Genomic DNA, 72,089 nt, shown 5'->3' on the forward strand with positions numbered 1-72,089 from the left:
CTCAATACAGTAATGACTGGAGATGTCAACAGCCCACTTTTAGCATTCAACAGATTTTTCTGAACAAAGAAACCAACAAAGAAACATTGAACTTAAACTGTACTGTAGACCAAAGGGACCTAAAAGGTATTTACAGGGCATTTCATCTAACAGCTGCAGAATACACATTATTTTTAGCAGATGGATCATTCTCAAGAAGAGACCACATGTTAGGTCACAAAACAAGTCTTAGAACATTCAAAATAATTGAAATAATATTATGCATCTTTTCTGACCACAATAGCATATAACCAGAAATTAATAACAAGATGTTTGGAAACTATACAAACACATGGAAAGTAAATGATATGCTCCTGAATGATCAAAGAAAGTCAAAGAAAAAAGAAGGAAACTGAAAAATTTTTGAAATAAATAATAATGAAAACACAGTATGCCAAAACCTATGAGATTCAGCAAAAGCAATACTAAGAGGGAAATATTTAGCTATTAGTACCTATATCACACACACACACACACACACACACACACGCACACACACACACGTCTCAAATAAATAACCTAACTCTGTATCTCAGAGAACTAGAAAAGCAAGAGCAAACAAAACCCAAAATTAGTAGAAGAAAATACATAATCGAGATCAGAGCAGAAATAGGTGAAATTAAAATGAATAATACAAAAGATAAATAAAACAGTGTTGGTTTTTTGAAAATAATAAAATTGACAAATTTGTAGCCAGACTAAGAAAAAATGAGAGAAGACCCAAATAAATAAAATCATAAATGAAAAGATAGATATTACAAGTGATTCTACAGAAATTCAAAGGATTACTAGTGGCTACTATGAGCAACTGTATGCCAATAAATTGGAAAATCTAAAGCAAATGGATAAATTCCCAGACACTTATAACCTGCAAGTTGAGCCATGAAGAAATCCAAAACCTGAATAGACCAATAACAAGTAATGAGATCGAAGCCATAATAAATTTACCAGTAAAGAAAAAGCTGGGACCTGATGACTTCACTGCTGAATTCTATCAAACTTTTAAAGAACTAATACTAATCCTAGTCAAACTAGTCCAAAAAATAGAGAAGGAGGGAATACGTTCTAGGAGGCCAGTATTACCCTGAAGCCAAAACCAGAAAATGACATATCAAAAAAAGGAAAACTACATGCCAACATCCCTAATGAATACTGATGAAAAAATCCTCAACAAAATACCAGTACACCAAATCCAACAACACATTTAAAAGATCATTTATCACGACCAAGTGGGATTTACACCAAGGATGCAGGAATGGTTCAACATATTCTAATCAATCAATATGATACAGTATATTAACAGAATGAAGTACAAAAACTATATCATTATTTCTATTGATGCTGCAATAAGCATTTGATATAATTCAATATCTCTTTATGATAAAGACCATAAAAAAAAAACTGGGTATGGAAGGAACATACCTCACCAGAATAAAAACCATATAGTACAGACCTACAGCTAATATCATAATGAATGGGGAAAAACTGAAAGCCTTTCCTTTAATATCTGGAAGAAGACAAGGATGTCTACTGTCACCAGTATCATTCAACATATTACTGGAAGTCCTAGATAGAGCAATCTGACAAGAAAAAGAAATTAAGGGCATTCAAATTGGAATAGAAAAAGTCAAATTAGACTTATTTGCAGATGGTATGATCTTATATTTGGAAAAACCTAAAGACTCCACTAAAAATCTGTTAGAATTGATAAACAAATTTAGCAAAGTTGCAGGATTTAAAATCAACATAAAAAATCAGTAGCATTTCTATATGCCAAGACAGAACAATTTGAAAAGAAATAAAAAATGTAATCCCATTTACAACAGCCATAAATACAACAAAAAACTTCACCAAGTTAAACACCAAAAAACTTCACCAAGAAGTGAAAGATCTCTCAATGAAAACTTTAAGACACTGACAGAAGAAATTGAAGAGGACACACAGAAATGGAAAAAGACTGCATTTTGAGAATGGAAGATTGGAAAAATCAATATGGTTAAAATATTCATGCTATCCAAAGCAATCTACAGATTCAATACAATCTCTCTCAAAATACCAATGATATTCTTTACATTTAAAAAAAAATCCTAAAATTGATATGAAACCACTAAAGATCCAGAATAATAAATGTTATAGTAGACTTCTACATGCTAAGATAATTCAGTAAACGTGGTACTCTGGATATTCTTAGCCCAAAACGTAAAGGGACTGTGTTATTAGTGAAGGTTCTCTAGAGGGACAGAATAATAGGATAGATGTATGTATGAAGGGGAATTTATTAGAATTGACTCACATGATGACAAGGTGAAGTCTCACAATAAGCTGTCAATAAGCTGAGGACCCAGGAAGCCAGTTCAAGTCCCAAAACCTCAAATGTAGGGAAGCTGAGCCTTCAGTCTATGGCCACATAGACTAGGGATTCCTCCCAGTCTAAACCACATAGTCTTCCAGGCTCCAGCAGAGGAAAATGGCAGACTGGAGCTGCAATGATGGCTGCTGCCCCTCCCCCCGGGAGCTCAGTCATCTTAGGCGGCTGGCAGCTGCAGTGTTGACAGCCACACCTCTCCCGGGGAGCTCAGTGGTCTTAGGCAGTCTCCACCAACCCTTGCCAGTATATGATTTGCAAATATTTTCTCCCATTCCATGTTGCTTTCTTACTCTGGTTGTGTCTTAATGCACAGATTATTTTTAAGTTTGATTTGTTCTAGTTTATCTATTTTTTCTTTGGTTGCCTATGTTTTTGCTGTTATATCCAGAATTTGTTGCCAAATCCAATGTTATGAAGGTTTATCCGTTTCCTTCTAAGACTTTTAGTTTTAGCTTTTGCCCAGACCAATGTTTTGGAGAGTTTCTCCAGTGCTTTCTTGAAGGAGTCTTATAGTTTGAAGGCACAGATTTGTTTTTAATCCATTTTGATTTGATTTTGTACATGGGGTCAAGTTCCATTCTTTTGCATAAGAATAGACTGTTTTGCCAGCACCATTTATTGAAAAGATTGTCTTTTCCTCATACATGTTCTTGGCATCTCTATTGAAAGTTTGTACTGAATCTGTAGTCTTTGATTAATTTTGAGACAATTTTATAAATGGTATAAGGTAGAAGTTTAAATTCATTCTTTTGCATTTAGTTTTTCCATTATCATTTGTTGAAAAGATTGCCTTTTACTCTTCAAATGGTCTTGGCACTCATTTCAGAAATAATTTGCCATATACATGAGGGTATATTTCTGGGCTTTTTCTTTTCCATTATTCTGTATGTCACTCTTTATGCCACTACAAAACTGTTTTGATTACCATATATTTAAGTTGAATTTTGAAACCAGGAAGTGTGAGACCTCTAACTTTGCTTTGCTTTTTCAAAATTGTTTGGGCTATTCAAGGTCCCTTGAATTCCATATGGATTTTTAAGATAGGTTTTTTCATTCCTGAAAAAAAAAAAAGACTGAGATTTGGATAAGAATTACATCAAATCTAGAGAGCACTTTAGGTATTATTGATATCATAATATTACTAAGTTTTCCAATCTACAGACATATTCTTAAATATTTTATTATTTTTGATGATATTGTAAATGGAATTGTTTTCTTGCTTTCCTTTTTGAATTGGTCATTGTTAGTATACAGAAACATATGTGATTTTATGTGTTTAATTTGTATCCTGAAACTGCTAACTTCTCTCATTAGTTCTTACACTTTTATTAATTAATTGAAGAATATGTAGATTTTTCTAAATATAAGGTTGTATCTTCTACAAATAGAGATAATTTTACTTCTTGTTAGAATTTAGATGACTTTTATTTCTTTTTCTCTCTTAATTGCTCTGGCTATGGTTTCCAGTACTATGTTAAACACTTGTAATTTTTTATTTTTGTGGCTACATAGTAGGTGTATATATATGAGACACGAGATGATTTTATACAGGCATGCAATGTATAAAAATCACATCATGGGATATGGGGTTTTCACCCCTTCAAACATTTATCCTTTGAATTAGAAACAATCCAATTATAGACTTTTAGTTATTTCAAAATGTACAACTAAATAGACTATACCCAACCTGTTGTGCTATCAAATACTACCTCTTATTTATTCTTCCTAAGTCTTTTTTTTTTTTTTTTGGCACCCATTAATCCCCACTTCTCCCCAGATCCCCTACTACCCTTCCTAGCCTGTGGTAACTAACCTTCTACTCTTGATCTCCATGGGTTCAACTGTTTTAATTTTTAGCTTCCACAAGTAAGTGAGAGCATGAGAAAGTTTGTCTTTCTTTGCCTGGTTCATTCCACTTAACATAATGATCTCCAGTTACACCTATATTTTTGCCAATGACAGGGTTTCATTCTTTTTTATGGATGAATAGTATTCCATTGTATATATGTATCACATTTCCCTTTTTCATTCTTTTGTTGATTAATACTTAGGTTGTTTTCAAATCCTGGCTATTGTGAGTAGTGCTGCAATAAATATGAGAGTACACATCACTCTTTGATACTTCGATTTCCTTTCCTTGGGGTGTATACCTAGTAGCAGGGTTACTAGATTATATGATAACTCTATTTTTAGTTTTTTGAGGAACTTCCAAACTGTTCTCCAAAGTGGTTTTACTAATTTACATTCCCACTAAAAATGTACAATGGTTTCATTTTCTCCACAACCTCACCAACATTTGTTATTGCCTGTCATTTGGATAAAAGTCATTCTAACTAGGGTGAGATGATAAATCATTGTAGTTTTGATTTGAATTTCACTGATGCTCAATGATGTTGAGCATGTTTTCATATGACTTTGCCATTCTTATGTCTCCTTTTGAGGAATGTCTATTCAGAATTTTTACTCAGTTTTAAATCAGACTATTAGGTTTCTTTCTATAAAGTTATGTAAGTACCTCATATATCCTAGTCATCAATCCCATGTCAGATGGGTAGTTTGCAAATAATTTCTCTCATTCTGCGGGTTGTATCTTTGCTTTGTTGATTGTTTCTGTTGCTGAGCAGAAGCTTCTTAACTTGATGTGATTCCATTTGTCCATTTGCGCTTTGGTTGCCCATATTTGTGGACTATTATTTGAGAAACTTTTGCCCAGACCAATGTCCTGGAGAGTTTCCTCAGTACTTTCTTGAAGGAGCTTCATAGTTTGAAGCCTTAGATTTAAGTTTTTAAACCATTTTGATTTGATTTTGTATATGGTGAGAGATGGGGTCAAGTTTTATTCTTCTGCATATGAATACCCTGTTTTGCCAGCACCATTTATTGAAAAGATTGTCTTTTCCTCAAAACATGTTTTGGGCATCTTTATTGAAAATTATGGATTTGTTTCTCATTTCTCTGTTCTATTCCAGTGGTTTATGTGTCGATTTTTATGAAAGTATCATGCTCTTTCGATTATTATAGCAACGTAGTTTAATTTGAAGTCAGGTAATTTGATTTCTCCAGTTATGTTCTTTTGCTCAAGGTCTATGGTAAATACTGTATGCTTTCACGTATATGAGGTTCCTAAAGTAGACAAACTCATAGAGCCAGAATGGTGGCTTCCAGGGGCTGGGGTGGGGTGAATGGGGAATTATTGTTTAATGGTCATGGAAGTTTTAGTTGGGGAAAATGAAAAGTTTCTGAAGATGAATGGTGGTGGTGGTTACAGAATAATAAGAATGGACTTAATGTTACTGAACTGTACCCTTAAAAATAATTTAAATGGTAAATTTTATGTTTTTATTTACTAGATAAAAACAGTTATAGAGATTGGATGCACAACAACATGAATGTGCTTAACACTACTGAACTGTAAGTTAACTGAAAAATAAGATGCTAAATTTTATGTTATGCGTAACTTACCACAATTAAAAATTTTTAAAAAATTCAAACAAAAACCTTAAAAAGGAATTACCCTTTAGTCTTACCAATTATATGTGAAATTTGATGTCTAATTGTCCTATGCCCAGCCATTGAGTTGGAGGATTTGTGAACTAATGCCAACTGTAGTTGGCAGCAGAATATAAGAGCAATTGAAATTTGTCAGGTCTGGCTCAAATAAATGGCTTTTTGTAGGCTGTGAGCAGAGCAGTTAAAAGAACAGGAAGTTTAAAGTTTATCAAGAGTGATGTGGAAAGAGTGACATAAGTAGCTACAAGAGACCATCCTTACAGAAACAATGAAAACCAACCCAAACTCTAAGAATCAACTTTGCCAGAATGCTGGAAAACAGTAAAAGGTTTAGAGTAAATAAGCGAATGCGAAATGAAGAAAGAAGCAATTTAAAAATGACAGAAAAACTCTGTGGTGTTTTTACATGCTATTTTCCCACCCCTTCCCCAGTGTAGTAGCAGTCTTGAAGAGAGCAGCCTACATTCCCAGTGTGGAACCCTGGTCCCCGATTCTAGAGGAAACAGCATAGACCTTATTCAGAAAGAATTATGTTTGGCCTAACTTATCTGGGACTACCAGGAAGACTAATTCAAGAAATTTGGCTGTGTTTGGCCTAACCTAGAACCCACACAGGATTGAAGAGTAGAGGGTATTTTTCAAAAGCATGGTAAGACTAACAAGCAACCCATAGACACCTGGAGCAAAAGATTACAGTTAAATATACAATAGAGTGTTTAACGCCTGGGATTAAAAATTGAGGAGAGAGTTTCTTTGGAAATTAGAACATTCAGAAGTGACTGTATAACCTAGGGAATTTAGAAAGCTACACGTATACCCAAACCAGATGCATACTCAGAAAACAACAAAAGTAACAACTACAAGCTTTTATCTCTGGCTGATCTCTAGGCTTAAAGCAAGCAGACCGTGGAGAGGAAGGTGGAATTCTGAATGATGGGACTAAGAATTAAAGAAGTACTCCAGTACAGAGCCAATCTGCAAAGAGTAGGAGGGAGTTTTATCTTTATTTTTTCCCTTTTTTTCTCCCTCAGTTGCAATCTCTATTCCTGGCATTCAAGGAAATCTGTCAAAACACCAGCTGAACAAAAACTAAAGGAACATAAATTTCAGAGGCCACACATGACTAGGAATACAAACTTTACAATACTAATTCAGAAAATTGCTTCAAAAACAAACACTATAAAGCAAAAAGCAAAAAAAAAAAATCTTGAAGAGTGGAAAGATTCTGATTTCCAGTTAGCACATTTTAATATTGAAAATGTTCAATTTTCCATGGAAAATTATGAAGCATTGAAAGAAATAAGAAAGTGTAGTCCATTCACAGAAGAAATTCATAAAAACTGTCCTTGAGGAAGTATAAACATTGGATTTACTACACAAAGATTTAACTCAACCATCTTAAATATGCTCAAAGAGCTAAAGGAACCCAGGAGAACAATGTATGAATAAATAGAAAATATCAACAAATATATAGAAATTATAAAATAGAAACCAGAGTCATTTTTTAAAAATATTTTTCTGCTTTTATTATTTTCAACTGACATATAACAATTGTACATATTTAAAGGGTAAAGTGTGATATCTTTATACATGTATATAATGTGTAATGATCAAATCGGGGTAATTAGCATATATATCCCCTCAAACATTTATAGTTTGTGTTGGGAACATTCAAAATTAACTGTTCTGTTTGAAATTAAATAATAAATTATTATTAACTATACTCATCCTACAGTGCTATAGAACACTAGAACTTATTTCTCCTATCTAGCTGTAATTTTGTATCTGTTAACAAACATCTAACACCTCCATCCCTACTCATTACCTTTCCCAGCCCCTAGAAACCACTATTTGATTCTATAATTCTATGAAATTAATTTTTTTAGCTTCTACATATGAACATTCAGTATTCATCTTCCTGTGCCTGGCTTATTTCACTTACCCAAATGTCCTACAAGTTCATATACGTTGCTGTGAATGACAGGATTTCATTCTTCTTTCTGGCTGAATATTATTCCACTGTGTATGTATACTACATTTTCTTTATCTGTTCATCTGTTAATGGACACGTATGCTTAGTCCATATCTTGGATATTGTGAATAGTGCTTCAATAAACATAGGAGTATGTGTTTTTGACATTTTGATTTCCTATCCTTTGAGTATATACTCAGTAGTGGAATTGCTAGATCACATGCCAAGTCTATTTTTACTTTTGTAAGGAAGCACTATAGTGTTTTCCATAATGGCTGTACTAATTTACATTTCTACCAACAGTGTATAAGAGTTCCTTTTTCTCTGAATCCTTGCCAGCGTGTCATTTTTTGTCTTTTTGATAATAGCCATTTTAACTAGGGGGAGGTGATATTTCACTGCCATTGTGATGTGCACGTCCCTAATTACTGACGTTGAGCATTTTTCACGTACCTGTTTGCCATTTGTAGGTCTTTTTTGGTAGATTATATATTTAGCTTGTTTGCCCATTTTTAAATTGAATTATTGTGGTTTTTTTTTTTTTTTTGGAGTTTCTTGTGTATTCTAGATGTTAAACCGGTATCAGATGAATAGCTTGCAAATATTTTTCTCCTGTTCTCTAGGTTGTCTTTTTATTGATTGTTTCCTTTGCTGTACAGAGCTTCTTACTTTGACCTAATCTCATTTGTCTATTTTTGCTTTTGTTGACTGTGCTTTTGTAGTCTTCTCAATAAATCTTTGCCCAGACCAATGTTCTGAAGCATTTGCTTTCTGTTTTCTTCTAGTAGTTTAACAGTTTGGATTCTTACATATAATTTTAAAAGGTTAAAAGGTTGTGAGTTGACTTTTATATATGGTGAGAGACAGAGGTCTACTTTCATTGTTCTCCATATCAATATTTAGTTTTTCCAGCATAATTTATTATGTATACATATTGTATATTTTTGTATATTAAATCCTTGTGCATCTCTGGGACAAATTTTACTTGATCATGATGAATGACCTTTTTAATGTACTGCTGAATATGGTTTGCTAGAATTTTATTGGGGATTTCTGCATCTATTTTCATCAGGAAGATTGGTGTATAGTTTTCTTGTGTACGTGTTTATGTCTTTGTTCGGTTTTGGTATTAATGTTGGCCTCATAGAATACATCTGGAAGAAGTTCCTCAGCTTTTATTTTCTGGAGGACTTTGAGAAGACTTGGCATGAGTTGTTCTTTAAGTGTTTGGAAAAATTGAGCCATGATGCCATCAGATGTTGGGCTTTCTTTGATTGGAGACTTATTATTGAATAAATCTCATTACTCAGAATTCATCCCTTGAAAGTTTCTATTTCTTTTTGGTTCAATCTTGGTAGTTTGTATGTGTCCAGGTATCCATTTCTTTCCTCTAAGATTTCCAATTTTTTGGCATATAGTTGTTCATACTAGAATCTAATGATCCTTTGTATTTCTATGGCATTGGTTGTAATGCCTTCTTTTTTATTTCGAATTTTATTTGTTTGGGTCTTTTTTATCTTGTTTAATCTAGCTGTTGGTTTCTCAATTTATCTTTTCAAAAAGCCAATTTTTATTTTAATATTTTGTATATTTCCTAGTCCTAATTTCATTTATTTCTGCTCTTTTTGATATGGAGTCTTGCTCTGTCACCCAGGCTGGAATGCAGTGGCATATCCTCAGCTCACTGCTACCTCTGCCTCCATGATTCAAGTGATTCCCCTACATCAGCCTCGCAAGTAGCTGGGACTAGAGGTGTGCACCACCATGCCTGGCTAATTTTTGCATTTTTAGTAGAGACAGGGTTTCACCATATTGGTCAGGCTTGCACCATATTGGTCAAGCTTGTCTTGAACTCCTGACCTCATGATCCGCTTGCCGTGGCCTCCCAAAGTGCTGAGATTACAGTTGTGAGCCACTGTCCCTGGCCAAAATATGCCTACTTTTTTGACATAGGTGTTTCTTGTTATAAATTTTCCTTTTAATACTATTTTTGCTGTACTCTATAGGTTTTTGTATGTTGTGTGTCTGTTTTCATTTGTGTCAATTTTTTATTAATGTTTTTCTTAATTTCTTTATTGACCCATTGGTTATTCAGGAGCATGTTATTTAATTTACATGTATTTGTATACTTTTGAAAGTCACTCTTGTTACTGATTTCCAGTTTTACTCCATTGTGGTCAGAAAATATACTTAATAGTTTAATTATTTTGAAGATTGTTGAGTCTTATTTTATGGCTTAACATATAGTCTCTGTCCTGGAGAATGTTTCAAGGGCTGATAAAAAGAATATGCATCCTGCAGTTGTTGGATTAAATGTTTTATAAACATATGTTAGATTCATTTGATCTAAAGTTTAGTTGAAGTCCAATGTTTCTTTTTTAATTCTCTGTCTAGAAAATTTGTTCAATGTTGAGGTTTGGGTTTCAAAGTCCACAAGTATTATTGTATTGGAGTCTATAATTCCCTTTAGATCTAAACATTTGCTTTATATCTCTGGGTGCTCCAGTGTTGGGTACATACATGTTTACAATTGTTATATTTCAGAATAGATCCCTTTATCATCATGTAATGATCTTCTTTACCTCCCTTTGAGGTTTTTGACTTAAAGTCTGTTTTATCTGCTGTAGATATAACTGTGCCATCTTGCTTTTGATTTCTGCTTTTGTGGAATGTCTTTTTCAGTGTCTTCACTTGTAGTCTATGTATGCCTTTAGAGGTGAAGTGATTTCTTATACGCAACATATGGTTGGTTGGGTTTCTTTTAATATATATTTTTAATCCATTTAGTCAGTATATATTTTAATTAAGTAATTTAATTCACTTAAATTTAGGTTACTACTGAAAGGTAAGAACTTAATCCTCTCATTTTATTCATTGTTGTCTTGTTTTGTATAACTTTTCTTCCTTTCCCCTTCTCTTATTGTTTATCATTGTGGTCTGGTGTTAGGTCTGGTGTTGGCATGTTTTTTTTTTTTTTTGTAGTTATAAGGTTTGATTCCTTTCACTTTCTGCTTTACATATATGACTTACCAGTGAGGTTTGTTGTTGTTGTTTTACTTTTATGTGTTTTTATGATGGTGGTTATCTTCCTTTCACTTCTAGGTGTAGGGCTCCCATGAACATTTCCCGTAATGCCAGTTTGGTGATGATGAATTTCTTCAGCTTTTACTTATCTGGGAAGGACTTTATTTCTCATTCACTACTGAAATTAATATTTGCTAGATATGGTATTTTTTGGTTGACAGTATTTTTCCTTTCAGTACTTTGAATATATTATCCCATTCTCTCCTGTCCCATGAGGTTTCTACTGAGAAATCTGCTGTTATTCTAATGGGGAATTCCCTTATATGTGACTTCATGTTTTACTCTTGCTGTTTTTGGAATTTTCTGTATTTAACTTTTGGCAATTTGACTATAATGTGCTTCATGGAGGACAATTTTGGGCTGAATCTACTCAGGAATCTTTGAATTTCCTGGATCCAGATAGCCATCTTTCTCTCCAGATGTGGAAGTTTTTAGCTGTCATTTTGTTAAATAGCATTTCTGTGCCATTTTTGTCTCTTCTCCTTCTGGACCTCACATAATGTAAAATTTTGTTTGCTCAATAGTGTTCCATAAGTTATGTTAGTTTTCTTCATTCTCATTTTTATTTTTATTTTTTTCTCTGATGGGGCAATTTCAAATGACCTATCTTCAAGTTCACAGATTTTTCCCTCTGCTGATATAGTCTGCTGTTTAAATTCTCTATTGTACTTTTTATCTTATTCATTGATTTCTTCACCTGTAGAATTACTGTTTGGTTGTTTTTTATAATATCTATTTCTTCGTTACATTTTTCATTCATACTGCAAATCATTTTCCTGATCTCATGGAATGGACTATCATGGAATTGTCTAACTGTATTCTGTTGTACATTAATGAACTTTCTTAAGATTAAAATTTCAAATTCATTTCCTGGAAGTTCACTTATTTTCTTTTCTATAGGATCTGTTACTAGAGAGCTATTGTATTCCTCTGCTGATGCCATACTTCTACTTCTTTTCCTTTTAATGTTTCTTGTGTCCCTCTGTTTGTTACTGGGAAGGAGGAAAATCCTTGGTCCATAGTCATCTTGGGAGAAAGATTTCAGCCAAACAACAATTCAGATAGCAGAGAGATTTATTGAAAGAAATGGGGAGCAGAAAGCTTATGTAAAAGGACAGTATACTCTGAAAGATGAGGCAGAGCAGGCTGCTGAATGGGCCAGTGGCCCCCTGAGAGTTCTGTGTTGAGTTTTTATAATGTTGGATATTTTTCTTGAAGTTTCTGCTTCTGTCTCAAGTCTCTGCCTTTTTTCTCTTATTTTCTTATCTAGTTTTTCCACTTTTGCCTTAAGTCCCCACCTTTTTCCCACCTAGTTTTAACCCCAGGGTGTTGGGATTATCCTCACTGCCAGTTGATGAGCATGTGCAGACCCAGGGTTGGGTATGAATTCTACCTAATGGCTGCATTGCTCACTAGTGCCATCCCAGGAAAGTTGCATACTTATTGCACCCATGTATCTCTTAGGAATTTTTCACTCTTTCCTCCTCATCAGCATGAACCTAGCAACATTCTGACATTTGAACTGCAGAATGAATAATCATTAGGCATCTTAAGGGGCATTCCTTTCTGAATAGGTATTTCACCTCCTCTCCGATCATATGTAGTATGAATGTTTTGGGTGATCTCTAGGGTGTGAGGTTTTCCAGACCTCTCTTTTCTCATGGACTTCCCACTCCTGCTCATGTCTAGTTATCTTCCTGCTCTAACATGTTAATGCCACTCCACTGTATTTGGTGGGACAATTGCCTCTTCCAAACTTTACAGAATGGCTTTTGAAGAAAAAGACCTTCAACTGCAGGTGGTTCTTAGTGTGTTGGTTGGGAAGAATGTGGTGACTCTTGTTCCAAATAGATGTAGTGATATAGTCTTCATGCAGCTTCTTCAATTGTAATCAATGTCAGTGATAACTGTGAGTGTCTCAGTGACCTAGACTGTAGAAGTTTGTGGCAGTGGCAGCAGCAGCAGTGGTGCAGTGGTGTAGGTGGTTAAAGTTCTCAGTGTCAAGAGCTTTTGGTGTTCTCCTATTTTCATTTCCACATAATGAAGAGACTTAGCAGAGGGAATGTCTCTTATTTTCAAATATAACACAGCTTACAAGCATCTGCAGGGCACTGGATTCCAGGTGCAGATGCTCAGAATGGTTGTGGAGCCAACATCCTAGGTCCAGGGTCCAGTGAAACTTGGTAGCACCTGGATCGTGGGGTGCAGGTTCACTCTGTAGCAGAGTTGGATGTATCATGTTTGTGGATCTAGTATCTGTGACTCTGAGGCATCTCCTTTGCAGCAGTTTAGGACCAGGAGGCTGGGTTGTAGCTGTGATTCTGTCCATAGGGGTTAGGACACAGCATTGACCCAGATCTGGAGAAGAAGGAGTGCTTTGCAGGTTTGGGCCTGGAGAGCAGGTTGTGGTTGTAATTCGAGAGCCAGATCCAGTTTGCTTCAGAGGCAACTTGGGTCCCCAAGATATTAGGCAATGTGTAGTAATGACTCTAGACCCTGGAATAATAGTACTTGGCAGTCCCAGACTCTGTGAGACCAGGTACAATAGCAGCGAGGACCCTGGAATGGCAGAGCACAACTATTGTTTGGGTCCCAGGAGACAGGTAGCAGCACAGTAATGATTTTGCTTCCCAGGGAGAAGTGTGTCTTAGCAACTTAGACACAGAGGGCTAGTCCTGCTCCAGGTAAGCAAGGTACTTAGAGTTGTTTGGCATGCAGTGAAGGTGTCTCAGCTATAGAGTGGGATGCACAGCTGCTCACCTTGGCCAAGGCACTGATTTCTTAGGAGGCAATACACTGTTTCTCCTCTAACCTGGGGGATAGACAGCTCTTGTCAGTCTAGGGATCATTACTCTGAGATGCAGGATGCCACTTCAGCTTAAGTACTGGGGTGCATGTCTACTCTGAATGGACAAGGTAAGACACTATTGCCTGGGAGGGAAGGTGCTGCTTTAACTTATGAAACCAGGGAAGCATTACTCTTCTGGGCAGCCAAAGTACTCTTTTCCCAGGAGACAGGGTACTACTTCAGCCCAGGCATGGGAAGTATAACTGCTCTGGCAGTCAATGCATCATTGCCCTGGTATGCCAGATGTTGCTTTAGCTCTAGCATAGTGGGGAAGGCTGCAGGAGTGACAGGAAGATGTACATGGAGCCACTCTATCAAAGCACCATTTCACCAGGAAGCAATGTCCAATTTCAGCTTGAGTCCTGTGGAGCAGGGCACAGCAGTGACTGGGAGGGTTTTTTGGAACTGCTCTACTAAGGTACTGCTTCCATGAAAGGCAGTGTGTGAGGCTGTAATTCAGGACTCTAGGGGGAGGACACAGCATTGACTAAGAAGGATAAATGGGACAGCTTTGCCAATGCGTCATTTCCCCATGAAAAAGTATTCAGCTTTAGCTCACATCCCAAGGGGCAGGGTACAGAAGTGACTGAGAGTGACAGATGGAGCAGCACTGCCAAAGCACTGTTTCCTCAAAAGGGAATTCTCAGTTTTAGCTCCAGTCCCCAGGTGCAGGGCTTAGAAGCAACTGGGAGGAGTAGGTGGAGCAGCTCCATCAGCTACTCACAGCTCAGTTTGGGGATGTTGGATCACTGTCAGGGAGAAGTGGTTCCATGGCGGCTTAGCCTCAGGGATAAAAGGGTGGTGTGACCACTCCATTTCACAGAGCAGGACTTCAGCAGTATTTCCAGTTTCAAGATAACATAGTATTATCTACATGGGGGACAGGGAGTGGGCACAGTGTCAGCTCTTTCTCTGGGGAGAGTACAGCTGTGTGGACACTAGGAAGCTCCCTCAGTTGGGTTTAGTGCCCATGGGGACTGCAAGGATCCCCAGTCTTGAAAACTGTAAGTGTCCAAGGTGGTGATGAGGGATGCCGGGGTCTTCTTGCCTACCTCTTCCCTGCTTAGGATCCTGACTGGAGGATAGGGTAGGTGGTGGCATCCAGGTGTTTCCTTTCATTCTTTCTGAGGCTATCCTGAGTTTCTGTGCTCACTAGTGCTTCTGTTACTTTTTTGTATATACTCTGGTACTCTCCTTTAGTTACTTTCATCAAAATGTAGTTTTTAAAAATTCTTTTGGCTACTTTTATGGAAAAGGGCATGTGCTAGGGGATTATAGTTGGCCATCTTTGTATTTTTCAGCTTTAGAAGTTGTAAAGCTGAAAAATACAATAGCTAAAATTTTGAAACTCTTTAGAAGGTTTCAAAAACATATTGAGCAGACAGAAGAGAGAGTGTAAAAACTTGAAGATAGGTCAATTGAAATTGTCCAGCCTGAAAAGCAGAAAGATTATGAAAAAAATAAACAGACCGTAAAACACTTATGGGATATTGTCAAGCTAAAATATGCTTATTGGGGATCTCAAAGGAAGAGAAAAAAGAGAAAGAGGCAAAAACAAAAAATTTTTGATGAAACAATGGCTGAAAATTTCCCAAATTTAATAAAAGACATGAATCTTCACATTCAAGAAATTCAATAAACTCCAAGAAGGAGAAATACAAAGAGATCAATTATAACCAAATTATCAAAAGTGAGGGACAAAAACAAAATACTAAAAGCAACAAGAAACATAGCTCATCTCATACAATGGATCATTGATAAAATTAATAGCAGATTTCTTGATTTTTCATCAGAAATCATGGAGGCCAGAAGATAATGAAATGACATTTTTAAAATGCTGACAATAAAACAAATTTTTTAAAAAATCCACCAAAGAATCTATACTCTGAGAAATTACTCATAAAGAATGAAGGATAAATTAAAACATTCCTGAATAAAACATGAGGCCTAACATCTTAAAAACTCTAGAAGAAAACCTAGGCAATACCATTCAGGACATAGGCATGGGCAAGGACTTCATGTCTAAAACACCAAAATCAATGGCAACAAAAGCCAAAATAGACAAATGAGATCGAATTAAACTTAAGAGCTTCTGCACAGCTAAAGAAAATATCAATAGAGTGAACTGGCAACCAACAGAATGGGAAAATTTTTTATAATCTACCCATCTGACAAGGGGTTAATATCCAGAATCTATGGAGAAATTAAATTTACTAGAAAAAAACAAACAACCCCATCAAAAATGGGCAAAGGATATGAACAGACACTTTTCAAAAGAAGACATTTATGCAGCCAACAAACATAAAAAAAGCTCATCATCACTGGTCATTAAAGAAATGCAAATCAAAACCACATTGAGATACCACCTCACACAAGTTAGAATGGCGACCATTAAAAAATCAGGAGATAACAGATGCTGAAGAGGATGTAGAAAAATAGGAATGCTTTTACACTGTTGGTGGGAGTGTAAATTAATTAACTGTTGTGGAAGACAGTGTGGCAATTCCTTAAGGACCTAGAAATAGAAATACCATTTGACCCAGCAATTCCATTACTGGGTATACACCCAAAGGATTATAAATCATTTTATTATAAAGACACAAGCACACATATGTTTATTGTGGTACTGTTCACAATAGCAAACACTTGAAACCAACCCAAATGTCCATCAATGATAGGCTGGATAAAGAAAATGTGGCACATATACACCATGGAATACTATGCAGCCATAAAAAGGGATGAATTCATGTCCTTTTCAGGGACATGGATGAAACTGGAAACTATCATTCTCAGCAAACTGATACAAGAACAGAAAACCAAACACCACATGTTCTAACTCTTAAGTGGGTGTTAAACAATGAGAGCACACGGACAAAGGGAGAGGAACATCATACATTAGGGCCTGGGGGGTGTGGGGCTAGGGGTTGAATAGCAGGGGGTGGGTGGATTGGGGAGGGATAGCCTTAGGAGAATTATCTAATGCAGATGATGGGGTAATGGATGCAGCAAACCACCACCATGGCACATGTACACCTATGTAACAAACCTGCACGATCTATACATGTACCCCAGAACTTAAAGTATAATAAATTTCTTAAAAAGACAGCTTATTGTATTTTGGTTTGTAATTTCTCTATTAGCTACCTAAAGGATAAATGCATAATTGTTATAGTCTATATTAATATGTACATAATAAGTAAAGACATAATGGACAATAACAATATAAAGGGGTGATGGAGCTATATGTTATAGTAGCAGAATTTGTATATGCTATTTAGGCCAAGTTGTCATCAATTCAAAATAGTTTGTTATATATTTAGTGTGTTAAAAGTAATTCTTGTGGCAACTACTAAGAAAATATTTTTGAAAAATACACAAAAGAAAATGAGAGTGAATCAAACAATTGAATACAAAGTAGTAAAGAAAATTAAAAACAATAAAAGTATGACATATTAAAAACATAGGTCAAAAGGCAGATGAGAGTAAATCAAATTGGTGCACCACAAAGAGTTAATTAAACATAAAAGGCTGTACAACAGAAAATTAATAATAAAAATATGACATACTAAAAATACATGTCAAAATGGCAGAAGTAACCACTCCCTTGTCAGTAATTACTTTAAATGTAAATGGAATAAACTCTACAATCAAAAGTGAGGGATTAGTAGAATGGATTTTTAAAACCATGATCCAACTATATGCTGTCTATAACAGACTCATTTTAGATTCAATGACACATGTAGATTGAAAGTAACAGGATGAAATAACAGCCCATCCAAATATAACAAAAAGGGAATTTGAGTGGCTATACTAATATCAGACAAAAAAGACTTTAAGTTAAAAACTGCTGCAAGAAACAAAGACGTTATATATTGATAAAAGGTCTATACATTAAGATAATGTAACAATTATAAACATAAGGCACCAAACAACATAGAAAGAGCTCCAAAATATAGAAAGCAAAAATTCACAGAATTAAGGGGAAAAACTGATATACATTAATAGTTGGAGACTTTTTAAAATAATGAATAGAATATCTACGCAGAAGATCAATAAAACAATAGACAACTTGAACAACACTGTAAACCAACCAGACCAAACAGATATATATAGATCACTCCATTCAACAGTAGCAGAATACACATTGTTTTGAAATGCACATGAAACTTCATCAACTTTAGACTGTAAAACATCGGGGAAAGTTCTGTGCCAGCTTTTTAAAGATAATTTTTTAATAAATGTTAATATTCATGACAAATTTTGATCTGATATTTGTCACTCATAACTGATAATGAGGCTTTGGAAGCCAATTTTTATCTGTCATATGTAACTATTTTGGAAGTTACCTTTATGTATCAAAAAGAACTAAATTGTGTTAGATTACTTTTAATAAGGGTGAAAAAATAGTTTCTCTCTCTCTGCATGAAGCAGCTTTTAGATTTATTATTTGTACTTTTTAATGTTTATCTTCTTAACATTTAAAAATTTTTATTTCCTCTACTTATTTTTGTCTCAAATATTTGTTCAGCTTTTATTTGAATTATTAATTTGTTTTTATATTTTATTATTTAGTAACAAATGTTTAAGCAATGAATTTTTAGTACAATTTTAATAACAGTATATAGACTGCATGTTTATGGTTTTATGATTTTTATGTTTTAGAGAATGGTAATTCCTATCTGTCTCTTAAGATTTAACAGTTTTGTGTACCTCCCATGTCTAAGTGATTGCTTTTGTGTTGCTTTCCTAATTTGATTAGCAATTTCTAGTTTCAGTGTACTTAGCTCAGAGCATATGGCCTGTAAAAATTATTATGCTTTTCAAGATATGTCATGTGCACCTATCTCCTGAAAGAACAATTCACATATGTATGTATATGTATTTATAAAGAAATATATAAATGTATATCTTCAAAAAATAAATATATGTGTGTGCTCTGTGGGTTGATTAAATTGAAGGGATATTCTGTCAGCAAGTCAGAGTCTGAAATATAGATGTATAAGATCAACTTATTAATCATCCTTATCCTTACTCATTATGTGTGTCTATCTGTCACCAAATGAGAGATAATGTATATGTCTGTATATATCTGTCTACTTATTTTCTTTAATTTTACTTAATGTGTTATGATAGCACATTAATAGTATACAAAGACTCATAGCACTTATATGTTCCTTGTAGGTTACATCATTTTTCAACTTTTTCAAAGCATCCTGGTTTGTCTCCTTTAAAGCTTTACCTTGTATTCAGCCTTGTCTGATGCTAACATTGCAATCCTTGATTACCTTTGAACACATTTGGCTTTTATCTTTCTATTGTCAACTGCTGTAAATATGGGACAGTTCACACTCATCTTTGTCATCATGTACCTTCATTCTCCACACTATGACACAAAGATATATAGCTACATGTGATTTTAGTGGCTATTTTAGCTACTCAGCAGTAAACAAATGGATTTATAGTCTCAGAGGAGGAAAGGGAAAACAAATGCTAAATATTATGGTTGTCATTGTTCTGAGAAAAACTCAAAAATAAAACCCCTCAACATAGTGTCCTCTCACCAGTATTTCTCAACTCCTAGACTTACTCTCCTCTTTATAAATGAGTTCCTACTTTTCCAAGCTTACATTCTATCTCAGGCTTTCACACTAATTATCCCCGCTCTACTGAGAAATGCCATGCTCTATCTCCTTAAATTTTTCTCTTTCCTTGGCCATCTTATCCACTGTCATTTTACATGCCATCTATATGTTTATGATCTCATTAATGTAAGAAATATACATTACCACACTCAAATTGTCATCTTAGCTATAGACTTATACATGTGAATTCTTTATTTCCCAGCACCCAGATCTGCTCCTTCTCTGACTTTCCTATCTTGGTCTACTACATACTGGGTCTTGCTCACAACATAAGATTCACTGATGTCCTCTTCTACATCACTCTTTACCTCTTCTTATTCACCAAATCTAATAGAAGCTAACTTCTAAAAAGCTCAAACCCCAACCATCTCTCTCCTTCTCTGCTGCCATTGCTCTTTTGAGAATTATCTTTTTTTCAAACAGTTAAAGGGATCTTTTAAAATGCAAATCTTTTTATGCCTCACTCTCACCTTAAACTATTCTGTGGCTTTCAGTCTTGTATACTGTTGGAGGAAATGTAAATTGGTACAGCCAATATGGAAAACAGTATTAAAATATTAAAAGTCAATTAAAAATTCAATTAAAATTAAAATTTTAAATACAATTATAATTTAAAAATTAAAAATACAGTTACTATATGATCCAGAAATTCCACTTTTAAAGAAAATAAAATCAGTATCTTCAAGACATATGTGCACCTCCATGTTCGCTTCAGCACCATTCACAAAAGCCAAGATAAGGAAACAATTTGTCTGTTAGTAGCAAATGGATAAAGAATCTGTGGTACATATATATGCAATGGAATATTATTCATCATTAAAAAGAAGAAAATTCTGCCATTTGTGACAACATAAATGAACAAGGAGGACATTATGCTAAGTAAAATAAACCAGACATAAAAAGACAAATACTATTTGATCTCACTCGTGGAATTTTAAAAAATCAAACTAATGAAAGCAGAGAGTAAAATGATGGTTTCCACCACTAGGGACTGGGAGAAATAGGGAGGTGTTGGTAAAAGGGTACAAAGCTTCAATTATGAGATGGACAAGTTCTACATACCTAATGTACACCATGGATGGTAACGGATGTGTTAATTAATGTGACTGTGATAATTGTTACACAATGTATACATATATCAACTCAGCATATTGTACAACATGGTCAGGTTGTTTCCTTATTTATCTATTTTTTTAATTGGCAGATAAAGAAAAAAATGATAAATAAATTGTTCCATGGCTTTGTATAAAATAACATGGCTCCCTGGTTCCTGCTAACTCCTCTAGTTTTGTCTTATACAGTCTAACTTCCTTTATTTTATGCAGTTATACTGGATTTCTCTGTGTATATGGAATAAGAGAAGCTCTCTCCTGCCTCAGAGAATATGCAAAGAAATGATCCCCTTTTTTCTTTTTAACCTCTCAGCCATTATTCCTTTGAGTTTCAGTAAAACTTAATTTTCAAGGGAGTCTTCATAGATCAAATTTGATCTTTGTGAATATGTGTCCCAGATGACACTCATCATATCTCTAATAGTTGATTTTGTGTCTTTCTTTCCCTTTAAGCTTCATGAGGGCTTGGATAAATCCTGTCTTGGACATCTTTTTTCTCTGAGAACCTCTCATACTTTCTGGGATATAATGGGTGCTTCATACAAAGTTGTGAACAAGAGATTGAGATGAAAGTAACTAAGATAATTGGTGCACACATTTCATTTATTTACTCTGTGTTTTATCATCTCTCTTTTAATTTTAAGCTGATGAAAAGGTTATTTACTCCAACAGACACAGAACTTATTTATGTTATAAAAATAATCTTTTTGAATTAGAAAATTACTACAGATGTCAGAAGCACTGTGATTACAAGTTCCTTTTTCTTGACTCTTTCTTTTCTATGAAACAATCTGATAGATTGCTGGAATGTTACCAGGTAATTCTGCCATGTTGACTAATAATTTCTGATAATTTCAAATTTGTACATGTTCTAGTTGACATGTTTTGAGTCTTATAAGGGATGATGACAGTTGATCCTTGGCAGCTGTATAAAGTAAATCAAACATATATTCAAATAAACACTGTTGTGAAAAATAGCTTTTTCAAAGAGATAGAGTTATATTTTAAGCTATTATAATAAGTATAGAAATTCAATAATATTTCCACACAATGTTTTCTGGGAGTAAAACAGAAGCCAACAAATTTAAATGATGTATAAAACCAGAAAACTCTGCTTAAGGAATTTTTTAAAACCTTATTAAGTGAAGGAGGTGCACAGAAATGTGAGATGAGCTTATTTATAAAAATGTCAAAAATAACTTTCAACACATGCTAAAAAAAACTCTTTTCTTTGCAGCTACTTGGGCTGGTTTTCTACCGTGGTTTGACACTTTCCCCTGAAGCTTTCTCTATGTTGAATATAAAGAGATTGAAATAGAATTAAATACTTTTTAAAGTATTCTTTAAAAAATGTAAGTAGTTTACGAAGTTTTTGTCACTGGCTATGCCTGTGGACTTTATTTAAAGGCCTAATACTCTTCAATAATTTCTAAGCTTCCAATAATTCTAAAAAACTGAATGAAGTCTGTCCATACAAAATAGCATTGCCAAACCCCAGTGCTCATCTCAGCAAGAAATGACATGCAAAGTCACTAAATAATAAAAAACTAAGCTTATTTTTAAAGTATAAGCAGTTTAATATTTGTTAGGTTTGGGAGTTCTACAATACAATAAGTTTTCATCCTCACCTAGTTAAAAATCTTCTACTGATTATAGCAGTTGCTTTCAAAGGGTGATTCTTCAAAGCACTACAATTGTACAGATGTGCCTCAGCAGTTGGCACAGACAACGAGTGAGAAATGAAGCTTCAGACCTCTTGCCCTTTTCTTAACAACAGCCCATCCACTTTGAGCCTGGATTGTATATTGTAGAGTTACATACAAGGGTTTTTTTTTGACAAACGGTTTGACTGTCAAATCACTTTGAGAAATGAAAATTACTATAGAGATGAAATTCAAATTCTTTAGCTACCCCACTATTTGAGTCCTTCTCACACCTCAAATTCTTCTTCCCATGACCGTCCAACACAGGTCCTCTAATCCTCTAATCAAAATTCATGGTATTTTGAATTTGGCACAGACTTTAACCCATCTGGTTTTCTGCATATTTTATTTTTCTTGGGTAAAATACTTATCTGTTGACTCAACTACAAGGTATATTCCAACCTTGTACTCTTGAAGAACTCTTCCCTGATTTTTGCAGTTTTTGGTGAAGGGCACCCTCAAACCCTTGCTACTCAAAGTGTGGTCTCTGGGCCAACAGCCTCACATCACCTGGGAGCTTGTTATATATACAGAATCTCAGAATTTGTCCCAGACCTAATCAGAATCTGCATTGTGATAAGGTCTCAGGTACTTTATATACATGTAAAAAAGGTTTTAATGGGCTTACAGTTCCATGTAGCCTGGCACAGTCTCATAATCATGGCAGAAGGTGAAAGGCATGTCTTACATGACAGCAGACAAGAGAAGGAGAGCTTGTGCAGGGAAACTCCCTTTTTTAAAACTATCAGATCACGTGAGACTTATTCACCATCATGAGAACAGCACTAGAAAGACCTGCCACCATGATTCAATTACCTCCCACTGGGTCTCCCGCTCAATGTATGGGAATTGAAGATGAGATCTGGGTGGGGGCACATCCAAACCATATCAACTTTAAACCTAGGATATTTATCTTGTTACATCCACAGAGCTTATTCAGATTTCATCACTATATATTACATGCACTTGTGTGTGTGCGCATGTATAATTTAATGTTGCATGTGTAGAATTGTGTGATGACCACCATAATCAAGATATTTACTTGTCCCTTCACCACAGGACTCTTCATGCTACCCCTTTATAGCCACATGCACATCCCCTCATTCCTAACCCCAGCAACCACTATTTTTTTCTCCATCTCTATAATTGTATTATTTGATAAATGTTATGTAAATTGAACCATGTAGTATTTAAGTTTTAAAACTAGGATAGGATTCTTCTTGCTCAGCATAATTCTCTTAGTTATTATGTGTATAAATATTTTATTCCTTTTCATTGATGAGTAATACTCCATGGTATGGAAGTACCATAGTTTGTTTAACCCATTACCTGTTGAAGTACATTTGGGTTATTTACAGTTTTTGGCTATTATGAAAAAAGTTGCTATGAATATTCATGTGCAGATTATGTAAACATAAAATTTCATTTCTCTGTGGCAAATGCCCAAAAGTAAAGTTTCTAGGTTGTATGATAAATGCACGTTTGATACTATATGAAAGTGTGAAACTATTTTCTAGAGTGGCTATCTCATTTTACCTTCCTATCAATACAGGATAGATCCAGTTTCTCCTCATGTTCACCAGCTTTTGGTATTAACAATATTCAGAGTTCTTTATATTTTTTGCATGCAAGCACTTTGTCAGATAGGTGGTTTATAAATATCTTCTTCAAGTCTGTAGCTTTTGTTTTCATTTGCTTCATAGTGTCTTTCACAGAGAAAAAGTTTTAATTTTCAGGAAATCCAATTTGTCAGTGTTCACTTTGCATATAGAAATATGATTGATTTTTATGTACTGATGAAATATCCATGAACACAATATGCTCTTTTATTTTTCTTAATTTCTTTGATAAGTTTCCTTCTCTATTTCTAGTTTGCTGAGATTTGTTTTTTACCAAAATAGGTCTTGAATTTTTGCAAATGCTTTTTGTCTATAACAGTGGATCATATAATTTGTCTTCTTTAGATTGTTATTATGGGGAACTACATCAACAGATTTTTGAATATTGAACCAACCTTGTGTATCTGAAATGAATCTCATATAATTGTGTTGTAGAACTCTTTTTATATATTGCTGGAATTAATTTGCTAAAATGTTGAGGAGGATTCTTTTGTATCTATATTCATGAAAGATATTAGCCTATAGTTTTCTGGTTTTGATATCAGGCTAATACAGGGCTCATAAAATGAGTTGATGTCTTCTCTCCTCATCTGTTTTTTGGAAGAGATTGTACAAAATAAGTCTCAATTCTTCTTTAAATGTTGTTGGAATTTTCCGGTGAAATCTTCTGGGCCTGAAGATGTCCTTTTTGAGGTCATTTTAGTTACAAATTCCATTTTTGTTAATTATAGAATTTTGTCCCCTGGGCATCTTAATGGTCTTTCCCAGTCCTGGGCTTGAAAAGCTTAACTTTTACTCTTCCCTAGCCTTAAGTGTTATCTTTTATCAAACTTGGTACTATACCAAACCTGAGGACAAATGAGGGCATTGCAGGGCTGCCATGGATAGATTAGTCATCCAGAAATGTTTCTTACCCTGCTGATCTTAGCTATCTGGATTGTTCATTTTATAACTTCTAATTTATGGACTTTAGTTACCCCTAAAGAATGGAAGAAGTTGCCCACATTTATAGGGTAGTCGGACATATGAATATGATATCTAGAGAAAAGTTATGAGTTGGATATATAAATTTGTGAGCTATGCCCAAGTAGATAATATTTGAAAGCCAAGAAATCCAGTGAAATTGCCAAGTGATGAGTGTGGAAAGAAAAAAAAAGAAGAGATCCAAGGATTATAGTTCAGGGTACTATGATACTTAGAGGCTGAGGAGATTAAGTAAAAGAAACTAGAAAGGAATGGCCAAAGGGTACAGTTAAGTGGAAAAGTTAGGTTTTGTTAGGAACTCGGGACATTTGTCTAGAACCAGGAGAAAAGGCAAAGGATGGCTGTAGGTAAGTGAATCAAAGTGGTGTTAGAATTATGGAATTTCTCTTCTGACTGCTTCTACTTTCTTGTTGAACTATGAAACGAGGTGATTAGCTGAGAGTGAGAATGCAGAGAAATGTTTTGGGGTATTTGAGGAGAAAAGAGAAAGAATGAAATAGTCATCTAAAAAAGTGGGAGACTGAATTAACCAGGGAAATGTCTTCTGACTTCTAGGGAGCGTTAAGGGCCCACATGAGATCTGTAATCACGAATTTGAAAGGAGATCAATTAGAGTGGTTGTGTGCTTTCTTTAGCTAGGTTCAATTGTACCTGTGCAGGCACAGAATAGATGGAGAGTTAGAGTTAATCAGGCTTTGCAAGAGAGTATGATAAAGAGAGAGAGAGTATGCAAAGGTGTGATTACAATGTTTGAATAAGAAGATGCAGTATCACAGGAGGTTGAGGGATAGCGAAAAAACATATGAATTCTAAGTACAAATGAGATTCTGAAAAAGTGTTAAAGTTGGGGTACTAAAGGGAGTAAACTAGAAATATAGTGGGTGATATTTGAAGAGTGGAATGTTTAAATTGAGATAAAGAAGAGATCATTATGATTAGTACAGCCCAGGCTAGCAAATGACCATGGGAAAGAATAATTTATATATTGTGTAAAGGAAGATCATTGAGAAGAGGAAATCTAGGTACTAAGAAGTGAGGATCAAGAAATGTTGCTATTGTGGACATGAAAAGGATCAGAACATGACTGTGGGAGTTAGTGGGATAGCATGAAAGATAAGCTCATTGGTGAAGAGAAGATGCAGAAGCAGAGATCAGCTACATAGATACTGAAATGGCCAAGATCATAACAGGAATATGGGAGAGAGAGAGTTAAGAACTTCAAAGATGGAGTGGAAGTGACTCGAAAATCAGTTTGAAAACTTCAGACTTTAAAGTTAGGTATTTAGAGAAGAGTTGTGGAAGCAGTAACAAGGAATATGAAAAACACGTATTCCATCTCCAGGTTTGGGAGCATAAGGCTGAAGGGGGAGAAAAGCATTATCGAGTGCTGCAGGAAAACATTGTTCTGAGAAAGACAGGTGATATTCGAGTAAAAAAGTAAGGGATACATTCATAAGCCATAGATATAAGATTAAACAAATCAATCAACATCATACAATAGGTGGTCCCAAATGGGCCCAAGAACTTAAGGAAATTGAGTGGGGTAGGTGTGGTACTTCAGATTGGTGGAAGAAAGATGGATATTTTAATATATGAGAGGGCTACTTATTTGACAAAATAAAATTCTGTGTCTTAATTATTCTCTGATTCCCTCATGAATAAATAATTAAAATGTAAAAATAGTAATTTTAAAGTGCTGGAAGATACTTTTAAGCAAATAAAAAATGTTCAAGAATGAAGTATTTTTTGGCTGGGTATGGTGGCTCACACCTGTAATCCCAACACTATGGGAGACCAAGGTGAAAGGAGGATAGCTTGAGCCCAGGAGTTCCAGACCAGATTGGCAACATAGGAAGACCTCAACTTTACAAAAAAAATTAAGTTTTTTTAAAGCATGCAAAGAAATCTTCAAACATTAAAGAGAAAACTGAATTTTTTATGCTATAAAAACATTCATGCTTTAAAAACATGCCAAAAATTCAGCCAGGCATGGGGCTTATGCCTGTAATCTCAGCATTTTGAGAGTCCAGGCGGGTGGATCACTTGAGGACAGAAGTTCAAGACCAGCCTGACCAAAATGGTGAAGCCCCCAAAAATTAGCCAGGCATAGTGGTGGGTGCCTATGATCTCAGCTACTCAGGAGGATGAGGCAGGAGAATCCCTTGAACTCAGGAGGAAGATGTTGCAGTGAGGCAAGATTGTGTCATTGTACTCCAGCCTGGGCAACAAGAGTGAAACTCTGTCTCAAAAAAACAAAAAACATAAAACCACAGAAAATTCTTGAATAAACACAAAAGAAGCTTGAAATACAATAAATCAAAAAATATTTGAAACACCTATTGCAGACAAAAGACTAATTTTGTTAGTATATGAAAATCACATACTAATTCATAAAAAGATGAGTCAATTGGTAGAAAAATTAATGAATACTAAAAACAGGCCACATAAAAACAAGCATTTTTAAAAGGAGAAAGATTTATTTATTCCTAAGACCAGGGTATAAAAAAGGAAGTAAAAAAATAAAAAAAAAAATCTTAAAACACTCAGTCAAAATTGATATATTAAAAAATGCAAAATAAATGAAAGACTACATTTTATCAATCAGAATGGCAAAAGTGAAAAAACTGACCCTGCCGATAGTTAGATGGGGTGATTATTTTAAATTACCCACATGTGTCCATTTTAATCACAAGAGTGGGTATAAAAGGAAGGCAGGAGGTCAGAGAGGTGAGAACATGCTAAGATGCTGGCTTTGACATTGGAGGAAGGGGCTGTGAGCCCAGGAATGTAGGTGGCCTCCAGAGGAAGAATGTAAGGACATAGATTATCTCCCACAGATTTCATGAGTATCACAGCCTTGTCAACACCTTGATATTAAATTTTGATATCCATAAATGTAAAGTAAGAAATTTGTGTTACTTAAGCCATTAAGTGTGTGGTACTATGTTACAGTAGCAGCAGCAAACTAATACACTGTGGCTGGAGATTTGTGGTAAAAGAGATAGGTGGAAGTGTATTAAATAGGAGATAACAGGAAAGGTGATAAGCAAGCTAGATCATATTCAGCCATCATGATAAAGATTTGAACTTAATGCTCATAATCTGGGAGTCATTGAAGAGTTTTGAGAAAATATGTGTCTTTGTCGACTGAGAGATTGTAAATCACTCTGGCTGCTTGTGGAAGATATGTGAGAGGTTCAAGAGGAAATAAATTAGAGGAGTAGGGAGGATAGGATATTGAAATAGCTTAGGGAAAATATGAAGATCGTTTGTTGCAAGGTGATTACCGTGAAGGTGCTGAACTGTGATCGGATTTGGATATTGTGCCCGATATATTCCATTGACTCTCCTGATGCATCTCTACCATTCATCTCCCCTTAAAGGCTGACTTGTGTGGACTGTGTCTACTCATTCCACCCTAGTATCAGGTTGACAGAAGAGAGCTATTCATTCCCCTGATTTTCTCCAGAGGACTTGGTCTGGATTTGCTTCATTCATCCCCACAGCCTCCTCCAAAGCAGCCACCTCCCCAGGACTCTCTCCTTCCAGTCTGTGGTAACTGCTCCTTCCCTGGCCCCGTCAGTCCTGAGGTTGTTATTCCCTTCAGGGTATTACACTAGTTCTGTGTTACCCAAATACCCTGCCCACACCATATTAAAAAGATGTTTTATTTAACACTCCCTCAAATTATTGTAAAATGAATGTGCTGTCTGCTTCCTGCTAGGACCACAAGTGACACAAACATATTCAGCAGACAGAGCCAAAGGACCTAGTGATGGATTTGTGTGAAGTGTGAGAGAATGAGAAGTCAAACAAATATTTTTTCTATCTGCTGCTTTATAATGTCTTCATTTTCCTAAGGATATATGCCTACTATCATACTATAAAACTATCAAATTATTTGATGTGATAATTATCAAAATGATTTATTTATTTATTCATCTATGTAAATTGTATCCAAGACTCAGTCATTAGAATTTCACACACTAGCAAATAAATCAGTGATCAAAGCTGACAGACTGGAAGCTGAAAAACAGGACTCCCAAAACGTAAAATTGTCATTGAGATAATATTTTTGTGAATATTAGCCCACCTAGTCTGAAGAATTAAATTATGAAAGTAAATTCAGCTCTCCAAAAGTTATTATTATACTCGTACTATAAATAATACTTGCAAAGAATGGAATTAAATAAAATACAAATCTACTAATTTAAAAAAAGTGAAGGACAATCAGGTTGAGCATAAGTGGAGTAAAAATTTAAACTGGAAAATCTTTAAGAGAATGTGATCTAATTTTTGGAAAATGTGAACAGTATAAAATGGTAGAAATGAAAGGAAACAAGAGTCTTTATGAATATAAAAAGTAATGATAATTTCTAGAAGGCTCCATAAAGCTTAAAAGTAAAACCACATAATGGTAAAAAGAGGAAATATATGAACATATATTGTATGACATATGTTCAGGAGGCCTGAGTCCTTTTTCCTTTCTAACTAGAATTCTGTAACTTTTCAAATTTATTACTCAATCTCTGAAAACTTTCATTGCCTCTCATTCTTCATTTTAAAAATACATGTAATAATGTCTATAATATTTAATTCAAAACTGTTTTGAGGATTAGATGATAGAGTACATTTAAAGTAGTGAAAAAGTTTAAACAATTTGCAAATGTATCATTAGAGAGAGAGATCTCTTCCTCTTCTTACATAGCCACAGTTTTATCAAATCAGGGCCGCACACCTTGATGACCTCACTTTACCTTAATTACCGCCTAAAGATCCTGTTTCAAATATACTTACATTGAAAGTTAGGACTTTAATGTATGAATTTGGAGGATAGAGGACGCAATTTATTCCATGGCAGTGAAGTATTTAGCAAGTGATGCCCAGGACACATGCATGGGAACTGGATGCAAAGGAACCTGGGAAGACTACAAAAGTTCCATTTGACAGGAAATTCCCCAAATATAGTAATGGTATTCCAAGAATGCTGGATAGAGAGAGAATATAACAAGTTGCCATTGTATCTAGTAAATTGAATTCAAGAAAATTGGACATGGAGCTATCATTTTAATCAAACAAAACTCTATTGGCAAAATGTAACCATATAACCTACATAACTGCTGTTTAAATAATGTAGAAATGAGATCTAATATTAAGAAATTGGAGATGTTTAGTTCTTACAAACAAGAGATTGGTGTTGGAGAGCACAGAAAGAATGCCAGAGGAAGGGAGAAAGGGAAAATTTGAACTGGGAACATTACTCTGGGCTTAGTGGGAAATATAGATAAATTTTCTACCTCATAAGAAAAATTTTTTCCAAAAAGTTATAAAAGAATTTTGTAAATAGTGTTAATTAGCATGGTGTAATGCTTTCTTTTATATTCAATATAAATTTTTATTGAAGTTATTTTTCTTGATTAAAATATGTAAAATCAGGTATTAAAATATGCAATGTGTGTGTGTGTGTGTGTGTGTGTGTGTGTGTGTTAAATGGTTCTTTTTTATCCAAAATGCGGTGTAAAGCACACAATTTTGATTCATCCATTCTCAAAGTTCCCCCAAAATAAATTAATCAGTAAAATGGAGAAAATTCTAACTTGCTACTGGAAACTACAGAGAGAGTATTTAAAGGATCTGATAATTAAAAAGTTTCAGCAGGAAGTAATTCATGCCAAAGTAACTAACTGATTGCCATTCATGGAATGTGCCAATAGATGCTGCCTGAAGAAATAAAAGATAGGCCAACACAGTGTCCACCAGGGAATCATACCTCGGCCATCTGACTAGACAATGCTTTGAACTACTTGCTCCTGAGAATGAGAGAATAACAATCACCAAACATATTAAATGTCCCAGGAATTTAAATATAGATCATTCTAAATCTCTAGAGCAAGAGCATTCTGTTAAACAGAAGTCATCTGGGGCATTGACACACCCACTACACTTCATGCTTCTGGCACCATAGGCAGTTGGCAAATGTTAGCCCATCACCTGCTCAACAAATAACTAAGATTGTGTAGTTTACCTAATTTTCTTTGGCATATTTCAAACAATATCAGATCAAAACATGTTGATTTTTTCAGCATTCCCAGAATCAAAATAAAACTATCCTAATATATTTAAGGCCACTTTTAACCTTCCTATTTTAGATCACAGCAGGAAATAAAATAATAACAGAGCTTTTCTATGCTTTTGGCATAAGAGAAATCATGAAACTATTTCAATTTTATTTTTATCATATATTGGTTACCACTAATAACTTTTTTCTTTTGTTCTACTCTGCCTTTTCTAGTCATCATTCTGCCTTTTCTAGTCACCATTCTTTCAGTCCTTGATAAAGAAGCTGCACAGCTCTTAGGAGTACTTTACCTGAAAATAAAAACATTTGCCTACTAAAACTGAGTTATCGTGAAGGACTCCCTCTTGGGTGGACTGAGGTTGTTTTAGCTGAGACGTTGCTTTGCATTCTTTGGGGCTTGACCTAGTCGACTGCCAGATACTCAAGTCCACTGCACTTTAATATAGATGAGGATATGACCACCGTGAAAAAATATAAACTCACCTGAGCCAAAAAAATTAATGTAAGTCCCAATTCTTTCCCTGGTGATTTCTGATGGGTTTTTACCTTGGAGTGCTCTTGGACTCAACTATGTCTACCTAACACTAAGCACCTAATCCAAAACTAAAAATCTAGTAAATTAGTCAGTTTTCACACTGCTGATAAAGACATACCTGAGACTGGACAATTTACAAAGGAAAGAGGTTTATTGGACTAACAGTTCCACATGCCTAGGGAAGCCTTACAAACATGGCAGAAGGCAAGGAGGAGCAAATCGCATCTTGTAGGGATGGCAGCAGACAAAAAGAGAGCATGGGCAGAGAAACTCCCATTTTTAAACCATCAGATCTCATAAGACCCATTCACTATCATGAGAACAGCATGGAAAGACCCATTCCCATGATTCGATTACCTCCTACCAGGTCCCTCCCACAAAATATGGGAATTGTGGGAGCTACAAGATGAGATTTGGGTGGGGACACAGCCAAACATTTCAAAACCAATCATGCCTGCCCAACAGTCCCCCAAAGTCTTAACTCATTTCAGCATTAACTCAAAAGTCTGCAGTCTGAACTCAAAAATCTCATTCAAGACAAGGCAAATCCCTTCTGCCTATGAGCCTATAAAATCAAAAGCAAGTTCGTTCCTTCCTAGATACAATGAGGGTATAGGCATTGGGTAAATACAGCATTCCAAATGGAAGAAATTGGAAACAACAAAGGGGCTACATGCCCCAAGCAAGTCTGAAATCCAGTGGAGCAGTCAAATCTTAAAGCTCCAAAATGATCTTTGACTCTATAACTCACATCCAGGTCATGCTGATGCAACAAATGAGTTCCCATGGCCTTGGGCAACTCTGCCCATGTGGCTTTGCAGGGCACAGCCTCCTTCCTGGCTGCTTTCCTGGTCTGTCATTGAGTGTCTGCAGCTTTTCTAGACACGTAGTACAAGCCATCAGTGGATCTACCATTCTGGGGTCTGGGGACAGTGGTCCTCTGCTCACTTGCTCCATTAGTCAGTGCCCTAGTAGGGACTCTAGGTGGGGGCTTCAACTCCACATTTCCTTTCTGCACTGCCCTAGCAGAGGTTCTCCATGAGGGCCCCACCCCTGCAGCAAACTTCTGCCTGGGCATCCAGATGTTTCTATACATCTTCTGAAATCTAGGCAAAGGTTCCCAAACCCCATTTTTTAACTTCTGTGCACTCACAGGCTCAACACCACATGGAAGCTGCCAAGGCTTGGGGCTTGCACCCTCCGAAGCCATGGCCTGAGCTTTGCATTGGCCCCTTTCAGCCTCAGCTGGAGTTGCTGGGATGCAGGGCACCAAGTTCCTAGGCTGTACAAAGAATAGAGACCCTGGGCATGGCCCAAGAAACCATTTTTTCTTCCTAGGCTTCTGGTATGTGATGGGAGAGGCTGCAGTGAAGACCTCTGACATGACCTGGATACATTTTCCCCATTGTCTTGCTGATTAACATGCAGCTCCTTGTTACTTATGCAAATTCCTGCAGCTGGCTTGAATTTCTCCTCAGAAAATGGGATTTTCTTTTCTATCACATTGTTAGCCTGCAAGTTTTCTGAACTTTTATGCTCTACTTTCCTTATAAAACTGAATGCCTTTAATAGCAGCCAAATCAACTCTTGAATGCTTTGCCGCTTAGAAATTTCTTCCTTCAGATACCCTAAATCATCTCTCAAGTACAAAGTTCCACAAATCTCTAGGGTAGGGGCAAAATGCCACCAGTTTCTTTTCTAAAACATAACAAGAGCCACGTTTGCTCCCGTTCCCACCAAATTCCTCAACTTCAGGCTGAAGATCACTTCAGCCTGGACCTTATTGTCCATATTACTATCAGACTTTTGGTCAAAGACATTCAACAGTTTCTAGGAAGTTCCAAACTTTTTCACATTTTTCTGTCTTCTTCTGAGCCCTCCAAACTGTTCCAACCTCTGCCTGTTACCCAGTTCCAAAGTCACTTCTACATTTTTGAGTATCTCTTCAGCAACACTCCACTCCTGTTACCAATTTACTGTTTTAGTCTGTTTTCATGCTGCTGATAAGGACATACCTGAGACTGGGCAATTTACAAAAGAAAGAGGTTTACTGAGCTTACAATTCCATATGGCTGGGAAGACTTCACAATCATAGTGGAAGGCAAGGATGAGCAAGTCACATCTTATGTGGATGGCAGCAGACAAAGAGAGCGCTTGTGCAGAGAGACTCTCATTTTTAAAACTATCAGATTTCATGAGACTCATTCACTATCACAAGAACAGCACAGGAAAGACTGAACCCCGTGATTCAATCATCTCCCACTTGGTTCCTCCTACAAAATGTGGGAATTATGGGAACTACAAGATGAGATTTGGGTGGAGCAAGGAGCCAAACATTATCAATTGGTGTTAAAAATGCAGTGGTTTGGCCTGTATTTAAATTATCTAGATGTTTGGAAACATTCCAGTGTTGATTGTCCAGACCAAAAAAAAAAAAAAACCTAAAAGGCAATTGCAAAGAATGACCTCACCTAAGTCCTCCAATGTAAAATTTTACTTAGAAAAACTATAAGAGGCTACTCTGTTAGAGATATTTGATCACACAAGTAAAATAATAAAATCTTTATGTCCCTTCTCTTCCTACTGGCCACTTTGGATCAAAATTGTACAATATTGTGGCTAAGTATTCCCGAAAATTGAAGAAGAAGAAGAAGTACAATAACTATGTTTAAAAATAAATGCTTGTTTGAAAATTTGTTTTTTTTATCTTTTAAACACACACATTTATGAAGTACCATTAAATTCTTTATCGATCACTAGGTCTATAACTGTCTAAGCCTGGGTTCCCCTGAAAGGAAAGCCTATGACTACAACTTGTGTTCCATTCTTTGATTGGGATATGCACCATTCAACTGGAGAATCAGGAGTTGATGAGGGTAGGAAAAAAGACAATAAGAGCGTGCATTACTAGGTAAATTTTTGATTGTATTCAAGTGTAAGGAATTCCTCAATCTGATGTATGTTCTTTCAGGTACTCATAAGAAATTCTTCATCTTGGGACTGTGCTCTTAGCTTTTTATTCATCTGCTCCTGTCCCCCATTGTTCAAATGTTTGTTTGATGCATATTAGCCTCTCTCACACTTCTGGGTTACACATGTGTGGTGGAAGCAGGTCCCACTGACTCTGATCATTCAGGAGCAACAAGAGGGCCCCCTAAGAGAAAGACATGTGCTGTCAGTCTGTGCCTACATGAGATTTGTCATCTCAGCAGGAGCTGAGAAAACTCATACAGAACTGGTGGGATAAACTGGGTAGCATAAACAGGAACTTTTAACTCATCCTTCCATTCATATTCTAGGCTCAGTTCTCAGCTTAGAGATACAAAGATTAAAGGGCACAAATTCCTACCCTGAAGAAATTAAATTATAATAAAGATACACACCAAAGAAAAGGAAACTAATGTTAAAGTGTGTCAATACTAACATGGGAAATATATACAAATAAACTTACAAATCTGTCTGCTATGATTAAGCCATGAATTGAAAGAAAATATTCATTGGGCAGAAATGCAACCAAATGAGTAAGGATTAACCAGACATAGAGGCTGGTAGGAAGACCTTGTAGGCTGAGTTTGTTAAAGACTTTATGACATATGTAGAGTAAATGAGAAGTCACTATTGTTAAAGCTTCATATACCATGAGGGGAGAATGAGAGATTAGACCCGGATGGTTTGCAGAGACCAGATTATCACTAACATTTTTTGTTCTTTGAGGGAAGTGAATTTATGCTAATGGCAATAAGGAGTCATTTAGAAAAATAATCGAACAGTAATAGTTGATAAAATGTATATGTTAAATAGATTACTCTCACGATAATGAGAAGGATGGACTAGAGGGGTGAAACTAGGGCATAAATCAATGAGAAAAAAAGACTAATAAAATTCAGAGAATCCATTCCTCTTGCTTCACATGACTGTAGGAAGGATGAAGTGAAACCATAGATGTGGATGCCAGAGGAATTATAAAATATGACAAAAGGCAGGGTGCAGTGGCTCATGCCTGTAATCCCAGTACTTTGGAAAGTTAAGGAGGGAGGATGGCTTGAGCCCAGGAGTTCAAGAACAGCCTGGGCAACAGAGAGACCTGTCTCTACAAAAATTAAAAAATTAGCTGGGCATGGTGGTACATACCTGTGGTATCAGCTACTTGGGAAACTGAGGTGGGAGGATCTCTTGAGTGCAGGAGGATGGGGCTGCAGTGAGCCATGATCATGCCACTGCCCTCCTGCCTGTCTCAAAAAGAAAAACACCACCACCACCACAAACATAATACAGAATGAGAATGAGATAGCCATAGTAATACTGTGTATATCTCTGTTGCCCTTTAATTAAGGCAAGTCTTTACCCTATATCTGCCAGTTCCCACCTTCAGAGGTTCAGACTCAGCAGATCTAGTGTTTAGCATTTATATTTTGAAAAAACTACCCCACTGATTCTGATAAACATTGATTTAGTTTTTTGAGTATTTGACATTCCTTACAAACCAGTGCAAACACAGTGTTGGGTTTTTTTCACAAGACTGAGTAATGATTTGGTCCAGAAATTACCCAGTCATCATCATAAGACAGGGTACTCTCAGCTCAGTACCAACGCGAAAAGATGACAAAAGCTTTTTTGGGTAACGTGCTCCTTTCTTTCCTCTGGGGTCTGATTAGAGGTGTTCTGCCTAAGTTTTCATAATTTGCAGTTTAAAATCTTCTACATCTGCTGAGACGTAATGTCATTTCCCTCAAACCAGATGGATTATATTCCTGAGAGATATGCACAGTTTTTATTTTCTTCACAGGCCCAGAGGCATCAAGGAGACTGGCAGGATATAAGCAATTAGTATTCACATTTCCACTCAGGTGCATTTGTACACCTGAGAGTAATCACAGGCATGATGTAGTTGTGAACCAGATGGACTTCTATTTGATCTGATTTCAGTACACTGCTTTTTAAATTCAGGGACTACATTTCACATTTTCACGTTTGTCTAGTTAAGGCTCCCACAGGTTTGGGGCCTAAACAGAAAGTATCAGATTTTGAGTGGCATTTTGATGAGTAACTTGACAATTCAAACTCAAAATAAATGTGGAGATACACAAGCATCTTCTTCTTTCTGTATTTTCTTTATTTTTTTTGTTTTCTTTCTCTCTTTCTTCTTCCCTTCCTTTTTTCCTCCTTCCCTTTCTTCCTTCCTCCCTTTCTTTCTTCCTTCCTCCCTTTCTTCCTTCCTTTCTCCCTTTCTTCCTTCCCCTCTTCCTCCCTTCCTTCCTCTCTCTCTCTTTTCCTTTTTTCTCTTTCTTCCCCTTTCTTTCTTTATCATTATGGCTAGCACAGGTATAACAAGCACAGGTATAAATTTCTACCTACAAACAGGGACACATCAAATCCCATTTTTAAATGTTCTCCATATCAATTTAAGTTTGACCTCAGCCCCCTCTCTCACTAGGCTAGTAGAAAGCCATCTCAGATAATCTTAAGATACCTTAAGTTATGCCACAATTCCTGCATCTAGAACTATAGTTCCAAGTAATGTGTTATTGATCAGCTGTCCACACAGGCTACCCCTGTTCTAAGAGACTTACTGTCCCTGTCCACATAAGTCATTCAAGTCTGGATGTCTTCTGTTATTTTTTGTGATCCCATCCCCTCTGCTGTCTTGCAGTCACTATCTGTGGGTCCCCAGAGTCTCACACCCTATTCACTTCAACATTTCCTCCAGTCTACGAAAATATCCTTCAAAGCTGACATGCAAAATGTTACACATTTATTTTCTTGAAATTGTATACCACTTGCTCTTAAATTACAATTTTGGTTAAAGAACAAAAAAAATTACTAACTTACTCAGTTTTATCTATTCTAAACCCATTGACTAAATCTTTAATTCATTTAAAGTTCAAATTTCATATTAGGTCTTTTTTTTTTCTTTTTCAAGGGCTTTCCTCCATTGTCTTCTTTAAAACATAGAATTAAGAGGCTTACCTATAATCGGGCATTGAGTGGGAAGGGGACTCTTTTCCACGTGCTGTCCTCTGAGTCCTTGTTGGTATTCTCTGAGGTATTTCACACCCATCATGGTCACTGAGCATCCATTGTTGGTGCCCACTCAGATGTGGTTGGTTTCGTCTGGTGATGTGGGCATTTATTTGCTGGCACCAACTGCTAAAATCAATGGCCCTTGCAAAATCCTGAAAAGTTGAAGTCCCTAAATGTGGCCTCTGTATCCCAAGACCAGGTTTCTACCAAACCATCAGAGCTCTGGAAATTTTTTAACTGCTTGAGGATTTGGAATCTCTGGCTGCTTTCTTCACACTTTCCTGGGAAATGCAGAGATCTATGAAGTTGTCTTCAGATTGACACATTGAGACATCTTCTTGAGCAAAATAATAGATGATCAAAAAGGAAAACATTTCTGAAAGTATTTTAAAAATATTATCCTGTTACTGTAATATATGGAAATATCCTCCAGCTAAATACTTAGCTGAGCCTCAGTCTCCTCCTTTATAAAAGGGAAGGTTGTACACATTTACTCTGACATTTTTTCCATCTCTAATATTCTGTTCATAAATTCTGTGTCCAGGTAAGGCCTAGAAAGAAGTCCAATGCAACAACAGAAGTACCAAGAAACCATTTGAAAAGAGACAACAAGTAGAAACAGAAAAAAGTAATAGATGTTAGAGGTAATGGAAACTCACAAAAGATATACATATGGAGGCAGGGGGGCGGGTGGCAGGAAGGAGAAAGGCTGGCAGAAAAGTCAACAGGCAAAATAGGGATAGATAACATCTTAGAACCTACCAACACTAACTATTAAATCAAGAAGGCTTTGTCAGGTGGTAGGAAGAGCCCAAATACTGAGCTGGGATTTAGGTAGATGATCTCAGACACTGTTGAAGCAGAAGAAAGTGAAGCAGATAAAAGCAGGGTTTACATTCTACAAATAATAGAGTGTGTGGCAGGTCATGAAGACAGAACCGAAGCCCAGAAAAAAAGACAGAAGTAAAGTTTTCAGAACTGGGGCACATAATGAGAACTAGACTAACAGCAGGGGTAACCAGATTCTGAAATACAAAATTTTAGTTTAAGGCTCCTTAAATCTCTCCTGCTTAGGAATAAATTCAAAAGACTTGGACAGACTGCCATCAGGAAATAAGGTCAAGTAACACAGCTGTGAGAACAAAACATTTGCAAAGGCTGGAAACCAGGCAGAATCAGCCTTAATTTGCAATATGTTTGAGGATTCTATTAGTAACTCCAACACAAGAGGCGTTTAAGGACCTGTGGTCTTTTTAAAATTGAGAAGTATTTGTCAAGGCATCCAGAAGACCTTTATTATAATTAAAATTCACATTATATATAGAATAAACAGTATAAATCTGTTTTTAAAACACTATATTCCATTCCACTTATTTTTTATTTATAACCTTTTAAAATTGCAATGTGACACATATGAAAAAATGTGTATCTCACAAATGAATCATTAAAATGTGACTACACCTATGTAACCCTTACCCAGGTCAAGAATAGAACATGACTTGCTAGTCAGAAGCTCTACTCATGCCTCATCTTAATTATTTTAAATGTAGCACTGAATTGTGTTTTGAGAAAGATACCTGTTCTATTTAAGAATCAGAAGCAAGAGAGGTTGAACAGAAGGCAGAATAGAAAACTCCAAACATCCTTTCCACAAGGTCACCAATTTAGGATCTATCTACACAGAAGAAATGCTTTCATAAGAACCAAAAATCAGGTGAGCCCTCATAGTGCCTTATTTTAACTCCATTATCACTGAAAGAGGCATTGATGAGATAGAAAAAACAGTCTTGAATTGCCAATATCATCCCTACCTCAATCCTCCTTCCAACCTTAGCAGTGGAGGTATGGTACAGAAGACATCTCTGGGTGCTGGGGGAGGGCGAACACAGTAATTATGAGGAATTGAACTTAGTGCTCTCCTGTTAGAGCAGAAAGGAAAACAGAACCAAACTCAGCTGATGGTCACCCATGGAGGGAGCATTTAAAACAGCCCCAGCCAGACGGGAATCGCCAATCCCAGTGGTCCAAACTTAAGTTCCCACAAACCACACCACCACAGCCTAAAGTTCTCTGTGCTCTAAATAAACTTGAAAAACAGTCTAGGCCATAAGAACCGAAACTCACAGTGAGTCTTATTGCTGAACTAGGCCCAAAGACAGTGCACTTGAGGGGCACATGACCTACTAAGACACCAGCTGGGGCAGCTAAGGGAGTGCTGGAATTACCCATCCCCTAACCGCAGGCTGCACAGCTTATGGTTTGAAAAGAGATCCCTTCCTTCTGTTTGAAGAGAGAAGAGGAAAGAGTGGGAAGAACTTCATCTTGCATCTTGGATACCAGCTCAGTCACAGCAGTATATCACACTGGTCAGAGTTGTGAGGTCCCTGTTCCAGGCCCTAGTTTGGATGACATTTCTAGACACATCTTGGGCCAGAAGGACACTCAATGCCTTGAAGGAAAGGACTCAGTCCTGGCAGCATTCAACATCTGTTAACTGAAAAGCCCTTGGGCCCTGAATAACCAGCAGCTATACCCAGATATTAAGATGAGGGCTTTAGGTGAGCCTCTGAGAGTTGCTGGCTTCAGGTGAGACTTACCACATTACCAGCTGTGGTGGTTATGGGTCAATACCCCTTCTGCTTGAGAAAAGCAGAGGGAAGAGTAAAGGAGACTTTATTTTGCACCTCAGGTACCAGCACAGCCACAGTGGGGTAGAGCACCAAGTAGGCTTTTGGGATCCCTGATTCCAGGACTTGACTCTTGGATCCCATTTGTGGACCTGCCCTTGGCCAAAAGGGAGACCACTGCCCTGAAAGGTGAGTCTCAACCCAGGCATCCTTCCCTACAAGTTGACTTAAGAGCCCTTGAATTTTAAGGAAACATTGGTGTTAATCTGTCAGTACTTTCTGTGGCTGGACTGTGGTGGAGTGTCATGGGGTGAGACTCCTCTGCCTTTGGAAAAGGGAAAAAAGAGTGGGAAAAACTGCATCTTGTGGTATGAGTGCCAGCTCAGCTGCAGTACAGTAGAATACCAGGGTAGATTTCCAAGGTTTTTGATCCTAGCTCCTGACCTTTAAATGGTACGTATAGACCCATCTAGGACATGGGGGAATCTGCTGCCCTGAAGGAAGAACATAGGCTGGCTGGATTTGTCACCTGCTAATTACAAAACCCCAAGGCCTTGAGAAAACATAGGCAGTAGCCAGGGAGTGATTAATGCAGGCCTTCTGTGAGGCACAGTGCTGTGCTGGATTCAGGTCTGATCCAGTGTAGTCATAATGGTGGTGGCCATAGGGATGCTTGTGTCACTCTGCTCCCAGCTTTAGGTGGCTCATAACAAAGAGAGAGACTCTATTTTATTTTATTTTTGAGAGATGAGGTGAAAAAAAAGAACAAGATTCTCTTTCTGGTAGTCCAGAGAATATTCCTGGATCTTGTTCAACACCATCAAGGTGGTACCTCTAAGAGTCTGCAAGAACCACAGTGTTACTGGGCTTAGGGTGCTCCCTAAAGCAGATACAGCTTAGATCACAACACCCAAGTCCTCAAAGATCTGGAAAGCCTTCCCAAAGAGGATGGGTCCAAACAAGCCCAGAAAGTGAAGACTACCAAAAATACCTAACTCTTCAATGCCCACACACTGAAAAACATCTACTAGCATCAACATCATCCAGAAAACCATGACCTTACAAAATGAACTAAGTAAGCCATCAGGGATCAATCCTGGAGAAACAAAGATATATGACTTTTCAGATAAATAATTCAAAATAGTAGTATGGAGGAAACTCAAAGAAATTCAAGATAACAAAGAGAAGGAATTCAGAATTCCATTAGAAAAATTTAATGAAGAGATTGAAATAATATAAAAGAATCATGCAAAAAGTCTGGAGCTGAGAAATGCAACAGACATACTGATGAATGCATCAGAGTCTTTTAATACCAGAATTGATCAAGCAGAACACAGAATTAGTGAGCTTGTACACCGAGCTCACTATTTGAAAATACACCGAGGAGACAAAATAGAAAAGAATAAACAATGAAGCACTCCTACGGAATCTAGAAAACAGCCTCAAAAGGGCAAATCTAAGAGTTATTGGCCTTACAGAGGAGGTAGAGCAAGAAATCCCAAACCCAGAGAAAGATATCAACATCCAAGTACAAGAAGCTGATAGAACACCAAGAAGATGTAACCCAAAGAAGACTACCTCAAGACATTTAAAATGAAACTCCCAAAGATCAAGGTAAAGATGGGATCCTAAAAGCATCAAAAGAAATGAAACAAATAACATACAATGAAGCTCCAATATGTCTGACAGCAGACTTTTCAGTGGAAACCTTACAGGCCAGGAGAGAATGGCATGACATATTTAAAGTGTTGAAAAAAACAAAACAAAACAACTTTTACCCCAGAATAATATATCCAGTCAAAATACCCTTCAAACATGAAACAAAAATAAAGACTTCCCCAGACAAACAAAACCTAAGTGAATTCATCAATACCAAACCTGTCCTACAAGAAATGCCAAAGGCAGTTACTTCAAACAGAACTAAAAGGATGTTAATGAGCAATATATAATAAACTGAATGTATAAAACTCACTGGTAACAGTAAGTACACAGAAAAACCAGAATATTATAACACTGTTAATGTGGTATGTAAACTACTCTTAATCTTAAGTAGAAAAACTAAGCAATAAACCCATCAAAAATAAGAACAATAATTTACCAATACATAGTACAATTAGATACAAATAGAAACAACAAAAAGTTAAAAAGTGGGGGATGAAGTTAAAGTATATAGGATTTATATTAGTATTCTTTTTGCTTGTTTGTTTATGCAAACAATCTTACATAGTTATCAGGCTAAAATAATGGGTTATAAAATAGTATTTGCAAGCTTCAGAATAACCTCACACCAAAAACATACAATGGATACAGAAAAAATAAAAAGGAAGAAAGAATTCAAGTTATATCACTACTAGAGGAAATTTCCTTCATTAAAGAGACACCAGAAGGAAAGAAAGAAGGAAGAGACGACCACAAAACCACCAGAAAACAATTAACAAAATGGCAGGAGTGTGTCCTCAGTTATCAATAATTACACCAAATGCTCCAATAAAACACTCAATGGACTAAACACTCCAATAAAAAGAAACAGAGTGGCTGAATGGGTGAAAAACACGACCCTTTGATCTGTTGACTACAAGAAACACACTTCACCAATAAAAATACACAGACTGAATATAAAAGGATGGGAAGAACCTGGAGGATCCCTCACTTGGAGGGAAGCACAGGAGTGTAGGTGCACAGTACATGTTTTAGAAATTCAGAGAGCTGGTGGAGAAGATAGCCAACAAAAACCAGCTAATGTATGCCACTCTCACAGAGAGAAATAGACAGGTTGAGTAAATATAGCACCTCAACTGAAATATCCAGGCACACACATGGGGATTTGTCAAGAAAGCAGCTCGACCCAAGAGGAACAAAGAAAAGTAAAGCAGAACAACAGCCCACCCAGGAGTGACAGAGCCAGTGGAGCCTCTAAAAAGAAACAATGTAAAAACTTTGGCAACTGAAATGGCCAGACTGTCTTACACCCTCCAAATGACAGCACCAGTTCTCCAACAAGGGTTCTTAGCCAGGGTAAGTTGGTTGAAATGATGAAAATAAGATTCAGAATATGGATAGGAACAAAGATAAGCGAGATTCAGAATAACAAAACCCAATCCAAGAAAACTAAGAATCACAATAAAATGATACAGGAGCTGACATAGGAAATAGCTAGTATAAAAAAGAACCTAACTGCTCTGATAAGAGCTGAAATCACGCTACAAGAATTTCACAATGCAATCACAAGTATTAAGAGCCGAATAGACAAAGATGAAAGAAGAATTTCAGAACTTGAAGACTGGCTTTCTAAAATAAAAGTCAGACAAAAATAAAGAAAAGGAATAAACAAAACCTCTGAGATATATGAGATTATGTTAAGAAGCCAAATAAATGAACCACTGGCCTCCCTGAAAGGGGCAAAGAGAACACAAACAACTTAGAAACCACATTTCAAGATATCATCCATGAAAACCTCCCTGACTTCACTAAAGAGGCCAACAGTCAAATTCAGGAAACAAGGAGAACCCCTGTAAGATTCTACACAAGAAAATAATCATCACAACACATAATCATCAGATTTTTCAAAGTCAAAATGAAAAAAAAAAATAGTTAAAGACAGCTAGAGAGAAATGGCAGGCCACCCACAAAGGGAATCACATGAGGCTAACAGTAGACCTCTGAATAGAAACCCTACAAGCCAGAAGAGATTGAGGGCCTTCATTTAACATTCCTAAAGACAAAGATAATTATTCAACCAAGAATTTTATTTTCAGCTAAACTAAGCTTTCTAAATGAAAAAGAAATAAGATGCTTTCAGATAAGGAAACAAACAAGTTTGTTACAACAAGATCTGCCTTTCGAGAGATCTCAAAAGGAGCATCAAATATGGAAAGACTATTACCAGGCAATACAAAAACACACTTAAGTACAGACCAGTGACACCATAAAGCAGCCATGCAAACAAGCCAGCATAACAACCAGCTAACAACACAATAACAATACCAAATCCAAACATCAATATTAACCATGAATATATATGGGCTAAATGTCCCATTTAAAGGTACAGAGTGACAAGCTGGATAAAAATGCAAGATCCAATAATATGCTGTCTTCAAGAGACCTATGTCACATGCAATGACACTATAGGTTTAAATAAAGAGATGGAGAAAAATCTACCAAGCAAGGGAAATCAGAAAACAACAAGGGTTGCAATTCTAATATCAGATAAAATAGACACTAAAACCACAAAGATCAAAAAACACAAAGGATATTACATAATGGCAAAGGATTCAATTCAACAAAAAGGTATATGCATATATATATATATATATATTTTTTTTTTTTTTTTCTTCTAAATATATATGAACCCAACACAGGGGCACTCAGATTAATAAAGTTCTTAGAGACCTTCCTGGAGACTTAGACTACAACACAATAATAGAGGGAGACTTCAACACTCCACTGACAGTATCACAGAGATCATCAAAGTAGAAAAGTAACAAAAATATTCAGGACATGAATTCAATATTGAACCAAATGGATCTGACGGACCTGTCCAGAACTCTTCACCCAAAAGCAATAGAATATATATTCTTTTCATCACCTCATGGCACATATTTTAAAACCAAACCACACAATCAAACATAAAACAATCCTCAGCAAAGGCAAAACTAATGAAATCATGCCAAACACACTCTCAGACCACAGTGCAATCAAAATAGAAATCAAGACTAAAAATTTTGCTCAAAACCATGCATTTACATGGAAATTAAACAAACTATTCCTGAATAACTTTGGTGTAAAAAATGAAACTGAGGCAGAAATCAAGAAGTTCCTTCAAACTAATGAGAACAAAGATATAGCATACCAGAATCTCTGGGACACAGCTAAGGCAGAGTTGAGAGGGAAATTTATAGCACTAAATGTCCATATGAAAAAGTTAGATAGATCTCAAATTAACAATCTAACATCACAACTAAAACAACTAAAGAACCAAGAGCAAACCAACCCTAAAGCTAGCAGAAGACAAGAAATAACCAAAATCAGAGCTGAACTAAAGAAGACCAAGACATGAAAAATTATTCAAAACATTACCAAATCCAGAAGTTGGCTTTAAAAAAGTAATAGTATGATAGGGCACTAGCTAGATGAATAAGGAAAAAAGGAGAGAAGATCCAAATGAACACAATTAGAAACAACAAAAGGAATGTTACCACCAACACCATAGAAATACAACCAACCATTAGAAACAACTACAAATACCTCTATGCACACAAACTAGAAAACCTAGAAGAGATGAAAAAATTCCTGGACACATACACCCACCCATGACTGAACCAAGAATAAATTGATTCCCTCAACAGACCAATAATGAGCTCTGAAATTGAATCAGTACTAAACAGGCTACCAACCAAAAATAAGCCCAGGACCAGAAGTATTCACAGCTAAACTCTACCAGATGTGCAAAGAGCTAATACCATTTATACTGAAATTATTCCAAAAAACTAAGAGGAGGGAGTCCTTCCCAACTTATTTTATGAGGCCAGAATCATCTTGATATCAAAGACTGGAAAAGACACAACAAAAACAGAAAACTTCAGGCCAATACCCTTGATGAAAATAGATGTAAAAATCTTCCACAAAATTATTGCATATCAAATCCAGCAGCACATCAAAAAGCCTACCACCCACAATCAAGTAGGCTTTATCCCTGGGAATGCAAGTTTGGTTCAACATAAACAAACAAATAAATGTGATTCATTACATAAACAGCACAAAAGACAAAAATCACACTATTATCTCAATGCTTGCAGAAAAGGCTTTCAATAAAATTTAACATCCCTTAATGTTAAAAACTCTCAATTACCTAGGTATTGTAGGAACAGCCCCAAAATAATAAGTGTGATTTATGACAAATGCACAGCTGACATCATACTGAATGTGCAAAAGCTGGAAGCATTCCCCTTGAAAACTGGCACAAGACAAGGATGCCGTCTCTCACCATTTCTATTCAACACAGTATTGAAAGTCCTGGCTACAGCAATCGGGCATCTAGCGAGGACTGGAGAAAGGAATAAAGAGCATCCAAATAGGAAGAGAATAAGTCAAACTATTCTGGTTTTGAGACAATGATTCTATACCTATGATTAAAACAAAACAAAACAAAACATAGTCTAAGACCAATAGCTTCTTAAACTAACCAACTTCAGTCAAATCTCAGGATACAAAAACAACATATAAAAATCACCAGCATTTCTAAACACCAATAACAGTCAATCTGAGAGCCAGATCAGGAATGCAATCCCATTCACAATTGCCACAGAAAAGAATAAAATACCTAGGAATACAGCTAACTAGGGAGATGAAAGATATCTACAAGGAGAACTACAAAACACTGTTCAAAGAAAACACAGATGACACAAACAAATGCAAAAATAATTCATGCTCATGGATAGAAAGAATCAGTATCATTAAAATGGCCATAATGCCCAAAGCAATTTGCAGATTCAATGCTATTCCACAGATTCAGTGCTATTCCTATCAAACTACCAATGACATTCTTCACAGAGCTAAGGAAAAAAAACTTAAAAAAAAATTAATATAGAACAACAACAAAAAAAAGAGCCTGAATAGCCAAGACAATCCTAAGGATAAAGAACAAAGCTGGGGGCATTATGCTACCCGATTTCAATCTATACTACATGGCTACAGTAACCAAACCATATGGTACTGGTAGTAAAACAGACACATAGATCTATGGAACAGAATAGAAAGCCCAGAAATAAGGCCACATACCTACAACTGTCTGATCTTTGACAGAGCTGACAAAACAAGCAATAGGGAAAATCTCTCTATTCAATAAATTGTGCTGGGATAACTGGCTAGCCATATGCAGAAGATTGAAACAGGACCCCTTCTTTTCACCATATAAAAAATCAACTCAGAATGGATTAAAGACTTAAATGTAAAACCCAAAACTAAAAGTTCTGGAAGACACCCTAGGCAATACCACTCTGGACATAGAAACTGGCAAAGATTTCATGACAAAGATGCTAAAGACAATTGCAACAAAGTATCGTTAGTGGCTACGATAAGCAACCATATGCCAATAAATCAAAAAATCTAGAAAAAATGTACAAATTTCTAGACACATACAACCTATCAAGATTGAACCATGAAGAAATCCAAGCCCTGAACACATCAGTAACAAGCAATGAGAACAAAGTCATAATAAAAAGTCTCCGAGAAAGAAAAGCCCAGGACTCAATGGTTTCACTGTTGAATTCTGCCAAACATTTAAAGAAGAACTAATACCGTTTCTACTCAAACTGCTCTGAAAAACATGGGGAAGAGAGAATACTTCTTTATGAGGCCAATATCACCCTTATACCAAAGTCAAAGACATCAAAAAAAGAAAACTACAGGCCAATATCTCTGATGAATATTGATACAAACATCCCCAACAAAATACTAGCAAGCCAAATTCAATGATACATCTAAAAAATAATTCATTATGACAAATCGGAATTTATCCCAGGTTTGCAAGGATAATTCAATATATAAAATTAATAAATGTGCCATGCACAGTGGCTCATGCCTGTAATCCCAGCACTTTGGGAGGCCGAGGCGGGTGGATCACGAGGTCAAGAGATCGAGACCATCCTGGCCAACATGGTGAAACCCTGTCTCTACTTAAAATACAAAAATGGGCCAGACACAGTGGCTCACGCCTGTAATCCCAGCACTTTGAGAGGCCGAGGCGGGTGGATCACGAGGTCAGGAGATCGAGACCATCCTGGTCAACATGGTGAAACTCCATCTCTACTAAAAATACAAAAAATTAGCTGGGCATGGTGGCGCGTGCCTGTAATCCCAGCTACTCAGGAGGCTGAGGCAGGAGAATTGCCTGAACCCAGGAGGCGGAGGTTGCGGTGAGCTGAGATTGTGCCATTGCACTCCAGCCTGGGTAACAAGAGTGAAACTCCGTCTCAAAAAAAAAAAAAAAATACAAAATACAAAAATGAGCCGGGCATTTGGCACATGCCTATAGTCCCAGCTACTCAGGAGGCTGAGGCGGAAGAATTGCTTGAACCCGGGAGGCAGAGGTTACAGTGAGCCAAGACTCTGCCACTGCACTCCAGCCTGGACACAGAGCAAGACTCCATCTCAAAAAAAAAAATCAGTAAATGTGATACATCATATCAACAGAAGGAAGGACACAAACCATATGACAATTTCAATTGATGCTGAAAAAGCGTTTGATAAAATTCAACATCTCTTCAGGATAAAAATCCTCAAAAAACTCAATATGTAAGAAACATACCTCAACATAATTAAAGCTACGTAAGACAGATTCATAGCATCATAATAAATGGGAGGAAAACCTAAAGCCTTTCCTCTAAGACTGGGATGTCCACTGTTACCACTATTATTCAACACAGTACTGGAAGTACTAGCATGAGCAATCAGACAAGAGAAAGAAATGTAGGGCATCCAAATTGGAAAGGAAAAAGGCAAATTATCCTTATTTGTAGATGATATGTTCCTGTATTTGAAATACTCCACCAAGAAATGGTTAGAATTTATAAACAAATTCAGTACAGTTGCAGGTTACAAAGTTAACATACAAAAATCAGTAGCATTTCTATATATCAATAGTGAATAATCTGCAAAATAAATTAAAAATTTAATCCCATTATAATAGCCACAAATAAAATTAAATACCTAGAAATTAACCAAAGAAGTGAAAGATCTATATAACAAAAAGTATAAAACACTGATGAAAAAATTAAAGAGAAAATAAATGAAAAATATTTCATGGTCATATATCAAAAGAATCAGTATTTTCAAAAGCTTAATACCATCCAAAGCAAACTACAGATTCTATGTAACCTTTATAAAAATACCAATGACATTATTCAGAGAAATAGAAAAAAAATCCTAAAATTTATATGGAACCACAAAAGATCCCAAATACCGAAAGCTTTTCTGACCAAAAAGAACAACTCTGGAGGAATCATATTACCTGACTTCCAATTGTGCTTCAGAGTTATAGTAACCAAAACAGCATGGTACTGGTATAAAAAGAGAAACATAGACTAATAGAACAGAAACAAACACACACACCTACAGTGAACTCATTTTCCACAAAAGGGCCAAGAACATACCCTGGGGGAAAAATAGTCTCTTCAATAAATGGTGCTGGGAAAATGGAATATCCACATGCAAAAAATAAAAAATAAAACTCAATGCTTATATCTCATCATATTGAAAATTCTAACAAAAATATATTGAAGACTTAATTCTAAGGCCTCAAACTGTAAAACTACTACAAGACAACATTGAGGAAACTCTCCCAGATATTGGAGTGGGCAAAGATTTGAGTAGTGCCATATAAAAATGGGCAATCAAATTGAAAATGGACAAATGGAATCACATCAAGTTAAAAAGCTTCTGCACAGCAAAAGAAACATTCAATAATATTTATTGACAACTTACATAGTAAGGAAAAGATTTGCAAACTAACCATCTGACAAGGGATTATTAACCAGAATATATAAGAAGCTCAACAACTCTATAGGAGAAAATGTAATAATCTGATTTAAAATGGGCTAAAGACTTGAACAGACATTTCTCAAAAGAAGACACACGAATGGCAAACAGACATATGAAAATGTGCTCAATATCGCTGATTATCAAAGAAATGCAAATTAAAACTTCAATGAGATATCACCTCATCTCAGTTAAAATGCCTTATATCCAAAAGATAAGCAACAACAAATGCTGGTGGGAATGTGGGGAAAAGGAAACCCTCATACAATATTGATGAGAATGTAAATTAGTACAACCCCTTTGGAGGACAGTTTTGAGGTTATTCAAAAAACTAAAAATAGAGTTACCATATGATCCAATAATCCTACTGCTGGTTATGTAACCCCCCAAAATGAAATCATTATGTTGGGTGGTATCTGCACTCTCCTATTTGCCACAATTCTATTCACAATAGCCAAGATTTAGAAGCAACCTAAGTGTCCATTAACAAACAAATGGATAAAGAAAATGTAGTACATGTACACAGTGGAGTACTATTCAGCTATAAAAAGGAATGAGATTCAGTAGAAGGATGGTTAGAAGACGATGGGAAGGGTATTGGTGGTGGGGGGAGATGGGAATGCTTAATAGGTACAAAATAAATAGAATGAATGAATAAAACTTAGTATATAATAAAATAACAGGGGACTATAGTCAATAATCATTTAATTGTACATTTAAAATACTAAAATTCTATAATTTGATTGTTTATAATTCAAAGGATAAATACTTGAGGGGATGAATATCCCATTTTACATGATGTGATTTTTACACATTGTATGCCTATATCAAATCATCTCATGTGCCCAATAAACAATTATTCTGTTCCCACAAAGGTTAAAAATAAATGTTTTTAAAAATGTAAATATATATAAAAATTTAAATAAGAAACAATGAAAATACAACTTATCAAAATTTGTAACAAAAGCAATGCTTAGAGGAAAATTTATAGTACTAAATGCAGGAAATATATAAAATCAGTAACCTAAGTTTCCACCTATAGAATTGAGAGAAAAAGAAGAATATAAGCCTAATGCAAGAAAAAGAAAGTAAATAATAAAAATGAAGACAGATGGGGAAAAACAATATAAAATATCCATATGTTCAGTTGTTGGTTCTTTGAAAAGATCAATAATATTTATAAACCTCTAGTCTGAACAACAACAAAAAAAAGCTAGGAGATACAAATTACCAATATTGTAAATAAAAAAGAGGTCATCACTACTAATCTCATGTACATTAAAGACTACGACAAGAATACTACAAATAACCCTTTATCCCAATTTGAAATCCAAAACTAATACAAGGAGATATAGATAAACTGAATAGCCCTGTATCTATAAAATACATTGAATCAATTTATTAGTCAGGGTTCTCCAGACGGACAGAACTAATGGTATATATACATATATGTGTATATATATATATAGGCAATCAAAGCAAAAATGGACAAAAGGAATATATGTGTGTGTGTGTGTGTGTGTGTGTGTGTGTATGTGTGTGTGTGTGAGTTAATAATTATATAAATGGAGTTTATTAAGTATTAACTCACATGATCACAAGGTTCCCCAATAGGCCATCTGCAGGTTGAAGAGCAAGGAGAGCCAGTCCAAGTTTCAAAACTAAAGAACTTGGAGTCCAGTGTTTGAGGTCAGGAAGCATCCAGCATGGGAGAAAGATGTAGCCTGGGAGACTAGGCCAGTCTCTCTTTTCACATTTTTCTGCCTGCTTATAGTCTAGCCAAGTTGGCCCATCCAGATTAAAGGTGGCCTTTCCCAGCCCACTGACTTAAGTGTCAATCTTCTTTTGCAACACCCTCACAGATACACCTAGGATCAATACGTTGTATTTTTTAATCCAATCAAGTTGACACCCAGTATTAACCATCACGAGTCCACCCTTTGCCAACTTGAACCCATACACATCTCCTGAGATAATAATATTCAAATAAAGACAATAATAGAGTCACAATTATGCCTCACATAATGCAACTATCCTTTGTACAACCAGAAATGCACCAATCCCCAACCCAAATACTTAATAATATACATAACTTTATGTATAATAATATACATAAAATTAACAATAGTTAAATGCTGATGTAAAGTCAATAAATTTTATGTCACATGATAAAGGAGAAAGGAAATAAAATGAAGATATTTTCTTAGTACAAGTGTATACAGACACAAACATGTTTTTAACAAAAAAAGGAGGAGATACTCAAGACAATGATAGTCTTTATTTCTGCAGCTGGTAATGTGGTCATAGCTGGTATTGATGACTACCTTCTACTACCCATTCTGTATTCCCTTTACCTTCAGCAAGCACCTCAGCAGGTTGTGGCTTTTTTTTCCTGGTGGAGTGACCCAAATCTTCATTCTGGAAGGGCCCGGTCATTTGCCTGGATTGGGCTGCTGTGGTTTCTCATTGACCTTAATCACAGGGCATGGGAATACTAAGTGACACCCTAGTGGATCTCCTGTATTCCATCCATACTCTTCCTTACCTCCATTGTGCAGTAGGAGACTTCTTTCATCTTGATAGTCTGGGTCAATCACCCCAGCCAACACTGTTACTCCCTTCTTAGCCTGTTGGCTCAAAGGTAAAAGGAGGCCAAAGGGTCCAGGTGGCAATCTTATCTTCCAGATTGTTGTTGTGTCTCCTGGTGGCAGTGTTCCTCCTTCTGAAACTAAGACCTCTATGCCAGAAGAATGTAATGTCAAAGGAAGCAAACAATTCGCTAATGGATCACGAGGGGTGATGGTGAGTGGGGCCACTTCCACTTCCACCCCTTGATTCCTGGACCTGTGAATCCTGGCTATGGGAGAAACCCTGCCATATATTGAACACTGATTCAGAGCACACATGGCCTTCTAGAGAACTTTGCCCCAGCTCAGCAAAGTATTGTCACCTAGCTGGCATTGTAATTGTGACTTCGAAAGGCCATTTCACAATTCTATCAATCCTGCTGCTTCAGGATGATGGGGAACATGGTAAAACCAGTGAATTCCATAAGCATGAGCCCACTGCCACACTTCTTTAGCCATAAAGGGAATGCCTTGGTCAGAGGTGATGCTGTGTAGAATACCATGACAGTGGATAAGGCATTCCATGAGTCCATGGATAGTAGTCTTGGAAGAAGCATTGCATGCAGGATAGGCAAGCCAATATCCAGAGTAAGTGTCTATTCCAGTGAAAGCAAACCTCTTCCCTTTCCATGATGGAAGAGGGCCAATATAATCAACCTGCCACCAGGTAGCTGGCTGATCACCCCAAGGAATGGTGCCATATCAAAGGCTCAGTGTTGGTTTCTGCTGCTGGCAAATTGGGCACTCAGCAGTGGGTGTATCCAGGTTAGGCTTGATGAGTAGAAGTCCATGTTGCTGAGTCCATGCATAACCTCCATCCATGCCACCATGGCCATTTTGTTCATGGTCCCATTGGGCAATGACAGGGGTGGCTGAGGAAAGAGGCTGAATGGTGTCCACAGAATGGGTCATCCTATCCACTTGATTATTAAATTCTCCTCTGCTGAGGTCATTTGTTGGTGGGCACTCATATGGGATACAAATATCTTCACAGTTTTTGACCACTCAGAGGTCCATGAACATACCTCTTCCCAAAATTTCTTTGTCACCAATTTTCCAATCACACTTCTTCCAAGTCCTTGATCATCCAGCCAAACCACTGTCTACAGTCCATGAATCAGTATATAATCGCACATCTGGCCATTTCTCCTTCCACACAAAGTACACAGTGAGGTACACTGCTCCATGTTCTGACTACTGGGAAGATTTCCCTTCACTGCTGTCCTTCAGACATGTCCTAAAAAGGAGCTGTAGTGCTGCAGCTGTCCACTTTTGGGTTGTGCCTGCACATTGTGCAAAACCACCTGTGAACCAGGCCCAAGTCTTCTCTTCCTCTGTCAACTGATCATAGGGAACTCCCCACAAGGCCTTCAGTGCAGGCTGTGGCAGAGAAGGAAGGGTGGCAGGAGCAGAGACCATGGGCATGTAAGTCACTTTCTCATTTAACTTACTTGTGTCTTCAGGACCTACTCAAACCTGATCACATATATACCACTTCCATCTTAATGTAGAACACTGCTGTGCACAACCCGCTTTATGGCTAGATGGGTCAAAAAGCATCCAGTTCATGATAGGCAGTTCAGGTCAGATGGTTATTTAATGACCCATAGTCAAATGTTCAGTTTCCACCAAAGCCCAGTGATAGGTTAAGAGCTGCCTCTCAAAAGGAGAGTAGTTATCTGCAGAAGATGGCAGGTCCTTGCTCCAAAATTCTAGAGGCCTTTTCTGTGATTCACCTATGGGGGCCTGCCAAAGGCTCCAAACAGCATCCTTATCTGCTACTGACACCTTAAGCACCATTGAATCTACTGGGTCATATGACCCAAGTGGCAGAGCAGCTTGCAAAGCAGCCTGGACCTGTTGCAGAGCCTTCTCCTGTTCTGAGTTTCACTCAAAACTGGAAGCCTTTCAGGTCACTAGATAAATGGGCCAGAGTAACACACCCAAGTGAGGAATGTGTTGCCTACAAAATCCAAATAGGCCTACAGGTATTGTGCCTCTTTCTTGGTTGTAGGAGGGACCAAATGCAGCAACTTATCCTTCACCTTGGAAGCAATATCTCAAAAGGCCCCACACCACAGGACCCCTAGAAATTTTACTGGGGTGGAAAATCCCTGAATTTTAGTCATATTTATTTCCCTATCTCTGGCATGCAAATGTCTCACCAATAAGTCCAGTGTGTTTGCTACTTCTCTCTCACTGGATCAAATCAGCATAAAGTCATCAATGTAATGGACCAGTAACATCTTGCAGAAGTGATAAACGATCAAGATCTCTCTGGATAAAATTATGACACAAAGTCGGAGAGTTGATATAACCTTGAGGTAGGACAGTAAAGGTATATTGCTGACCTTGCCAGCTGGAGGCAAATTGCTTCTGGTAAGCCTTATGGACAGGAATGGAGAAAAAAAGCCATTTCACAAGTCAATGGCTGCATACCAGGTACCATGAAACGTGTTAATTTGCTCAAGCAATGAAACTGCATCTGGTACAGCAGCTGCAATTGGAGTCACCACTTGGTTAAGCTTACAATAATCCACTGTCATTCTTCAAGATCCATCTGTCTTCTGCACAGGCCAAATAGAAGAGCTGAAGGGGGATGTTGTGGGAATCACCACCCCTGCGTCTTTCAAATCCTCGATAGTGGCATTCATCTCTGCAGTCTCTCCAGGGATGCAATATTGTTTTTGATTTACTATTTTCCTACGTAGAAGCATCTCTAATGGCTTCGATTTGGCCTTTCCCACCATTATATCCCTCAGCCTACCAGTCAAGGAGCCAATGTGGGGGTTATGCCAGATGCTAAGCATGTCTATGCCAATTATATATTCTGGTGCGGAGGAAATGACCACAGGGTGAGTCCAGGGAGACACTGGACCTACTGCAAGTCAGAGCTGAGCTAAAACTTCATTAATTACCTGACCTCCATAAGCTCCTACTTTAACTGGAGGACCATAATAATGTTTTGGGACCCCTGGAATCAACATCAGCTCAGAGCCAGTGTCCAGTAGTTCCTGAAGTATCTGATCATTTCCCTATTACCAATGCATAGTTACCCTGGTAAAAGCCTATAGGTCTCCTTGTGGAAAGATGAGAGAAAGACTCACTGTAAAAATTGTCAATAATGTAATGGGGTTCTTCCTCAAAGGGACCCAACCTCCCCTTCATTCAAGGGGTTCTGGGTCTGTAAACTAGTTCAAGTCTGGAAATTGCTTGAGAGGCCATGATTCTCTGTTTCTATAGTTCAAATTAGTCTTTTGCCTATTTGACCTAGAAGTTTTCTGCTTGTATAAATTAAGTAGATGTGCAGTAGGCTTCCTGTAAATTTCACTTCTAAGAGCACTGTGATAAATTATCCAGTGTCAGAGCTCTACATGAGTCAGGCTATTCTGATTGCTGCTTTGCTTCTGCTGGCCATTGTGCTAGCTACACCCACCTTGTCTTTGGTGGTTGAGTGCCACCACTTGGCCCCTGCTGCCTGGGGATCCAATTATTCCTATTGTATTTAAATTTTGTAGTTAAGTGTCTGCAGTTTCCACTGTTAATTTGACATACAGAGAAGAACAATTACAGGGCTCATCAAAGATGCAAGTGCTGCCCTCACAAATCTATTTTGCAAAACACTGGACAAAGGTACATCTACTAGACCCTCCCAGCTTGAATTAGTAGGTCTAGAGTGATTAATCCACTCCACCGTCCCAATCTCCCTAAGCCTTTGGATCCCTTCTTCTACATTAAATCAAGGAAGATCAGGCATTTCCAGCTTGCTCACAGTGGGCCATCTTTCAATCCATATTTCAGCTAACCAAGCAAATAAACTATTAGAACCTTTTTTAACTCCCTGAGCTGCAATATTAAAGGCAGAGTCCCTACTTAGTGGGTCCAAATCAATAAATTCAGCATGATCCAACTCTATGTTCCTTCCATAATTATCCCACACCCTTAATATCCATTCTGTTTATATAAATTAGAAAACTCAAGTTCTTTTTGAGTGTAGCACACCTCATGGGTCACACTCTCAAGCTCACCTCTAGGGGCCCAATGCGACTTTAGTCTAGTTATAGATCTAGAAGCAAAGGGGTGTTGTGGGTGGCTCCTGAAGAGAATCAACATTATCTTGCCTTGCAACTGCCTCAGGGGAGGCCACCAATGTTGCCTCAGGCAGTGCAGGGTTTATCTCCTCAGACAAAGGTAGAAAGCCTGAGGGCAGCATGAGCTGGGGAGGAGATGTTGCCACTACTGGGGATGGGGAAGCTGTTTCTTCTGGCAAGAAAAGGTTCACAGGAGTTTACAAACTTAGTGTCCCAGCTTCATCAGGGTCCCCCCACATATCCCCATTCCAGATTGCAGGTTCCCATTCTTTTCCAATCAATGCCCTCATTTCATCAGTAGACACCTGAAGAGGCTGTACATGCATCTTTCATTGCAGGTCAGCCACTGGCATGATAAGAGCTTGTGTCTGTTTTCCACAATTTCAGCTCCTTCTCTATAGGAGATAAGACACTCAGGGAAATCTTAGCAGATTTGAAGCTCCATATCTGCTTCTGAAGCCAGGAGATAGAATATCTGAGTTCATCATTTTCTTTCATATTTTGTTCACTGAACTTAGGAGCAACCAACAAGCTTCATTATGTTCCTTGGCTCTCCACATATGGTCAAAGGCATTATGTACAGAGTCACTAAACTCCTTGCCTCTCATGAGCAATGAATTAGGAGTGTCAAATGTATTTATTTTGCATAACTCTCTAACAGTTCATCCCAAGGACTGTCAGTGTTCTCCATACTATTGGCAATAGAGTTCTTAGCATTTTGGAGTCTAATCATATTATGCAGCCAACTCCAGAAACCCCAGAACCAATGAAAGAACTCCATCCTTAATATTCTATTCCTCTAGAACCACTTCTGATACCAAAATCTGTATTGGTCCAGGTTCTCTAGAGGGACAGAACTAATGGGAAATAAATAAATACATTTATTTATTTCATATATATATATATATGAAATTTATTAAGTATTAACTCACATGAACACAAGGTCCCACAATAGGCCATCTGCAGGCTGAAGAGCAAGGAGAGCCAGTTCAAGTTCCAAAACTGAAGAACTTGGAGTTCAATGTTTGAGGGCAGAATGCATCCAGCACATGAGAAAGATGTAGCCTGGAAGCCTAGGCCAGTCTCTTTTTCACATTTCTGCCTGCTTATATTCTAGCCATGTTGGCAGTGTTCACCCAGATTAAAGGTGGGCCTGCCTTTCCCAGACCACTGACTCAAATGTTAATCTCCTTTCACAACACCCTCACAGACACACCAGGATCAATACTTTGTATCCTTCAATTCAATCTAGTTGACACTCAGTATTAACCATCAAAATCAATTACTAATAATTCCCCAAATAAAAAATGACAGATTTATATGAGTTCACTAGTGAATTCTATCAAATTTTTTAGGAAGTAATAATGCCAGTTCTCCACAACCTCCCAAAAAGAGAAACAGAAAGAACACTTTCCAACTCATTCTATAAAGCCATGGTTACCCTAATACCAAAAATGTATAAAGACATTACAAAAAAGAAAAAACTTTAGATCAACATCTCTCATAAACATAAATGCAAAATCCTCATCAAAATACTAGCAACAACTCCAAGAATGTATAAAAACAATTATAAAATATGACCAAGCAGTGTGAAAGATTCATTTAACAGTGAAGAAACAATCAATGTAACCTATCTTATAAACAGACCAAATAGGGAAGAAAATATGATTATATCAGTAGCTTCAGAAAAAGAATCTGAAAAAATCCAATACCCAGTCATGTTTATTCTTTAAATAAATCAATTAACTAGGAATGGAGAACTTCCTCAATTAATAAAGAACATCTATGAAAACATAACTAACAAATTAGTGGTGAGCAGATGGATGTTTTTCCCCTAAGATTGGGAGCAAGGCAAGGAAGTTCCCTCTCATCACTCTTATTTCACGGTGTACTGAAAGTTCAGTTATTGTGATAACACAAAAATAAATAAAAGAATTATGAAATGGAAAGAGATAGATAAAACTGTATTCATAGAAGACACAATTGTTGACCAAAAAAACTAACAAGAATTTCCAAAAATCTCCTAGAACAGGTGAGTATAGCAAAATCTCAGGACATAAGGTCAATATACAAATGTTAGTCCCTTATATACCAGCAATGAAGAAGCACAATTTGAATTTTTAAGTTAGGGGAATAATAATAATAGATATAGCACAGATAGGGTAGTAAAACTAATCTTTAAGGTATATAATAGTGGATCCATCTTATTACAAACTTGTCCAAACCCACAGAATCTACAACACTAAGAGTGGGCCCATATGTACACTATAGATTCTAATAACAAAGATATATCAATGCAGGTTCATCAATGGTAACAACTATATCACCTTGGTGGGGATGTTAATAATGGAGGAAGCTATGTATGTGAGATGGTATATGGGAATCAATTTTGCTGTGAATCTAAAACTGCACTAGAACATAAAGTCTATTTTTAAAAAACTATCCTAAAAATTTGCAATAACACTCCAGAATAGGTGTAAAACCAACAAAATATGTAGAGCTTTGGTATGCAAAAACTGACAAAACACTGAAGAAATTTAAAATTACCTAAATAAATGAATATGCAATGTTCATGGATTAGAAGATTCAATATGTGTAAGATGTCAGTTTGTCCAAACCTTATCTATAAATTCAATTTGATTTCACTCAAAATCTTAACCAGCTGTGTCATAGATATCAATAAACTGATCTAGTGTCTAATTCAGTATCTGGAACAGTGTGGGTGTTTAATAAGTGTCAGTTATGGGAAAACCAAATACATTCATTCACTCCATCATTCCAATAATTCCTTAAAAGCAATGAAGCTAAAACTTATTCCTAAGAAATGAAAAACAGCATCCCCTACCATAAAGCTAGAAATCTTGGCATGTAACTTAATGGACTACATGTCATAAAGAAAAAAAACTGTATGCATACCTATCTATGTGTATGTTTCCTATAGAGTAAACCTAATACACACTCTTAATTATTCACCTTTGGGAAGACTCACTATTTGAACTACCCAAATCGGGCACCATCATTAATTAAAATGGAAGCTAGCCTAGCTGTGAATATGATGCCTAGAAAGGCACAAATTACATTTTTGCCAGAATATTCAAACCTATGAAGTAATGGCAAATACAAACTATACATTCTATGTACTGTCATTCAATCACACTCTCTAAATAAGAGCCACCAATAAGTCTTCAGGGGCTGAGCAGGTTACAAATGGGTTAAGCAGCCAGACTGCCATGCAAAGAGGCAAACATGCATACATATATCCCCACTACTGTCATGGGGTACAAATGTAATTAAGCTTTATTAGAAAAATATATACAAGTAAAAGACACATGATCATTAATGCCGATCATTCCATAAGAAGGAGTGCTTTGGGTTGCCATAGCTGGATTGTATCTGCAATATAGATATCTTTAGAAGAACTCTATTTGTAAAGCTTTACCTCAGTGGCTTTTAAAATGTGGTCTACATTGCTTTGCCCTATTCCCATCTTGGACTAGAAGCATCAGCAACAACTGGAAACTTCTAAGAAATACAAATTATTAGACCCAGTACAGTTGTGTTAAATTAATTGCCCTTGAAACTTTCTATTTTACCCATGGAATATTTAGAAACCTATTCTTTAATTTCCAAGTGTTTAGAGAGTTTTCTGTTACCTTTCTAGTATAGATTGCTAGTTTGCTTCCACTATATAAGAGAATACTTTTTAATGATTTTATTTTAAATTTGTTAAGGGTTTTTTTTTTTTTAAATGGCCCAGGTTCCATGTGTGCTTGAAAAGAACATGTATTCTGATGTTACTGGGTGATATGTACTTTAAATGTCAATTAGATGCCATTAGTTGGTGTTGTTTTATATTCGCTGATTTTCTTTCTAGTACCATTACTAATTATAGAGACAAGGTATTGAAGTCCCCAGCTATAATTGTACATGTATCTATCTTGTATTTAAGCTCTGTCATTTTGGCTTCATGAATTTTAAAGCTTTGTTGTTTGGAACATATACATTTAGGATTGTTCTATCTTCTTGTTGAATTGACTTGTTATTATTACGTGATAATCCTTTTTGTCCTAATAATTTTATTTGCTCTGAAATCTACTTTGTATTATATTAGTATATCAATGTCGATTTTCTTTTGATTAGTTTGCTTGGTCTATGTTTCTTCCATTCCTTCCTGTTCAACCTATTTGCATCATCATATTTGAAATCATTCTTGTAGATAGCATATAATCGATTAATATTTTAACCCATTCTACCAACCTCTCTCATTTCCCATTAGCCCATCCAGTAAGTTTTTTATTTCATGTATTATATTTTTCAGTTCTCAAGTTTTAGTCTTAGAAGTTAACATAACAGTCCAATTCACACCTTCAGATGACAGAAACTCCAGCCAACATCTTGAGTGTAACCTTATAAAGAGACCATGAGCCATAATTACTCATCTAAGCCATTCCTGGATTCTCCACTCAGAATCTGTGAGGCAGTAAATTTTGTTGTTTTAAGCCATTGAGTTGTACTATAATTTGTTACATAGATAATAAATATATGCCTTAAGCTACCTACTTTAAATTTTATATAGCTACATATATTAAGAGAGGAGGACTTCAGGGATTTGTTTTATTATGTCATTTTTATCAAATGGGTCATATCTCAGAAATATGTCCAAATTGTGCAAAAATAATACCAGTTAAAACAACTTCAAGATTTTTTGTTCTTTTCTGCTAGAGAGATTTGTATTTCCCATGACACAATCAGATTAGGCTATGTGCTAAGAAATTAAATTAATTTATGCTACGAATTATATAATCAGACCATCTTGGAAGTATTCCCACAGATAATATATTTCTTTAACCAGATCCCCTACATATCATATATAACTTTGGGGTGGGACCTTGACTTCTTAATGTTTCTTTTTTAAACAATCTATAGATTAAAATTATGCTCCTCATTCCAATTAAGACACTGGTAGCTAAAACCTCCTATGGACAAACAATAGGTTTTTATTCAAGAGATACGGGAGAATATCTTATTAGAGATATTTTATCTGCTTCAGGTCCTTGTCCACCTGGAAAATTACCAAGCTATTTGAACAATAAAATAATTCCCAAAGAAGCCAAGCTCTTTTCAGAGTGAGCCTTTAACTCCAAATTATTAACAAACACCTGAGACTGCAAACATGAAGGCTTATTTGACTACAGTTAAAATAATCAAGCAATATCACAAATAATCACTGTTGCTCTTTCTACCACAGCCTGAACACCAATCCAGGTGGAAAAAATAACAACAAAATGACCAAACTTGCAGGCCAATACAAAAACTGTTTAGAGAAACCTCTGGAGATTCCGGGAATCAGAGTTTCAAGTTTGAAGTGATTCAAAGCACCTGCTCCTAGCATAAACTGTCCAGATGTAAGATGGTATTATAGTTTATTTTGGAACTAAAGAGATAATATCTGATTACTCTATGTCTATAAAGTCTTAGTTATTCCTCTGTCATTCAAAGTCATACAAATGAAATATAATTTGTGTGTATCCATGCACTGCTTAGACAGATGGAAGCACAGCAGGTAGGTAAACACTGACATTCTCTTCCATGAATACTATCAAAGGAAAGGTCAAAGATAAGGTAGTAACTAAAGTGAATGCAGATTAGACAGAACATCTGTTTAAATAAAATAATGGAGAAAATATTCATTGCTTTTTCAAATAGAATTTTCTCTTCCAAGTTATCAATGAACATCTGCTTAATTCTCCATTCCTTGCAGCCTACCACATTAGCTTTCTGATTAAAATTAATAGCTTGATAAAGTGCAATTAGTCACAAGAAATAATTTATACTTTCTCTTTTTTATTATAAATTGTTAATTCTGCAAGCATAAGAAAAGTTGTTGTTATTAGAGATGGCCTAACCTAGTTTGAGAACAAAGGCATTTTAAGAGAAGCAGCTTTTAAACTATTCAGTTATTCTTTCAAGTTTGCAAAAGAAAATTAGAACTTCCATGTTTTACATTAAAATTTTGAATATACTACTCTTCTAATTGGCAAAAAGAAAGGCTACTTTGTAAGAAAAAAAGAAATAAGGTAAATATGATTTTTAAAAAAAATCAGTTTGTATCTCACTTCTCTTTTGTAGCATTTAATGCTTTTCACTTCCTTCTCTAATTTGACCTCCCTAGTTTTTGTGTCAGAAGATCACCTTGGCTCTCTTGTCTCTATTATCTTTTTTTTTTCTGTCATATGCCAATTCCTCCATTTTAGCTTTCTATTTCAACTACTAGTTCCACAGATTTTGATTTATCTGAACTAGGTGGGATCTAGGCACAGGCCCATTCTTTGTATGTCTTGTAATTTTTTATTGCATTCTGGACATGGAATATAAAAATAGATTGGAGATCAAAATATAATATTGTTATTTTGTTTTGTTTGCTCTTGTTTTGTTTTCAGAAAAGTCTTTCCCTATGTCTAAGGTTAGAGTGGAAGGCTGAGCATAAACATTATTCCAAGAATTGAGTTTAGCTTGAGCTGGGCTGCAGTTTCAATGAGATTGAGTTCAGTTTACTAGCTCAACCTCCAACTTCCTACAACAGCTATCAGGGTTCACAGTATTTGAAATGGGGATGGGGTTGGGCCACATTTTTAAAACTTTTTAATCCTTTAATTCAAATCTATAAAGGCCCCAAATCTGTGGGAATGTAAAAGTCTGTGCAAAAATATCTGCTTTCTAGCATTTCCTCTGCAAATCTTGGGCAATTTTTTTTTGTTCAAAGGACCTGCAGCAAAGGGATATAATTTTCAGGCTGAATCTCATTATGTATAGATTCCAATTCATTCTACTAAATTATTATTTAAAGGCTCAGCTGGTTTTTCCCCATCCCTGCAAAATCTCTTGATACGTCAGGTCAATAGTTCCACCTGGAGAAACCCAAACCAGACATGTTTCCTCATGTATGAATCCCTCTGCTCTTTAATAAAAGATTCCTTCCTCTCTGGAATTTAGTTCATTAAGACTTCCTTATTATCTTCATAGCCCCATAGAAATGTATGATTTTTATATTATCTGTTTTTTTTCTTGTTATTATAGTAACAAAAGTCATTTACAACTGGAAGCAGATAGCTACTCCTCTTAGAGGTGCTGATTCATCAACCTATGGGCCATACTTCGAGAAATCTACTTTAGAGTCATACTAGAAACTGTTTTACATTCCCTATAGCCTGAGACATGTACACAAGCCAAGTAATTTTCTTATGACATCAAGATATTAAAATTGCCCATCTTGGTGGTTCACATCTGTAAAGCCAGCACTTTGGGAGGCCAAGGCAGGAGGACTGCTTGGGGCCGAGAGGTTTAGACCAGCCTGGGAAACATGGCAAGACCTTATCATTACAAAAAATTTAAAAAATTAGCTGGGCATCCTGGCACGCACCTGTGGTCCCAGCTATTTGGGAGGCTGAGGGAGGAGGATTGCTTGAGCCCAGGAGGTCAATGTTACAATGAGCTGTGATCACACCATTGTACTGCAGCCTGGGAACAGAGTGAGACCCTGTCTCAAGAAAATAAAAATAAATATTAAAACTATAAGCCACTAGGAATCCTACGTAAAACATCTTTTTCTAGTTTAAATGGACATTATCACAAATTTTACTATTGGTCACTCAGAGCCCAACCCTTTTCTCTCTAATTCAAATGTTGAAATATGACTTGTCCTTAAAAGGTGCATAGCAGATGCACATCTTCTATTTTCCCTCTGAAAGTTAAATTGATATTTAAAAATTAACCAGTACATTTTGTCTCCACTGTGTTCAATAAGGAAGAGGCACTGTTTACAGCATTGCCTAGCACTTAGGCATTTATTCATTCATTCTGGTTCTTTCTTTTTATCTTTATCCTAACTTTTTCCTCAACCTCCCAATTTTATCTTTGTAAATCCTGGCCAGAATAATTATCCTATTCATTCCCATTTTCTGTTAAAAATTTTTAATAGTTCTTTTTTGCCTACTGAATTAAGTTTAAATTCACAATTTGGCCATTAAGGTTTTCCACAACGGGGTTTAAATCTGTGTTTTTAGCTTGTTTTTTGCATGTATCTTGTGTTTAAACCAAACTGAAAGAATATTCTCTAAGTTTCCTGAAAATATTCTGTTTTTCCATTTCTACGTGATTATATCTGCTACATATGGAAATTCTTTTTTCTCATTGACTTCTTTACCTATCAAATCTTACGCATCCTTTAGTACCCATCTCAAATGCAATAATCACCTAGAAACACAACCTGATCTTTCAAATAGGACATGATCCTTTTTTCCTTACACTGATTACAGCATGTGGCTTGTACTTCCCTAAAATGATTGCTTAATTCTATTGTGTAATAATACATGTTTTTTGTTTGCTTGTTTTTAAATGTGAGCTTCTTGAGGTCTGGGGCTATACTCACTCCTGTCTCTATACCATATCACTGCTACAATGACAGAGGCAGGAGGCAGAGAAGTTTTTAGCACAAAAGGGCAGGTCCCTGGTAAGAGCCCCACCCTCAAGCCAAAAAGCCTGAGACCTCAGCTTAAAGTTAGAACTTATATCTTTGTTTTCCCCCTCAAATGTTTCCTTTTCCTAAACTACCCATATCCCTCCCCTGCCCCATGCTGTGTCTATAAAGACCCAGATTCAGCTGGCAGAGAGGAGAAGCAGCTCAATGTTGGAGACTACAGCTGGACATCAGAAAGAAGCAGCTTGACTTCAGAGGGACAGGCTGATGGCACAACTTTGGAGGAGAATCCGACCAGAGATGACCGGGCTTCAGGGGAAGATTACCTACACTGCTTCCGTCCCCTTTTGAGCTGAAAGCCACTTTCATTGGCAATAAAATTCCCTGCACTTACCATCCTTCAATTCGTCCATGTGACCTCATTTTTCCTGGATGCCAGACAAGAGCTCAGGAGCCATGAGTTTGGATACCAAAGGCTGTCACACTGGCCCTCTGCCCTCCCTGGTAGAGGGAAGCACGGGCCCACTGAGTTTTTAACACTTAAGCCATCTGTGGATGACAGAGGTAAAAGAGCTCTGTAACATGCCCTCTGGGGCTTCAGGAGTAGCAGGCAACCCCCACCCCTGGATGCTGCCGTGGGGCCCACACGCAGTTTGCTTCTGCTGGTGCCCAAGAGTGCTCACCCTGGATTCTACAACTGTTCACCTGCACACTCCCTCCTGCAAGGGGTGGAACATAGTGGGTCCAAGTGAGTGGAGTTGACTCCTGCCAGCACCAAAGTGGCTGGCTGGTTCCAGAGTTCATGCACTCCAATTCCTACCTTGTTCACTCACATGCTCCAACCTGTAAGGAGTTGAGAGCAGTGGGCTGAGTAAATGAGGCACCCCTGTTGCAAGTCCCACAAAGGGGTGAGGGAAGCATCCTGCTTTGTCACTACATTTCCTTCAGCAACAATCAACATCACATATCTAGCAATAATATACACAAATTTTTAAACATAGTATAATCTTATATGTAGAAAGGTACTGGTCACTCAGTTTCTGTGTACTCATTTCACCCATTTCATAGACAAAATATAGACAAAATATATGAGAATCTAGAAAGTTTAATGAATTGAACTGAATATCATCAAATTTAAAGAAACCCAAATACAAAATATTAAAGTGATACTTAAGTGACTCCATGTTAGCTAAGACTGAACATAATTTAGTAAGGAAAACTACGCTCCATAAATTCCAATTGTTTTTCATATAATGTTTAAATTCACTGCAATTGGATGTTCCACTTTAATTTTACCCTGAATTAAATACTCTTAACAGAGTCAATCAAGACAAACCTTTATTCATTTTAATGTATCTTTTGTGGTAAAAATGCAAAGTTTATAGAGCATTGATGTGACTAACACATTATAGGACATGTATTATTACTCAATTATGCATCTTACACTAATCAGCACTTCAATGCATTCTCATTCTAGGCTTTTAAAATAGTTTTTAAAACATTAACTCATTCATTAAAATTAATGCCAAATTTTAATTTTGAATATATTGTATAACTATTGACCTGCATAACAGCTGCTTCCTTGCAAGTAGTCAAATGATATTATTAATATCATAAAGCTTTTTTATTTATATACCTTTGTGTCTTAAGGAATGTCAGTGTTTCTGTGCTGGGTCTTCAAAAGAAAGCCAATATGTAAAGAGGACTGGAGAGGTGGAGAGCGACTAGCCATAAAACAAAAGAGAGTATGGTTCTCATCTTGTGACAGATGAATCCACACAGGCTCACTTCACAAGTAAAGAGCCTTATAAACTAACATAAATGCTTCACCTGTAAGTCTATTTTGTATTCAGTTTCAGCTGCTCTAAAGTTGTTCTTTTATTTTGTAGAGCAGCCTGGAATTCATCAGAGACAACCAAGCAATATAGAAAAAGTCAATATCCCACTGCATAGTGGCTCTCTGGTTACCTCCAGCTTCTCTGGTGTCCTACCATATTAGGACATGTGCCTTTCTAACACGCAGAGCAACATGTGAGTCACGTGTCTAGATGTGTATCTGAGGGCAGATGTTTCCCTATGGAATCAGAAGTTTTAACTAATTCTTTTGAAAATGAAATCAGTTTGAATCTATCGCCTTAAACTTATAAACAATTACTCAGATGGAATCACAATCAGCCTTCTGGAAACTCGAGAAACCAGGACTCTCAATAAAAAGGAAACTTTAATTATATATAAATATCTGTATTATATTAGCCTGGCAGTTATGGATGGACACATTACTAACTAGTGTTCAGACAAAATTCTGAGTAAAACAGACTACATTTGGTTCTATTGAATGACCGAAGTCCCTGCTCAAATTAAAAATAATAATAACAAAAATAAAAGCCTCTTGACACTGATTTTTTATGTTCAGGGTAATGTTAACGATCCATTGCTTGATTTTCAAATGTTATTCAGTATGGTGTAATTAAAAGATTAGTAGGTGTAGAATCAGAACAAAGCATCAAAACACAGCTCTAGGGATACTGCAACACTGAAAGATGAGGAGAAGGAGAAGTGAAAAATGGAACCTGTATTTTCCTGGAAACCATGCAAAGATAATGATTCAAGTTAAATATTACCAAGGGGAGGGGCCAACTGTGATATTTTATATATATATATACACACACAGACATGCATGTGCACATATATATATATATTAACCATTGGATATGACATTGAAGTCTTCAGTGATTTTGACATGAGCAATTTGAATAGAGTGGTAAGAACAAAAGTCTGATTGAAATGGACTAAAAAAATATAGGAAAGTAAGAAATGGAAACGTTTTAAAGAGGAAAAGGGAACTGTGACAGGAGCTGATGGGATACATCGAATTAAACATACATCAAATTAAGGAAGGGTCTGGTTAAGCAAAGAGCCATTCAAGCATGATTCTATGATATATTATTTATCTATAACAAATCATCTCAAAACTTAGCAGTTGATAACGATGCACTTATGCTCACACAGCTTCTGAGTATGAAATCTAAGAGCATCTTAGCTGTACGGTTCTGGCTCATGAAGCTTCAGTCAAAACGTTGGTTGGGATTACAGTGATCTGAAGGTTTAACTGGTATGAAAGATCTGTTTCCAAGCTCACTCACATTGCTACTGACAAGAAGCTTCAGTTTCTCACCAGGTGGGTCCCCACCAAGCAGCATGGCAGGTGGCTTCCAGGGTGAATGATGAGACAGAGACAGAAAAGAAAAAAGAGAGAGGGAGAAATCAACCAAGACAGAATCCTCAGTGTCTTTTATAACCTGATTGTGAAAGTAACATATTGTTATTTCTGCCATAATAAAACTAATCACACAAGCTCTAATACAAAGTAGAAAGGGACTACACAAAAGTATGAGTTCCAGGAGACAGGAACCATTGGAGGCCATCCTAGACACCAGCTACCACGAAGAGCAAGGTAAACTGGAGGAAAGGGGAGAGTCACAAGAGGGGTTAAGTGCAGGATGAAAGTACTTGAATGAGAAAGAATGTCAGTAAGTGTATAAGTGGAGGGATCAGTCTTAGAGAGCAGCAGGTAGCAGAGAGAAATGTTGCCATTTTAAAAGGAGAGAAGAAAAAACACGGTAAATGAGATAGTTCCTCAGAACTGATTTTTATCTTGTCAGTGGTATAAGCAAGGTCATCAGTTAATAGTGAAGAGGGGAAAGAAGAATTTAAAATTTAAGGAGAGTAATGGTTTGAATAGCCACTTCAGAAAGTAGTGAATTAGGAAAAAAAAATAGAATTTAGTGGTGTTGGGAAAACTGGCTAGCCATATGCAGAAAGCAGAAACTCGACCCCTTCCTGACACCTTACACTAAAATTGACTCCAGATGGATTAAAGACTTAAACATAAGACGTAACACCATAAAAACACTAGAAGGAAACCTAGGCAAAACCATTCAGGACATAGGCGTAGGCAAGGACTTTATGACCAAAACACCAAAAGCATTGGCAACAAAAGCCAAAATAGACAAATGGGACCTAATCAAACTCCACAGCTTCTGCACGGCAAAAGAAACAGTCAATAGAGTGAATCGGCAACCAACAGAATGGGAAAAAATTTTTGCAGCCTACCCGTCTGACAAAGGGCTGATATCCAGAATTTACAATGAACTAATAAAGATTTACAAGAAAAAACCAAACAAGCCCATTCAAAAATGGGCGAAGGATATGAACAGATACTTTACAAAAGAAGACATACATGAGGCCAACAAACATATGAAAAAATGCTCATCATCACTGGTCATTAGAGAAATGCAAATCAAAACTACATTGAGATACCATCTCACGCCAGTTAGAATGGCGATCATTAAAAAATCTGGAGAAAACAGATGCTGGAGAGGATGTGGAGAAATAGGAACACTTTTACACTGTTGGTGGGAGTGTAAATTAGTTCAACCACTGTGGAAAACAGTGTGGCGATTCCTCAAGGACCTAGAAATAGAAATTCCATTTGACCCAGCAATCCCATTACTGGGCATATATCCCAAGGATTATAAATCGTTCTACTATAAGGACACATGCACACGAATGTTCATTGCAGCACAGTTTACAATAGCAAAGACCTGGAACCAGCCCAAATGCCCATCGATGATAGACTGGACAGGAAAAATGTGGCACATATACACCATGGAATATTATGCAGCCATTAAAAACAAGGAGTTCACATCCTTCGTAGGGACATGGATGAACCTGGAAAACATCATTCTCAGCAAACTGACACAAGAACACAAAATCAAACACCACATGTTCTCACTGATAGGCGGGTGTTGAACAAGGAGAACACATGGACACAGGGAGGGGAGCACTATACACGGGGGTCTGTTGGGGGGAGGGGGGGAGAGCGGGGGGGTGGGGAGTTGGGGAGGGATAGCATGGGGAGAAATGCCAGATATAGGTGAAGGGGAGGGAGGCAGCAAATCATACTGCCACGTATGCACCTATGCAACAACCTTGCATGTTTTTCACATGTACCCCAAAACCTAAAATGTAATAAAAAAATAAAATAAAATAAAAAAATGTAAAAAAAAAAAAAAAAAAAAGAAAGTAGATCTTAAATGTTCTCACCACATATACAAAATGGAATTTATGTGAGGAGATGGATATGTTAATTAGCTTGATTGTGGTATTCATTTTATAATCTGTACATATATCAAAACATTAAATTGTACACCTTAAATACATATAACTTTTCAGTGTTAATTATATCTTAACAGTCTGGGTATGATGGTTTATACTCGTAATCCCAGCACTTTGGGAGGCTGAGGAGGGTAGATTGCTTGAGCTCAGGAGTTCGAGACCAGCCTGGGCAACACAATGAAACCCCATCTCTACAAAAATACTAATAGCTGGGTGTAGTGGCATGTGCCTGTAGTCCCATCTTCTCAGGAGGCTGAGGTGGGAGCATCACTTGATCCCAGGAGATGGAGGCTGCAGCTAGCTGAATTTGCACCACTGCACTCCAGCCTGGGCAACAGAGCCAGACCCTGCCAAAAAAAAAAAAAAAAAGAAAGAAAAGAAGAGAAAGAAAGAAAAAGAAAAAAAACTCAAAAGAGCTGAAAAAAAGCTTTAAGATTTTTAAGGTTAAAAAATGAAATAAAATGATCAAATGTCTTTATATAAGAAAAACAGAGTTCTTTTTATAAGGAAACACTATGCTTTTATTTCTCAGCTCCTTTGATGTTTGTATTCAAAAGTCTCTGAAGTCAGGATACATTCTCAAAAGCCAGTATTGCATTGTATGGTTGTCATCCCTACACAACCCCTATTCCAAGAGCAAGAAGTTAGTTTAAGAATTTAGGGCTCACTGTAGGAAATACGATAAGGCTTACAAGGGAAACTCTGAGATTCTGATAGAATAAAAGGTAAATAGAATAATACCCATGAATACACACACACACACACACACACACATCACAAGAATAAAATGGAAATAAAAATGATATTAGGAGACTTTTTAAAAATTGAGACAGGATCTCACTCTGTCACCCAGACTGGAGTGCAGTGGCATAATCTCGAATCACTGCAGCCTCCATCTCCTGGGCTCAAGTGATCCTCCCACCTCAGCCTCCCAAGTATCTGGGACTACAGGCATGCACCACCATGCCTGACTAACTTCTGTATTTTTGTAGAGATGGGTTTTCACCATGTTGCCCAGGCTGGTCTCGAACTCCTAGGCTCAAGCAAATCTGCCCACTTTGGCCTCTCAGAGTACTGGGATTACAGGTATGAGCCACCACTTCTGGCTGCAATTAGAGGACTTCCGACGCAGATGCAATGGCAAAGACTTATTCCCCCAACACATACACTAAATACAACTATAATCCCTGGAAATGAAACTAAAGACAGCCAAAGGAGAACGCTTAAAGGTAGTAAGAGGAAGGCAAACTGGTCTGTGGCTTCTGCATTGGAAGAAGAACACAGCAACAGGACATCTTACTAACCCCACCACCATGACGCAACAGAAGAAAGCACCCCAGGCCTGCTGTTTCTTGACCTTTGACCTAGCAATCAAGGGCAGCCCAGATAGGCCCAGTTATTTTCCAGGATGGAATGGGGGTTCCTGTGATAACACCAGGAGATCCTGGCACCACTGGTGAGGAGAATGGTTGGGAAGCCCCATTAATAAGAAGCAGACATGGGAAGTATTCTTCTTCCCCAATGCTGTCCTTGTCACTAGCTGTGTCTGACCCAGGAATTCCCTTTATCCCTGCTGGCCTGAGCCTCTCATTCTTAACTGAGAGACACTGAGGTGGCTCAGTACAGAGAAATTCCATCTGCCCCCTTAGACAGCATCAGTAGGGACCAGTGGGAGCCCCAATGGCACTGGATTAGATAGACCAAAACAACAGTGCAAAGACTGAAAATTAAACACTCATTGAAACTACAGCCTGTAAAAGTAGGCCACAATTTGTATGCTAATATAAACAGAGTGATCACCTGCTAAGATAGGAGATTTAAATAGGCCCCAGAGTGTCCTAACATAATAGATAAAAAGTATGAATGTATGGAATACAATAGATAATAATTCATGATACTAAGAATCAGGAAGTCACAACTTGAATGAGAAAAGATAATCAACAGATGCAAACATAAGATGAATCAGATGTTGGCACAATGTGATGGGAATTTTAAAGCAGCCATCATAAAAATGCTTCAACAAATAATTACAAATTCTTT

The sequence above is a fragment of the Aotus nancymaae genome, unplaced genomic scaffold (genome assembly GCF_030222135.1).
Source record: "Aotus nancymaae isolate 86718 unplaced genomic scaffold, 86718_ANA_hifiasm-v0.15.2.pri h1tg000072l, whole genome shotgun sequence".
Classification (NCBI taxonomy): domain Eukaryota; kingdom Metazoa; phylum Chordata; class Mammalia; order Primates; family Aotidae; genus Aotus; species Aotus nancymaae.